General features: G+C 34.8%; 1 protein-coding gene and 1 non-coding gene across 2 annotated transcripts; one reads left to right on the top strand and one right to left on the bottom strand.

Moving 5' to 3' along the window:
- Positions 1–20,199: 20,199 nt before the first annotated feature.
- On the bottom strand, positions 20,200–64,574 carry LOC138710037 (uncharacterized). Its single transcript, XM_069840691.1, has 8 exons — positions 64,480–64,574; positions 60,230–60,327; positions 50,329–50,419; positions 38,324–38,495; positions 33,431–33,504; positions 29,151–29,229; positions 25,091–25,137; positions 20,200–21,136 (listed from the first exon to the last, which is right to left on the bottom strand). Exons 3-8 carry the CDS (start codon positions 50,396–50,398, stop codon positions 20,490–20,492), a joined length of 1,089 nt encoding a protein of 362 aa, XP_069696792.1. The 5' UTR covers positions 50,399–50,419; positions 60,230–60,327; positions 64,480–64,574; the 3' UTR covers positions 20,200–20,489.
- TRNAS-AGA (transfer RNA serine (anticodon AGA)) lies at positions 27,373–27,443 on the top strand. The gene has a single exon. It is a non-coding gene; the product is annotated as a tRNA-Ser (tRNA).
- Positions 64,575–72,089: the final 7,515 nt, after the last annotated feature.

The following is a 72,089-nucleotide window of genomic DNA, read 5'->3' as shown; positions in this document are numbered from 1 at the left end:
TGGAAATTTACCATAAAGTTCTATTAATGAGATTGAAAGTTTGTATTTGCTGTTCGTTTTATGTAAACTACAGTCCGCCCCTGGATTAGAACAGAGGATCTGTTTTGTACCGGTATGTCTGTACCCGCTTGAGCTGTACCGTGTACTGATAAACTTCCTCCTCTCATCCAGCAACGTTGACAAACGCCTAATATTATAAACTTTAATAAAATTAGTTAAATATTGGAATTAGAAAAAAATTGTGAGGAGATTTTTTCTTCCTTATGACATGAATAATCATCAGTTAAAATAATGGCACTTATACCCCTTACACCCTGTATAGTGCACGCTGTAGGAAATAACAAGAACATAGGCAATAATCATCCTATGAAGCTAGGAAAACAGCTTTACCAGATGAGTGAGTTCCACATCAACAAAATGCAGAAAATTAATAGAAATAAATTGGAAAGCGAAGTAGTAATTCACATTTCAATTCAGAGTTCTTTTGGAATTTTATTAGTGATAGGATGATGGGATTAGACATTCATAATGGACTCAATTCCTATCTGGACTTTTATAGTTCCATTAATTTAGATCTAGATATTTTGCATCCATTTAGAGTTACAAATAGATCACCAAGTACTGGCAATAAACCCCCTTGGTGGACAGCTAGTTCTGAAGCAGTTGCAAAATGTCGACTGGCTCTAAAGAAATATAAGAAAATGAATTGTTTAGTTAATTTTTTGGCATCAAAAAGGCAAATTGCAGCTACGAAGAAAAATTTTGCGTAAGTTAAAAAAAACGCGTGGGATGAAATGTGCAGATCTTTAAACTATTCTACTTCCAGCAAAAACATTTGGAACAAAACCAGGCGATTTAATAACAAACCAGCTAGAAACGTCTCAATTCCCCAAAAATTGAAATATAATGTTTTAAAAATTTTGACTCCTGATTTAGCAGAAAATAATATGGATATTGACTTTCAAGATGATATTCAGGTTGCACAACTTTTCCAGCCAATTTCAATTTCGGAAGTTCAGTTTGTGTTATTAAGTAAACAACATTCTAGGTCAGTGGCGGGTTTGGATGGCATTTCGTTCAATATGCTAGCCTCACTTCCTGAAATAGTTATTACAGCTTTAACTACTTGTTTTAATTATTTTATAGATCATAATGTTATCCCAAAACAGTGGGAACAGATACAAATTATTCTCATCCCTACTGTAAACCTAATAAACCACATACTAGTATTCACCATTTTCGGACGATTTCATTGTTGTTCACAAGTCGAGAAATATTAGAATAGAATTCGTATTTTTTTTTGGAGTATACGAGACGTTGGCCTCGGGGTCAATATGGCTTTCGCAAGGGTTATGGCACTTATTATAATTTGGCTACACTCATTACGGACATCCAGATAGTATTTCAGCAAAAGGAATATATCCAAGCGGTTTTTTTTAGATATTCGCCAGGCTTATGATAATGTTTATCTTCTTTGACGCAAACATTACACGATTTTAACATTCCTATGAAACTTATTAAATTTATTAATACCTTAGGGTGCTATTCATAGACATTTCGCAGCACGCGCTATGAGCGTACTAAGCTAGCCCCGGCTATCCACTGGTTACTAGTACAGAATTCAAATCATATCCTATTGCTAGCACTGGTTTATGAATACGAAAAACGCTGATAATCCACCGAAAGCCCGCGCTAAAAATGTCTATGAATACGGCCCTTAATGTCTAATGTTTCTTGGTTAATCAAGAAAAAACTATCAACATAACTTTTAGCCTAAATTATTTAATAAATAAGGACAACAGATTCAACTATACAAAATTGCTAGGACTTTTTATGGACTCCAGTTTAACATAGGATAAGCACATCGAATACATATGTACAAAGCTATCGAGAGTTTTATATTTGCTGAAGAAATTAACGACTTGCGTTCCTCAAAATTATTTAATATGTACCTACTTTTCTTTCTTTCAGTCGATAATCCGATATGCCCTAAATTTCTGGGGAAACGGAACAAAAATTGGAAATGTCTTGATTTTACAAAAGAAAGCCATTAGAATATTATGTAAATCAAACTATCTGGAACATTGTCGGCCACTTTTCAGATAATCACGGATTTTAACAATCATAAATTTTTGTGTGTATATATATATATATATATATATATATATATATATATATATATATATATGATCTAGTGCTTTATACTCGACAAAATATCGATAATTACTCATTAGTGGCCAATATACATGATCATGTAATTAGAAACAGTGAACAAATTAATATTCCATATTGTAGATTACACAAGAGCAATACAAACTTTTTAATTATGGGGATGAAATTATATAATACGCTCCCCAGTCAATATTATAAATTACCCGTCAATAGCTTCAAAACTAGATTTTACAATTGGTTATTATATAATCCTTTTTATTCTGTTGCTCAGTTTTTGAACAGAAACTTGTATGAAATTGTTTTTAATAAATACGTTTAATTGCAATTAGTTACAATTAATACATTAAGAGTGAACTGTTTTCTTTAATTTAAAAGTTTCAAATTATTTCATGTTTTCATTGTATTATTTAAATTTTACTGTTTCTTTTATTAGTGCTTTTTTAAATATATTATATGTTTTTCAATGTATTCTGACGAAGCCTAAAACTGTATGTCTAATGACCAAAATAAATTGAATTGAATTAATAGAATGCTAGTGACTGAGATAGACGACGAGCTAGGGTCACCTCACTCTCCACTTGTATTTATAATTTACATAGCAAAACTGAATTAGTGTAATCTCTAATCTCTATCAATGCAGAGTGTTTCAGTATGAGGATGATTTGGTGGTGTATGCTAAAATAAAAAATAAACTTTCGACAGACGAAGCTGGCAAAGCTCTATTAACAGTCTCCCCGATTGCCTGCATTCAATAGGTCTTGATTTACATCCTTCTAAATGTAGTTATATAATATTTTCTCCAAGCTGGAATCATAGACAGAATATTTCCATATTCAGTCAGACAGTTTTTTCGGGGCAGAATGTTAAATTTCTAGGTTTAATTTTTGATCAAAATTTGAAACGGTCAGCTCACTTCTCCTAACTTAAAACAAAAATTCAGAAAGATAAAAATATGTTATTATACATGGCGGGGAGATGGTGGGGTACGAACACACAATCATTAATGATGATATTCAAAACCTCATTCTCTCAAAAGTAGAATATGGTGTCTTTTTCTGTAATCCCACAAATAAAGTCTCTAGCAGTCTTTCTTCTCAACTCCGTAACATTTTAAAATTAATTTTAGGCTTAAATGGGAATCCTTCCTTTACCTCCTTTCGGTGTCGATGTATGGCATTAGCAGCGAAATTTTTTGGCACGTTTAATTCCCAGCATCAATAACGGCTTCACCTCTGATTGAGGTTCTGGCTGATATGTACAGTACATCTATTATCAGGCAGTACGTCTCACTTGACGATATGTGTCAGAGGAAGAACAATTGTTTGTATGCATCTGAAGTCTGATTAGTGGAATATGTAGCTAATCGGCGATGTATGCATTGGAGGGGGAAAGGAACTGGCCACCCTACCCCATTATCTCCTGGCCTAGTTGCCTCTTGAGTGATGCCTCTTTAGTGTTACTTATGAGTAAGGCTAGGATTTTGATGAAATTGCATCTTTTTTCTACTTAGCCAGAAACATAGCTGCTTTAGTATTAATATGTTATGTGATAAACTGGGTGTTTTAAGACATATTTGTTAGGACTTTTTTTTACATTGTTTGCCTGTTTCAACTCATAAGAGCATCTTTTGTTTTCTTCGCACATTTTTGAGGCATTTTCATTTAATTTTGGCCACAAATCCCCATTATTAATATAAAATAATGTTTATTTTCTTTGATATTTTGTGTACATATTTTGTCCATTAACACCCATTATTTTTTACTTGGTTATTTAACGACGCTGTATCAACTACGAGGTTATTTAGTGTCGATGAAATTGGTGATAGCGATATGATATTTGAGGATTCGCTATAGATTACCTGACATTTGTCTTACGATTAGGAAAAACCTCGGAAAAAACCCAACCAGATAATCAGCCCAAGTGAGGATCGAACCCGCGACCGAGCGCAACTCCGGATCAGCAGGCAAGCGCCTTAACCGACCAAGCTACGCCGGTGGCTAATACCCATTATTTTTTATAATATTTTAATCGTTTTTCTACACAAATATTGTCATTTTAACATAGTACACTCCAACCACCCCTTCAATATGGACTCGTGTATACTTGCTAATTCCGTATAAGAGTGGCCTTGTGGTGGACTGTATGGAAACTACATCAGGTAAAATAATTAATTAAAGTGTACCACTTATAAAAAGTATGTCAAATTAAATAAACTTAAATGTTGGTACTAGAATTCAATTTAATTACTAGTCTAAATATTAAGTAGTACAAAACTTCATTTCCTACTAAGTCAATTATGTAAGATCAATTTTTAGGGCATTTTAAAGAGCATTTTTGAAAGGCTTTTAGGTCATAAATGCGTTTTTAGGACATTTTTCCATGATTTATAGGTCAACAAAATCCTAGCCCTACTTATGAGGTTCAGACTTATCTTCGGACAGTTGACTAAACAAATAATAACGGTTTAACTCCTAACTTAAACTTCTTGCGCAACTTCAACAGCAAAATTCTAGAAGACATCAGTATGTAGCCTATCAGGTTTAATTCAAGCGTTTGGTCTCTTTATCCCTCTGCAGTAGTGAGTGAGTGAGAAGGAACGATCTTGTTAATATACTTTTCAGTTATAGTGTTGTAAATATAAGAAGACTGCTTCAGTCTGCAAAAGTATATGGTACAAAAATTCCACACTATCAGAGTACCGGTTTGGTTTGTTGCTAGTTGAAGTGGCTGCTGTTGAATTTGGTGTCAATATTAATTCTGTGGTTAATTATTATGGCTTCTGTAGGGAAGTTTATTACGTAGTTGCAGTTAACAATTCTGTTTCAATATGAGGTCTTGTTAAAGTTATAGAATTGGATGAGTCTCATCTTGTGACTTGTAAATACTAGAAAGAAAGGTTACTAAAAAATGAGAAGAAACAAATTTGGGTTTTTAGAAGCATTGAAAGAGAGACTAGCAATAGTTCTATAGTGAGAATAGGTTCACGAGACAGTCATTTTTTTTTCTGTAGTAAAATACTCTATTTTGTCTGGAACAAAAAAAAAAGGTGACAGACAGTCGGAAGTCGTATAAAGCTTGGAATCCTAAAATCTGAAACCATGTCATCTGTTTTGTCGCCTTAACTCTGCCATATTAAATAAAGCCAAATATTATAATTATAACAATTCCTTTACTTAACCTTGTGTTTAAATTACACCGAGTAGTCATTTGCAGCTTTTAACAGTGAGTATCGTTTTTATTTCCATGTCGTACTTATTAGGGGTCTAAAACATATTACCACAGTCTAGTATATACAGTCACGAAGCTTGAGTTGTGAGGGTACTAGGAACAATAGACTGTGCAGGCACTATTTCGCATTGTCTGTGCTGAGGCGATAGAAGCGATCCTAGTGGTTAGCAACTATTTATGGATACATATACATGGCGTTCTCCAGGGGGACCCTCTTAGCCCGATGATGTTTAACCTGCTAACACACGATGTCATACAAGAGGTAGCAGTAAACCTACCTATGTTCCTGTATGCAGACGACATGGTTATGATGTCGAGGAACAGAGAGGCATTACAGGAAGGGCTTAACAGACTCCATGTATGGTCAAGGAGGAATGGCCTAGATATAAATACAGGGAAAACAAAGGTCATGAAGTTCAGAAAAGGCGGAAACGTCTCCAGATTGGACATCTTCACATATGGTAATGAGAAACTGGAAATTGTTAACTCGTACAAATATCTGGGCTTAACACTGCAAGTCATTTACTAAGCACATAGAAGAAAGATGCTCGGCGGCGATCAAGGCTACGTACGACATAAAGAAGCTCGAGAAACTCTCCACGACCAGAGCCCTGCGCCTCTTCTACATCAAGATCGCTCCAATTGTTAGCTACGCGCTGAAAAAGATATGGGTTCACTTAACCTCAGCGAACCTGAAGAAGCTAGAAGCTGTGAAAGCGTCATACCTAAAAAGAGCTCTTCAAGTGTCAAGAACAACGCAAACGAGGCTCGTATACCTATTAATGGACACGGATTTCTTCGTAAGAGAGCTGATGACGAGCAACGGCCTTCAACCTACACCAGCATATCAGGCCCACGTTAGGGACAGAGAAGAAAAAGCAGCAGACGTGGACCAGGAATTCCTTCAGATGCCAGCCATGAACACGGAAGAATGGAAGAAGCCTAACTTCGAGCTACGTCACGTCTTCACGAGGACGGCGGCCCACGGGTTCCACCACAGGATCTGTGCCAAACGAGGATACCACTCGGCCTCGGAGCAGTGCATCTGCACCCTCTGTGGGCACAGCTGCAGTCAGTACCATATACTCACCTGCCAAGCAAGGACTGAGACACTAACGTTCTACGCAAAAGAAGACAACTTTTGACTAAAATGTAACAATGTACACATTGTGTTTAATAAATCTTATTATTATGGGTACATATTTACTACGTATTGAGCTTCGTAACTGTATATAATAGACTGTGATATTATTGCAATTATTTTATTTTTATTACTTTGTCTTCCCTTCTATCATGCATTGGGCTATAGGACAGCACATGCCGTTAAAGCGTTTTGATTCAGAGTAGGCTATACAAGAACTGAGCTTATAATACCTGAGTTTAATTTCCTCTTCAAATTTTGAACTCTTAAAAATGGATGTTAGTTAAGGATGGGTGACGTTTAGAAAAGTTATTGATTCATAGAAATTTTATTGAACACAGCACGAGTAGTTTGTGCACCAGAATCTTCTTCATTCCTGCATTCAAATGATACCTGAAAAGCACAATTTTTCGTTACTTGAAGAAAATCATTGTATTGAGTGACGGCCAAGGAGAAACAATCATAGCGTACAATTCATTGTGAAATTTCCGATAAGTCGATTACTAATTTTAATATTCTTGTTTATTAATAATACTGTCAACAGTTTTACCAGCAGAAAATAAACATGAAGATTTGGGTATATTATTTAGGACTAATTTTACATTTCATACTCATATTAATAATATTATAAATTTGTTCTATAAAAGTTTAGGTTTTATTATGAGAAATTCTTGTAAATTTAAAGTAAAACTATAATAATTTTGTATAATTCAATTGTTCGATCTAAATTAGAGTATGCTGCTGTTATCTGGAACCCAGTTACTAACAAATATATTCTGTTACTAGAAAAAATTCAAAATAAATTTCTAAAATGGTTATATTACAGACTTTATAATGATTATCCTACCTATGAGAGTTATGCTACAATGCTTCAACATTTCCATTTTACTAGTTTGCAAATTGGACGAAATTGTCAATATTTAAACTTTCTTTATAAAATTATTAACAATAAGTTGGACTGTGTTGGTTTATTTTGTTATATAACATTATATGCACCTAAGCTTAATACAGAATTTTGAAACTTATTTTACATACCAAGGGCAAATACTGAATCCTACAAAAATTCCCCAGTTTTCCAAATGTTACAATTGTACAATAAATTACATTCTCATCCGAATGTTGATATTTTGAATATGAATTTCTCTAGATACAGAATTATTTGTTATCATATTTTACAGAATATTGTTGTTGGTTAACTTGAAGCTACTTTCACACCTTATTTTAATTTCTCTTTTTTTTTTCTTCCTCTTGTTTCTATTTTGTTTCAGTTTTTAATAAGTGTATGTTTCCTTTTCCTTGTTTATGTTTTATAAATTAGTTTGTCAGTCTTGAACATTGTAATTGAGCTTTACTTGTTATGTTCAATAACAAATAAATAAATAAATAAATAAATAAATAAATAAATAAATAAATAAATAAATAAATAAATAAATAAATAAGTGAATGAATGAATAAATAAATAAATAAATAAATAAATAAATAAATAAGTAAATAAATACATAAATACATAAATAAATGAATAAATAAATAAATAAATGAATACCGACTTGTCCTAAAATATTGTAATTATCATTTTACATCATGCTATTTACATTACATTAATATAGTAGTTAATGTTTTCGCCAGTTCGGCATCTTCAGACTACAAAAAACAAATCAACATCTAAATGTGGCTATGTATTAATGTCACACGAGTGTAATGTACATGTCTGATTAACATCTTGAACCCGGGTTCTACTTTAGATTACATATTCCAATCATTTGTTAAAATGTAATACTATACCTTAATGTTAGAAATAATGATAATGACGTAGCTTGCAGTGATTTTTCTAACATAATATTAAGATGCAATAGAAAGGGAAAGCGAGTACTCATCGACATGGCGGGTATATTCTATCCACCTAGTCAAACAATATCAAATGAAACTTCTCTTAGATCAGTGGTTCCCAAAGTGGGGATCGTGTAGGGAGCTGGGGGGGGGTCACGAAATGATTTACAAAATAAGTAAAAAAGAAAAGTGTTATTAACATACATTTATCTCGTACTCAGAAACATAATCATAAACGTGGAACATAAGAAAAAAACAGATTCAGTAGTTATAAAGTAAAAAGTAAGTAATGCGATAAGATAAATGTTCCTGTTTTTCAGAAAGCAGCTTCTAAAATCTGGACTCTATATTCCATATACACAATGATATAATTTTCAAGTTCAAGGAAATTTCTCGCTTTTGTTTTGATGGTTATCATAAACGAGAAACTTATTTTGCATAAATATAAGGTTGCAAATATTATTATCAAAAACTTAATAGTTACGTACATTTTGCAAGCTCGAGGTATTCTCGCATTCTTATAATCCAAAATTGGTGTAAGTTCTCCGAAAAGTATAATTTAAACATTCCATCAGTAGGCACATATATCAACGAGATATTCCTTCATATTTTCTTAACTGTCTAAAAACGGATTCCCTATCAATCTGTGACTGTCGTATTGTTTTGAGTTTGTTCCGGAAAATACTAAAAAAAATTGTTGATTAAAATTGTGGAAACTTAATTGCATGTCTGCAAAAAACTCAGTAAGTATTTGTCTGTTATACGTAGCTACATTTTTTTTTATTTATTTTTATTTTTATTTATTTATTTCAAATATACAGAATAAAGAAATATAATTACAAAACAAACAAAGAGAAATACAAATAAAATAATACAAGCAATATAAAAAGAAAATACAGTAGTATTAACAAAATTTGAGACCGAATGAGCAGCGCTCGTGCTCGGTCGCAGTTCAGATATAATATTAAAATAAAAAATAATAATATAAATAAATAAGTAAAATAAAATAGGAACTAAAATATAATTACAGCGGCAATGGAATTATATAATATAATATTAACACTAGAGAAGAATAATATCGCGCGTGAAAAGTAGGACTAATATATATTTCAAAATTATAGAATACAAATATAATATAGGTTGATTAATTCATACACACAGGCTATAAATTTATTTAATCAAATTGAAGATATTAACACATTTCTAATTTTCTTGTTATATGTTAGTGGGTTACATGTTAGAAGTTCTGGGTGTAATTTAGTTAAAGCATTGTACAACCGAGGGCCAAAATTTATGCTATGCTTTAGACCATATGCATTTAGGTTCTACTAATGTTGAATTAATATTTCGTCTTGTGTCATAATTGTGTGTCTGTAATACAAACTTATTACGATTTTTATGATACAATTTTAACAGCGTATGCTTATAAATTTGTTCAATATTAAATACATTAAATTCAGAATAAATTAATTTAGTTGGATAATCGAAACGTTGCTTCAAACAAATTTTAATTATTCGTTTTTGTAGTAAATTTAACGGACTAAGATTAATTTTTGTACTTCCACCCCAAACAATTATACCATATTGAGTGATAGACTGAATAATGGCCAAATAAACATTTCGTAGAACTCTAATAGGTAAGTAGCATCGAAGATTAACGAATTTATAAATTGTTTTACGAAGCCTCTTTTCCATGGGCTTTTCAATACACTGCAATGAATCATATTAAATTTTTACTGAGTCACGGCGTAGCTTACTCTGCTAAGACGCTTGCCTTCCGATCCAGAGTTGCACTCGGGCGTGGGTTCGATTCCCGCTTGGGCTGATTACCTTGTTGGGTTTTTCTGAGGTTTTCCTCAACCGTAAGGCAAATTTTAGGTAGTCTATGGCGAATCCTCGGCCTCATCTCGTCAAATATCATCTCTGTATCAACAATTCCGTCGACGCTAAATCTTATAGTTGATAAAGCATCGTTAAATAACCAAGTAAATTTTTTTTCTGTTAAGTGATATTGACCAGGAATTTATAAATTCGTTGATTTATTCCTGGCTGTTACAACGTTAACACCAGTGTTGTAGTTGGGCCGGTACGGACCGGTACGCCGTATCGTCTAAAATAAAAACTCGCTGTTTCCGTACCGGAAAAAAATATAAACTCAAAAATATAACTATTAATGATGTTTCAATAAACTTTAATAGACTTTTAAATACAGAATGTTAGCTATTTGGAAAACATTTTGATTTTGATATACGACATGAAAGTAGCGGCTGGCGTCTCATGGCATGGCGCCTCAAGAAATCTGCTACACTGATTCGCTTAATTTCAAAACTTCCTTAGATGCCTTCGCGTAACACTAATTTTATGATGTGGCGCCTCAAGAACTGCTGCACTGATTTATTAATTTTAAAACTCGCTCAAACATAATGCTAGCAGTTTGCTAGAGGAGGGAAATATTATTGCTTTTCGTGTGTTCATGAATCTTGAGTCCAGTTACATACTACTACTACTACTACTACTACTACTACTACTACTACTACTACTACTACTACTACTAATAATAATAATAATAATAATGATTTATTTTAGCTGGCAGAGTTAAGACCGTAAGGCCTTCTCTTCCATTCAACCAGCAAAAAGTATACATACATATGTATGAAACTTACAAAGAATTCAACAATTTGATTTAGATAAGAGCTACATGAATACAAGAGTTATTTACGAATTAAACAACAAAATACTATGAACTATTAATTAAACACTGAAATACAAACTATGTAGCAGAATTAAGCTAAAATACATAGAAGGTTAATATATTTCAAACAATGTTAGATAATAGTAAGAGATTATTATGAGACAATTTTAAAAATACAGCACTATCGGGATGATGTCTAAAGGAAAGAGTAACAGTGTAGACAGTGATAATTTAAGTCAGTATGATTGGAGTGAAATGCTAAGAATGTTATCTTTTAAGCTGTTTTCAAAAGTGTTTATTGTCTTGCAGCCCCTAATACTTTGTGACAGGGAATTCCATTGTCGCGAGGTGGATACTGTAAAAGATGATGAATAACGAGATGTTCTATGAAGAGGTGTGGTACTTAACGCGCCACAGATAAGTGATCTGGTATTTACGTCGTGGTTAGAGTATATATAAGAGAAACGAGACGAAAGGTAATTTGGTGTTACGGTGTGCAGAATTCGAAAGAGTAAAGACAAAGAGTGTTAATTTCTGCGTTCTTTAAGTCGGAGCCACTAAAGACTTGCGAAGGACGGTGATATGTGATCATATCGTATCTGACGCACATATTCTGAACTAATAGATTCTATTCCAATTTCAACTAAAGAATGTAAAAGAGCATGACTGTAATGAACGATATCTGCATTAAGAAAAGGAATACTTTTCCAGTAAAAGAGTTCTTAGACTTTTGTTCCTAAAACGTGCTGGCCCACCAGTGTCAGAGTTCAATTGTTTGCCTTATATGCAATTGTGGCTGCCATCTGTAAGGAGGTCTGCAGAGACGGCTGCATGATGAAGAAGTAATTTTGGAAAAGAAGTGCAGTACGAATCCATGCAGAGTCTATTCTGACCAAGGAAATTTCAACAGTACCCCCTAAAATTTGTTTCCAACTACAGCACTTGTTAACACTTTCAAAGTGTTTAAGTGTTCAGTAATATCAGAAAGGAAGTCAATCTGAGAAGCGAAAGAGACTTGGAAAATAGTTTTGCATATTCTGATTTCTAGTCTTGCATGTACCGGCATATTCAAAATTCTGCTCTTAACTGTAAAACTCTTTTCAACATATTACCAATCGCAAGCCATCTTATATCCGCATGATAATGAATATTTTCATATAACGAATTCATATCTTCACAAATTTCTCTGACAGACGTACGTGTTTGCAAAGCTCTGCTTGAGTGAATGTAGGTACTAGTTTGTATTGAACTGGGATGTCTTCTCTCCTTCCAGACTGAACTTAGAGTGTCTCTTTAAAAAAAAATCCCTTCGACGCTAAATAACAGAATAGTTAATACAGCGTCGTTAAATAACCAACTCAAAAACATTGGCATTACTTAAAACCTCAACTTTTAAATATCACAGCTTCTATCAGTTTCAGAATTCAATTACCTACAGTCTTACTAATAAACCGTGTATAATTTTTATACGAGACTTATGCAGAGTTGAGACAGAAAACTTTACTAATAAACCATGCATAAGCAATGGATGTATAAACAGCCTGTAACTATACAATGGGAATTGCTTTGCAGTAGTTATATACACGAAACCCCTTGTTTAAGAGCTGTATATAGAGAAAAAATGGCTGCCTCTCTAAAAGCTGTTCGTATCGGCTGTCGTTTTATGATGATGGTTGCCTTGTAACCACAGAAGAACAAACCAAAGAGCACAGAATAATTAGAATAATATTGCTGTAGCTTGTACTCTTTGACCAAAATATAGTGTGGTAATCGATTAGAGCCAGTTGTACTATCGATACTTAACACCCCACACTAGAGCGCTCTACAGGATACAATAGAGAACCTCAGATATTCTATTACCTTTCGTAATGAAGTAGGTAATGACGAAACTATGACGCAGCTGTGTAACAGTTACACTGTTATACACGACGTATCTAGTGATTATTAGTAAGGAATTTACACACGACGTATAAACGAGCTACTCATTGTATAAGACAGTTAAACGTCTGTATATAGAGTTTTTATTAGTAAGACCGTTAGTGTTTTGATTTCCTTCAGTCTAGTATTAATTAGGAATACGTTTTTTCCCCTTACCGAGTATGGACACCCATTCAGATCCATGGTAAAACATAAAATGATAGAAAATCAAGTGCTTATATAACAACACAATCAGCCATGGCCGAATGCTAATGCTATTAGTCGTTAGGCCATGATCCTATGCACTCTAACTGAATTATTACCGCAGGGCCACGGTGGGAATAGTGTGAAGTACGGCACTAGAAATAATGTTTACTTAATATTTCCTGTCATTGTTCAATCGCATATTTCAATTTGGTCATTTTTTGGGTGGTATCAATTGCTTTTGAGTAAAATCATCGTTATTTTAGATTTTACAAGGATTTGGTTTTTTCGGATGGGGTTTAGTACCGGTATGAAACTGGGGGTGGGGGGTGGAGGTCGCAAAAGAAAGTCTCTCCCAAAAGTGGGTCGCGCCTTCAAAAAGTTTGAGAACCACTGTCCTAGATGATGGATTGATCATCGTAGTTTCCAAATCGTATTCATTTGCTTTCTCATATAGGGTGGTATAAAAAATGGTGCTTCTAAACAAAATGTGATTATAGGAGAAAATCTTTTGCTTGTATTTTCAATAATACTGTTAGCAGAAATGAATATTAAAATTATCTTCGAGAAACAACACGTGAACTTGTGCTATTATCTGTGCATTTCGAACTGCCGGCTCAAGGTCAAATAATGGACTGCATTAAATTTGTCACCTGTGCTTACCCCAATCTTGGACCATTCTCAACTAAAGTCAGCTAGGACAGGCAGAATTACCAGTGCTTCAGTTTACAGTTTTCAGTTCAGTGCCTCGTGCGTGGTTTATACTTTTGTACGTGACCTTCATCTGCCAGTTCGAAATGCACAGATAATAGTTGATGAGATTTTCGATCATTTATTGTGAACTGAAACTAATATGTACGTACATTGTGTCTTGTAGTAATAAAAACTACTGTCGAAATGTTAAATTATAAAGGGAAATTTCATCTACATCGATGTTTTTAGACTTTAGTGATGTATGGAAATTCATTTTGATTTTTGTGATGATGGTGAAGAAAATAAAAGTGATTGAAATGCGTGAAAATATGTTGGATATTTCGCTTAATGCCTTATTATTAATCTATTTTGTTTCGCTTGAATTGAAACTAAAATTAAGTCATTATTTACAAGCAAGATATAACGTACTTACCCATTTTTTTTATAACAAGAAGCGTGGATTTACTTAAAATCTAGATTTTGGCCCAGCAGACTCTTTTTGCAACTTTATCTTATATATATATATATATATATATATATATATATATATATTAAATTTATTGACATCTAGTAGTTGTTCAGTAGAATTCTAAGCTATTTCAATAAGTATATTATTACGATGTGCCGAAGTACTCGTACATATGATATTTCAGTGCAGAAATTCTGCGTCATCATATGAAGTTTGGATGAGTGGAACAGAGAAAAATTCTCTCCGGCACCGGGATTTGAACCCGGATTTTCAGCTCTACGTGCTGACACTCTATCCACTAAGTCATACCGGATTCCCATCCCAATGTCGGATTGAATCCTCTCGGTTTAAGTTCCACCTCTTGGGTTCCCTCTAGTGGCCTACCCTCATGCACTGCGTCTTAGACGTATGACAGTGGCACAATGTCCACACATGTGCATGGGAACCCGGTGTGGCTTAGTGGATAGAGCTTCAGATTCACCCATACATGGTACATGCCCCGCCCATATCAAATGTCTGGATTTATTGTTCATAATTATGTTAGGTGAAGAATACAATGTGTGTAGTTCTGCGTTGTGTAACTTTCTCCATTCTCCTGTAACTTCATCCTCTTAGCCCCATTGTAAGCAATGTTCGTAAATATGATCATATTACCCCATCCCTGGAAGCAATAGGTTGGCTTAAACTAGATAAGAAAAAAAATTTACATTCACTTCTCTTTCTCTTCGAAATCTTGAACTCTTCTATTCCTTCGTACCTGTCGTCTCGCTTCACTTACCTTTCTTCCCACCACAATCTGAACACACGCTCTCGCCATGAAACAATACTAACAATACCATCCCATCGCACCTCCTCATACTCATCCTCTTTCACAATAGCCCTGCCAAGACTCTGGAATTCGTTACCTGCTAGCATCAGGGACTGTCGAAATAAAATTCAATTCAAACGCAAACTTACTAGGCACTTGGTCAGTAATTGAGACTCGTTCAGACATGGTTTCTTGTAAATAGTTCTTTTAATCTACCACAAAATATCTCAATATCCGGTAATTTCATCACTATAGAATTTTGTTATTGTAGGTTTAATTTGTAATTTAGTAAATACAAAAATATTCTTTGTTCTTAACTTCTATGATAAAATGTCTAGCTTTCATTAATCAGGTATTCTTGTCGTACTTTAATTTTTATTGTAATTGTAATTGTAAATGTAATATTAATTGTAATCTTATTGTTCATGTTATAGTTGTAATCCCCTGGTAGAGGGGCAGAGAAGGCCTGACGGCCTTATCTCTACCAGGTTAAATAAATAAATCTAATCTAATCTAATTTTCCTGAGCACCTTATTCTCGAACACCCTTAACCTCTCTGTTTCTCACTCAAAGTGAGAGTTCAAGTTTCACAGCCATACAGAACAACCGGTAATATAAGGGTCATTCTCATGAAACTAGTCACTTTCGTAACCCAAAATTGGCAACAACTGAAATTGTGAGGAGATTAATTTTTTGGTAGGTATTGGTTATAGGTGTGAAAGATAAGTCAGGTGTGTTAGTGATCAGTTCTAAATCTTCGTGTGCTACGAGAAACAAAACAAATTCAATTTTCAGATTCCACTGTGTGCACTGTCTTAATCCGTGGATTATTCCTATGGCTTGCTAAAGGCAATTTGAAGTACAGGCCGATTTGAAATCAATACTGAAAATTAAATAAGTCACAAATTATTATTCATAATAATATAAACTGATTAAATTTACACAAGTAAGGTCAAATTCAACAGTGTTCATAAATGAGATATTAAACATACAAAGAAATAATTTATTACAGTTGTATGAACACTTTTTGATAATAAAATTAAAATTACTATAATCAGTTAAAAACCAGACATGTTTCGGAGGAATGCCCCTCCATCTTCAGTGGCAATACCACGACGCAGGTTCAGATGTTCGACCGCGTTCGTGGCTTAAAGCCACTGAAGATGGAGGGGCATTCCTCCGAAACATGTCTGGTTTTAACTGATTATAGTAATTTTAATTTATCATCAAAAAGTGTTCATACAACTGTAATAAAATATTTCTTTATATGTTTAATAATATAAACTGATTTTTATTAGCTAGTACAATGCGTTTGAGCCATACTTATTACAAAATGAAATAAGTATTTATGTTCGCTCGCAAACATATTTAATTAATATTGTGAAGTATCAGTAACAGTGATAAGCTCATTAATTTATATGTTTATAAACAATAATAGAATATTGGATTTCATTAATTTTTAGTTGGTTATTTAACGACGCTGTATCAATTACTCGGTTATTTAGTGTCGATGGAATTTGTGATAGCGAGATGGTATTTGGCGGGATGAGGCCGGGGATTCGTCATAGATTACCTGACAGTCGCCTTACGGTTGGGGAAATCACGAAAAAATCCCAACCAGGTAATCAGGCCAAGAGGAATCGAACCCACCCCCGAGCGAAACTCCGGATCGGCAAGCAAACTTTCACTTATTCCATGAAGATATTATTTAAATAGAAATAAGAAATGATTTATGGTTATAGTAATAACAATAACAATAATGATAAATATTTTACTCTTTACTTATTCTTTGATATCTACATACACACTTACTCTTTAAAAAAAGCACTTCTGTAGAAGACACAAACCAACCACTTTACACAATAGGAAATTTTCAATGACCCATATCACAATGAGCACATTGAAATTTACAGATACAACAACTCAATGCATTGAAAATTAACAAATTTGAATTTTCTTAACGCCACTGATACTGAAGCGCCTTTATTGTATCACGGCATGCTTGTATTGTAAAGTGTGGCTACTCTTTTGTCTGCAGGAATTATTCTGACGAACAGCTGTGTGAGAAACTATTCTCCTACAGTGCTATAGCATTTTATGCTTCTTAATTTTATTATTTTGCCACATATGATGCTTCTTACTGTTTGTTTACTTTTATATCCTACAGAAGAAAATGAAGATTTTAATTGTTGTTCTAGCACCTCTCCAAGGATCAGTTTCTTTTTTATGTCAAAAGGAACTGGACGCCATCTTAGCAAAGTACGAACTGCATTGATCGAGGAAAATTGATTTGCTTTTTTATTCTCTGTGATACAAGATGGAGTAGATAGAGCATAGGGCTATTTCAATTTTTTTTACACGTGAATAATGCTTTTTACATTTTTCTGTTAAATATTTAAACTTAATGTTTTCGGCTTTTAGTTTTCGAATAACTTCACTACATTTTATTAGCAGGAGAGCTTTTTGCATCCTTTCCCAAATTACTATGATTACATTGCTGAATAAATTTGTTCTTAATTTTCGTGCAATATTCTCTCATCCACTCTCTTCGTTTTTCCTTCCTTCTCTTAATTTTCTATTAGTCATGGCCGAAACTGTCTTAATCTTTCCTTGCTTCTTCCTCTCTGCCCATCTCTTACTCTCCGACATTATGAAAGCAGCGTGTTTTTCAGGATCTGCTTTCACCGTAAACGCTCTGGTTCCATTTTCCTTGCAAGTTGAACGTTTCGAGTTTTGACATTTTTTGAAACGTCAGATTTCTTACTTTTAGAAATTTTTGTTTTTAAGCTTTCTTTTCTTGTCCTTCCTTTTTTCTCAGATTTATTCCTTCCTCTAGTCAGTTTACCACCACTCATCGTGTAATACAAATACATGATACAGTCGCAATATTGTATCCATATAGAACTGATCAATTATTTATTTGTATTTTTATTTTGATACTTAGTAAAACACTTATGACACCAGTGGAAGATATTTTGGATGAAATTTATGAAGTAATAGTACTCGAACAGTAGAACAAGGACTGAATGCTTAACGGGTTTGCTCTAAATCTTGTGGAAGTTTTGGGACCATTTCTTTGAAAGAAGGTAGTTATTATTTTACAATTTGGGAAAAACACCTTCTACCGGTAACTGTTCCTATTCCTGGCAGTATACTTGTAATATGTAAGGATAAAGGCTTATAATAATGGACTAGAAAAGAAAAGGTACTACTACAGGCCTGCACAAGGTTTGAGCTCTCCGAGCCGGCTCACAGCTCATGAGCGGAATGCAGATATTAGCTGCGCTCTGTATAAGGGTAGACTGGAGGAAGGGGTGATGTACAAAATATACACAAAAGGAAGTACTATTACGAGTGTTTATGAAATGAATTCCCGTTCAGTGTTTGCAAAACTATCTTGGACTATTATTAATTAATAAAGAAATATTTATTTTACAGAAATATAGAAATTCTATAGCTACTTAAATGTACAATATCATTTTGTTATATTTTTATTTATCAGTACATGAAAACGAGGTTTTATGATGTTGGCAGCTGAAAGGAACAGTAGCCTACTGATCATAATGAAACATCAGTTACAGATGTTCGATGCCTGCCTTTATTAAAGTTGATTATATAAATATACTGTAAATGTTGAACCAAACATAGCAATCATTTTCACAGCCAACCTGTGTAGTCTTGGATATTATTGCTAATGTTTAGTCTTGTAAAACTCAACCAGGCTAGTAGTATTATTCAAACGATCTTTAGCCCTTATGTCACATTGAAGATCAATAAGTTCGAGCTGTAAATCGTTAAATGTTACGTTCCGTCCTTTAGATTCTTCCATACTGTACTGCAGCAGTAGGTAAGCAACGTGAAACAGTTACTGAGAATAGGCCTACACACTGCACTCCACTAGATAACTGAGTGGTCATTTCGCTCTCCTCTACCTATAGCAAGTCTATGTCATTCTGACCTATCTTCCTCTCCATTTCGGCGACCGGTAAACATAGCTCTCCCGCTCCGAAGTAGCGCGCGCGATCGTTGAGCGCTGTTTGTGCAGGTATGTACCAGTAGCGGCCCGCGGTTACAAAGGTTGGCAGTTCTGCATGAAAAATAATGTATTTAGCAAACGCATGCTGTTTATTGCATCTAAATCGGATAACGCGTGTAATTACAGCCCCTTCTCGAAGTTGACTGTGCACCCGAAATTGTACTCTCCGTGCGTTACACCTTTCCCACCTGGTACAACTAGTCACGTAGTGGAAATGTACCCCACAAGCTTTTCTAGTTTTTAAGTAAAATTAACTAAATTCTTCACTCCGGTGTTTGTCCATGTATTTTCTCCTCTAAACAGAATACACGGGTGGGGGAGAAAGCGTTTTCACGAGCGCAGCAAAAAACCAATCGTTTCCATTACACATTTCGGTATTAAAATGACTAGTAGGCTACATGATTTCCTCGAATTTTTCTAGAAATTTCAATATTTAAATTTTGTGTAGGACGTCCTAATTTCTTGAGTTAACATGCAATTCCTCTTTTAATTTCGAAAAGGGTTGGTCGATTAGGTTTTCATTTCATTCATTTTTAATATGAAAAATTTCCTTAGACACACTGACTAATCACATCACACCACCCACAGTACTATAGCACACTGGAACTGTAATGACATACAGTAGCCCAGAAGCCTATATTGAGTTCTAACGCAGGTCATAAAGAGATGAGGGCGTTGGCGGTTCTTTTGTAATATTCGGAGAGAGCTGCTTCGGCTGCAGCTCTAATACAATCTTATGGGACGGTGAAGAAAACCAGTTTTCTGCTGCCAACTACCCTACTTTGAACTCCAGGACTGCCGATCACAGATCCGAAAAGTACACTACCCATACAGCTAAAATCCTCGAGCAGTTCAAGGCTCCTACAGATAGCAAAATCTCGAATCGAAGGAGAATGAATTGGAAAAATAAATGAAACAATGAACTAGATTACATAAAAGCACGTTTTACATTTTTAATTTTTTCAGGTTCATTTAAATGGCGGTTCTGCAGCTCTGCAGTTCTTATTGTAGAGCCGCCCCTGGTATGTACTAATATAAGGTATAGCACTACATACTTTTTTCCGCAGCAAAGAAAGAAAGAATAGAGTGAGAGAAAGACAGTCGTGTAATTCGCTGATCGGTTAATAGGGTGACGGATAATTGAGGTTCTACTGTACTTTTGCTTGTTGTCGCTGCCGCTATTCCTGTTACGATAGCTGCAGATCGATTAACAAATTCTCCTCGTCCGTTTAATACAACAGTTAACTTTGAAAATAGTGCATTACAAGAACACTTCATAGTTTTGCCAGGGCGATTTTTATTCTAGAACCTCAAGTATTTGCATGGTTTACATTGCTGTGAGGATCGCTGCGTCTGGGGCGCGTCGCGGCGAGCCCTTCTCGCTGCCTCAGCGACCTGCTGAGGGGCGGCGGTCGTCCTCCACCGCGTCGCGGTGCTCTCCGGTCGGGCAGCCCGTGCCGTCACGAGGTTGCCGACGTTCTCCACGGTTCGCACGGACCTGGTGCGATGCACGCTGCCGTCTGCACGTTGCTCGCTCTGCTCCACGCTGTCCACGTTAGACGTCCTCGTTGAGCTGCGACGCGCTGCTCTGGGGGGCGTCGTGGCCTCGTACTCAGCTTGCTGGCCTTCCTGCTCATCCGGGCTGTCAAATGCTAGGGCTCTGCGAGCTCCCATTCCCTCGCGACGCGTGCGCCTCTGTCGGCCATAGCCGCGAGCTGATACGTGAGGATGTATTGGGCTTACTTCGTCGTACGTCCATGCGGGTTCCTCTGGGGTGTCGGAGTACTCTAACCTTCGTTTCACTTTCTTCACCGTGCCGTGTGGCGTCGTCTCCACCGACACTTTCCTGTAAGTTTCGACTAAAATGGGCGTTAGCTGCTGCCGTCTGTGAGAGGATGGCGATCTCGAAGTTCTCTGTCTTCTAGCAGTTTCGGGAGTCATTTGCATATCTGTTAATACATAAAATACAATTCATTATATTAATATTAATAGAATCACCAAAAGCTTTAGCTTTTTCAAGCTTTTCAATTCCCAATTTACTGCAATTTTATATTTGAAAATACAACTATATTATTAGACTCAAATTTCAGAACACATTTTGAACAATAATTACATTTTCATATAACAAAATAACAATATCGTTTATTTAAGTCTATGTGAGTCCTTAAATGTTATAGATCTCCATTTTGCTTTAATAACATCCTTAACTCTGAGTGGCACACTCTCAATCACTTCGGTTATAATAACCTGTTTAGGAATTTCCTTTTTCATTTTCGGATTCCACAAATACTCGATTGGATTCAAATACGGAGAATTTCCCGGCCAAGGAAAAAAAGAGGGATATTTTTTCTGACAAAGATTTTCGTTCTTTTAACAATGTGACAATACGGCCTATAATATGAGGGGCTCACAACCAGAGTGAACCAAGTCCACCAATGGTCAGCTTGTGGATGAAGAAAACTTAGATTTATTCATTGTCATAACAAACCAAGTCCATAACTCATTTGTTACTCCACAGAGGGCAGCATTTCCTATGGAAGGTGAAGGTTACTAAGCATGAGTCAGGAACTTTAAGACTCAACATCTCAAAATTATTCAAGAAGGACTTGGTCCACTCTGGTTATGAACCCCTCATATATATATATATATATATATATATATATATATATATATATATATATATATATATAATTTTAAAACGTAAATATTGTTCAAAATTTGTTCTGAAAATGTAGTGGAGATAATATAGTTGTTGACAATCGTAGATAATTCTATTAATATGGCTAGCCTCTATACAAACCAAGACATTATCATCATTTTCTTGATCCATCCACTCATTAATCTCTTTATTCTATTTCCCGTATGCTTGGTAGAAGTCTACATAGATGTTTTATTGTTTTTCATGCCTGCAAAGTAAATTGAGGAATAATTTGACAGAGTAGTTCCATTTTAGGGGTGGAAGTACTTGTAGTGAGTGGTAACGAACTGAATTCTATTCTGGGCTGAGTAACGTCCGGTAAATTTGACATAGACCTTGTTATTCATGAAGAAGGCTTAGTAGTAAATTGAAACAATACAATTCTAACCGACCAGTAAAAATAAATAGTTCATGGATACAACGGAAAAAAAGATAAGGATCCACCAAAAGTGAAAAAGGAATTATTGCTACCAATAGGTAACTAATATGTGAGTGTATCATGATGTTAAAAATTACTGAGCAAGAGCATCGTGAATTCGCAGTGAAAGCAATGATGCTTGTGAAGATGCACGACGAAAACTTCTGTTGATCGATGCAGTTTTGTCACGAATCCTAGCCTTTAGTTCATTTGGGGTGTGAGGACGACTAGCATACACACGATCCTTTAAAAACCCTCCCAAAAATCGCACACTGAAAAATCAGGCGATCGCGCGGGCTAGTCCATGTTGCCGTTCTTCGACATGAAACGCTCTCCAAAGAGCTGTTGTAATGCAGCGATGAATATTGATCTTCCTCACATTTTGCTAAAAACGGTCCAGCAAAAGTTACTCAACTGTTGGCATCGCCAGCTTACAATTGTTGGACGGCCTGAAGCTTATACGGATGTAATTTGAGGTCTGAAGGCCACAGTGCGGCGAGGCAAACCTAATGAAAGCATGTCGCAGTGCAGAAAGTTGCTGGATAGCGGCATTGACTGCTTGGTCCTGGATGTTTCTTGCACAAGGTAGAATCTGTTGATTCAAATCTTTCAACCCATGTCTTCACAGTGTGGGTTCACGGAACCGGATAATGACGTCAAAGTTGAAAATGATGCCGAAATTCTCGTCGTACAGCTTCACAACAATCATGATTTTTTTATTGCGAATTCACAATGCTCTTCCGTCCACAGCCTCATGGCAACTAAAATGGCAATGCCTAAGGAGCAGTATGACGGCATCAGAGTCTTACCAACTTCAAGTATGATTTTGAGGTAATCGATTCAAAATCTTCCGTTCCAGCGCTCCACCCAGTACGAAAGAATGATCAAGGTCTAACTTTCAATTTCCTCTCCAGAAAAACTTGCATTATGGACCCTGATCTTTTTCCACCTGTACCCTTGAAATAAAGCTGTATGTATGCAATGTAATGTAGTGTGTGTGCGTGTGTATGTGTGTGTGTGTGTGGGTGTGTATCTCTTCTGTAAGTCACAATATTATGGAAAATAAATCATTTATGGATAATGATGGAATAAATTTTCAATGTATGTTTGTTATATTTTTCGAAAGTTGGTAGTATACAGAGTGATTCACGCGTATTTACCGTCCTTTACGGAGCTTATTTCCGAAGACATTCTCAGAAAAAAATAGTCATATAAACATGGGTCTTATTCTCAATATTTACAGAGTTGCGTTTCGTTATTGGAACGCATTGCTGTGAACGCGTGATCTTGGTCAGCGTGCAGTCAGCAGCCAGCGCGAGCTCTACGGAAATCAAAGATAGCCGTATGCAGTTACGTAGCGCGACGAGTGCCGTTCACAAGCGTGCGACCAAGTGTACTCAAGCGGACGGCGTCATTTTTGAAAATGTGTTGTAAACTATCCAAGACTGTAAATTAGGATGCAAAATTGAACTGCAAATAATTAAGTCGGTGGAAGTGGTGTGATTTGTAATAATTGTTGTGATAAGTGCTAAAGATTAATGTAATTTTCTAGTTAAAATAGAAAAAGATGTCTGTACGAAGCAACTAAGGAGTTCAGAGCACATTTTTAGCTTCATAATACTTGCCAATTAAAGAAATGATACTTCTGAATGGTTCATTCTCTATTTGTATTATTCTTTTACCTTCAAACTAAAGAAAAAAACGTATTTTACAAACAACTTTAAATTAGTGTAACTCTGAAAATATTGAGAATGGGAACTAGGTTTATATGACATGTTTTGCTCAGAATGTCTTCAGAAATAAGCTCCGTAAAGGACGGTAAATCCTCGTGAATCACTCTGTATAAATGTTTACAGGTAGATAAATTCAATGTCACATTTTAAAATATCGCTATGTTATAAACCGCACTGCATTCTCATTTAAAAACATTATGTAATTCATATTTTGAAGTCCCTGGGAGCTTAATATCGTTTGGGAGGGTGCTTCTGTTTATCATCATTGGTAACGTATACAGCATATGTCTTTAAGCAGATAGCTAACACTCTTGCTGAGTGGCAGAAGGCTCAAAGCTCTGTTTTCTTCAACGCCACTAATTTTATTAAGTGGCACATGGAACTTTCATATTACAGTATTACAGAAAGAGATCAATTCCGTCTCGTTTTCAAATTTTAATTATAGAGACAGTAGAGAAATTATCTAACGAAGTACATTAGTGTATTATCTATATTTGAGTGTCCAACGAAATATTTCTAGTCTTAGGCTAATGTTAAATTCTTCTGTTGTGAGTAGACATGTTCATTATTTTCAAGTAACGACGGCACCATTGCCACCATCTTTCTTTGATTAATATGGCTAACTCACAAGGCAAGCACAAATTATAGATATGATACATTCTCTATACAGAATGATCAATCTTGTCTTGCCTGAATTAGAATTTAAATTTCTCCCATTAGCTAGGTAAACACTAAGTTATGACCAGACACAAGCATGACATTGCACTACAAGTTGTAAAGTCACGGATTCCATTTCCGATGGGGTCATGAATTTTCCCTTTGATCTAGCACTATGGTCCTGACGTTCATTCAGCCTCTCGCATAAATGAGTACCAGAATGTTTCCTTGGGGCAAAGGGAGCCAGCACGTTGGACTGTCATCCCTACTGCTACACAGTGCCGATTGTCTTGTGATGAGCCAAAACATTTCGCCATCGTAAGCGGCTTTCGGGATCTCTAATGGGATAATAAAAACATCCTATTACAGTCAAGATGAGCATCTGATAGAAACTTACCTTGTTGAGCCAGTTGGTAGTCCAGGCCCGCCGACCCACGCTGTGAACTGCAACGAGAAGAGTTTATTAAAATCAACTGTCGGATATGTCACGTGACAGAGGAACTGACTACGGACTAGCTCTCGTTACATCATTTTCAATTGACAGAACACTAATACAGTCCAGTTTCTCCTGTGAGATGCTACTTAGAAGTCGATGTCTTATTCTTTTTAGACTGAAAATTATCTTTCACTTCAACAGTTGGAGCGTGATAAAGTAAAATACAATTGAAACAGTGTCAACATTTGGAAATATACTAGTATGTACCAGTCACGTTCTTCTCAAATACTGAAGTTAAGTGATGGATCTTCTGACAGTTCTGAATTTGAAATAACACTGACACAGCTTCTAAATTGAACAAGTTCATTCCCAAAATTGCCTTCCAGGTCTTTTTCTTTTTTTTTTGTATGTCACCCATAACAGCTCTGAATTTTGGTACAGTTTTTCTGTTGCATCATCTTTCTTGTAAAGAAAGATAAATTTATTTTCTAGAGTAGCATATGCTTTTCTTTCGTGTTCTTAATTCAGTTACAAGAGAATATAGCATATAGCATTGCGGAATTTGACAATAAAAGAACAATTTGGAATTAAACTACAGGGACATCATTTTATTTTTACTAACATTTTTAATATTAATCTATCTATACCTTTGGATTAATGATTCAGACCCGAAAACACCGTTTGCTACCCCCTTCCACGACTGGAGTTCGATGATACTGGTGTAAAATACAAACAAATCACTTTACTAGGTACAGGAGGGAAGAAAAGTAGTTCATCCATTTACGTAAAGTAGGAAATATCGCGATTTTGAGTGTGATAATTTTGATTAGATTTTGTTTAATCAAAATACAGTACAGTATTAACAATAAGTGTTTTTACTCACGAACTGAGTTATCCATGCGAACGTAATCATTATGCAGTGTATATTATACTGTCTACAGCACATTAGCGTACACTATAGAGAATGCAGTTAAATTGAAAAATAATCATAATATGGGTATTTAAACACAATTTTGAAAATGTGTGGCCGTTTATTTCGATAAAGGCTTCAGTTCTTTTGTGCATATTATCGCAATATAGACTATAGCATCTATTTCCAATTACCAGTTTAGTCCTTCTTACTTAGTAACTCACGTTGAAATAATTCTGTACCTACACTATGAAAGAGTATCTTACGTACAGTACTGTAAATTCAATCTTCACTTCTGCCCGACCCGCACAGATAAAATTACTCAGACATGCTATCTACTGTCCGTCCAAGTGGTTATGTCGCAGGACCGTAGAAAAGGGGGGAATCACGTGATAGTTAATTACTTAACGAGGCCCTTTTATTTAAGTTATTTTAAACAGTTGCATAATATTACGTAGACGTCCATTTAATTCCTAACAGAAATTAATGTTTTCAGAAAAGAGCTAGAAAGCCCAGTCACTAGTCTTTACAGTGGAGCGAGCAGAAGCAGGTGGGGGAAATCGGGATACGACGTAGGCAAACGGACTACAGTACCTGTGCGAAAATATGATTCAATATTGGAAGTTTTCGTCACTGGAAAACGCGAACATATTTCTGAAACGTACTATAATCACTAAGTACTGCGACCTTGGTTCTGTGTGGAGGACAGTTGGAACTTCGTTCGTAGAAGGGGTGGGAGTGAAGTACATTCAAATACTCAGGTACAATAAAAGTTGAAGTAAAAATAAAATGATATCCCTGTATAAGCAACATCATCTGATTCCACTTCAGACAGCAACTCTTAGGTAACTCTTTTCTTCCTTGGGTCTTTATACTGAGTGTTTGGTAGTAATGAGGAAGCGTGACTCTCGTAAATATCAGAATGTTCTCTTGCATACTGAATAAAAATTAAGAGGCTATCCAATATATATTGGACAAATTCGTTGAACTTGCCTGTAATGTTTGGTTAAACTTGTTAATTCGTTGAAGAATGGAATCCCACACAATTGTCATAACAGCTGTTTCCTTTTTTCCAGCCTTATAAGAAGTGATTTTTGCTTTTCCCTTAGTGGATGAATTTTCATAAGTATCTTCAGAAATACTACGAAGAAAATTTCAAACGTAGGACTAGCAACAGCAGAGACAACAGCCAGTCTAGTGCACCTCCGCACATGTGTGGACTTTAGTCCTACGTTCATAGACATCTATGACGTAGTGCAAAGGGCTGCCACTAGAGGGAACCCAAGAGGTGGAACTTAAACTGAGAGGATTCGATCCGACACCGGGATGGGAATCCGGTGTGGCTTAGTGGATAAAGCATTAGCACTAGAGCTGAAAACCCGGGTTCAAATCCCGGTGCCGGAGAGAATTTTTCTCCGTTTCACTACTCTTTCATCGTTATTTGTATAAGCCTATCACTAACAAAAGTGTAAAGCTTGGTAAGTCCTGACAACCTAAATTTTTAGGAATGCAGTAAAACTGTTCCTGTGTTAAATAGTGTGGTTTATAAAATTATGTGAAATGATTTGAAGATAATTTTGTGAAACACACTTTTCTTCATATGTTAAGCAAATTTAACACAGAAGAGTTATATTACATTCTTAAACATTTAAGTTCTCAGGACTTAAGAGGTTTTGAACTTATCCAGCGATATACATTTCAGATGATAGTTATAATAAAAAAAATATAGGTACCGGTAATAATAATTCAAAATTAATTTTGTCGCAGAGCTTGTAAAACTTGTAAATCGAAGCATTTATTTTTTGTCGTATTCAATACGACTACTTTGTTTAAATTTACGTGTTTTCTTTTTTTCAAAAGTCTGGAGTGTGGTCATCAAAAGTCAGGGTTACCAGATGTACCGATTTGGAGGGACATGTCCCGATTTTCGTTTAAAAATCTCGAGTCCCGCTTCGATTCGAGGCGGGACGCAAAAAGTCCCTCCTTTAGAAAATTAACATCACTTGTATAATTTGATCGTTACCTAGTAACTATTTTCTTCCAGGGCTAAATAATTATATTAAATTTAAAATAAGTTTCTTAACAATGTAGGTTTGCACATTGGAAAAAAACGTATATTTTGGCAAGTGTAAGGGTTGTGAGAGCGAATTCTGTGGTGAAGATTACATTTATAAATATTTAAAAACAGACGTTAATCAGACGTTACACAGAGAATGGAAAAAGCTTGTTGAAAATTCTTAAGTTCAGTGATAAATAAGTATATAAGCTCTGAAAATGTATACTGCATATTAAATGATGGGTTTGGAGCAATAATAATATGCTGAGTCACTAATATGAATATAGGTATCAATAAATTGTACGTGATTGTAATCAATTAATAAACACTGAAATTTAGTCTAAACATTTTGTCACATGTGATGCCATATTTTGGAATTTGTGCTTCACAATTAATAACACACAGCTGGGGAAATCTATGTGACAGAACTAGTATTAAGTCACTGAGTTAATAATTTGACATAAGATATTTTTGCCACAAGCCCTCCAGAAAGACGTCTGAGAAACGTGATGTAGGCCTAAATTACACCCAGATAAATATTGTTTTATACTTGGAAATCTGTAACTACAATATGTTCTTTTATTAAAATTGCAATTTTGAAAGTCATAGTCTATTAGTTTCTTCAACTGCATATAAAGGGATATATATTTTTTTGTATAATCATGAAAATGTCAACTCTGCCCATAATCATATCACTCTTCCTGCAAGACAAAACATAAGTACTGTAGGCCTATGTGATGGAAAATTGATGTCCCTCCTTGGTAGATCTGAAATCTGGCAACCCTGTCAGAAGGTCAAGAGGAACGAGGCAGTTGTGTACAGTAGGTTTCCGTCGAGCAGTTATTATTATTATTATTATTATTATTATTATTATTATTATTATTATTGCTGCGTCAACATTCGCTAAACTTCGTGTTGCTCCGAACAAATTACAATTCCGAGACTAGTTCGGATTACAGTTCAAGAAGTTACGAGTGGGAAAACTTGGTTCAGTAAAGCAAAATAATCCCTCTTGGCAGTGGCATGAGATCAACATTAAGTCAGTATATTTTTACCTTCGGATTGGCGTCGAAACAAAACTCGGTTGGAACATTTCTGCAAAATCATCACCTTCTTCCTCGGAATAAACACAGGCTGTAAAGTGAAATTACAGTTTGTATATCAAATTTTGAACAGTCATATTCTTATGTTAAAGAATCTTCTTTGCAATATGTTTATATTCGCTATGGTATTGAGCGTTATACTATAAATTTCTAATATTCTTTCATTTTGGTGGAGTTGCATGTAAAATCCAAAGCGTGGCTTCGAATAGCGCATGCAACATAACATAATTGGCCCAGTATTCGAGAGAGTAAGATGGAGGAGGTGATATAATAATGAGTTATATTCCATCTATAAAGATCCGTCTATTAGAAGAATAGTAAAAGTAGCAAGATTAAGGTGGGCTGGGCACGTGGCACGGATGAATGACGTAGAGATTCCTAAAGGATATTAAATGGAAATCCTGGGGGCCAAAGAAGCCGTGGACGACCAAGAGTAAGATGGTTGGATGGAGTTGAGGAAGACATATGTAAGATGGGATATAGGAATTGGAAAGCAATTTCGCAGGATCGAGACAACTGGCGGAAAATCGTGGAAGAGGCCAAGGTTCACAATGAGGTGTAGCGCCAAGAAAGAAGAAGAAGAACATAACTGCCTCTGTGTTGCTTACGAGTAGGTGACTGATTATAGTGCTTTCAAAATAAGAAGACATTTATGGTCTAAACCAGTGGTCGTCAGCACTCACTGAAATGTGTGGAGTGCATAGACAGCATACCCGCCAGCAGCGATGATTGCACGCTAGGGCTGTGTCTTGTCCGCGGGTAAGAGACGCTAGCCGGAGCGTGCAGTGTTTTGATGACCGCTGGTCTAAACGATTAGTGTGCTAGCAGCAGTTTGGTGGTGACACATGAATCGTGCGTAAGTGGAAGACAAACGGATACGTGTGCAATAAAGACAGAAAATGTCAATCTCTGCAAGAGTCGGCGCGAGCTATCCGTTTCAACATTGTGTGTTATGTTTAAGGGGAGTCATCAAGACCCAAAATGAAAAAAAATTGAGAACTATATACACTACCGGTCAAAAGTTTTCGATCACCTATCACAACTATAGATTTGTGGTTAAAACAGGGATTTCGTTTTGAATATTCTACCATATCCTAATGCTAGAGAGAGAAAATATTTATTTTGTTGGTCTATTTAGTTCTTCCGATGTGTTTGTACATTGAAATAAAGTATATAGTTCTTTTCATAGCTGATCGAAAACTTTTGACCGATAGTGTATATTTTTTTGTTTTTTACTTTATGAAAATATTATTAATTCTGCTTAATTTGATGTTTGGTTTATTAAAATATTCGAATATTTACTATTTTTTAAATACTGGTATATTAATGTTTTATACAAAAAAGGCTGTGGTTTGGTTTGTTTTTTTTTTAGTAAAATTAATGCCTCATAAAGCCTGTGTCTCAAAATCTTGCCCATCCTAATTTACTAAAAAAAAGATTTGAGAGGAAAAACTTAGAATACTAATGAATTGTTCAAAAACGTTGTTTGGTACTAATTGTGAGTCCTAAAAAAATTGCTAGTTGGTTTGTCAACGTTAAAACTTGGTGTTCTAGACGCTGTACTCACATTTAATTAACGATACACTGCAAGAATACAGAAGTTGAAGGATCTAGATATTCAAATAGGAAATAATACCTCGAAAAACATGGCGAACTTGGACAAATTGCGAATACGGAAGGCAGATATCGCACTAACAAACACAACCAAAGATGTAAGGTCCAAGAAAAGAAGGCAGCATTAGGTTAGCAGGATGCAGAAGAAGATGACTACCAACCAGGAGGGTTTAAAACTTTTGTCTGTAATAGATGAAGCTTCATGAAAATTTTTACTTTAAAAGTGATTTAATTAAAATTACATTTTTCAACATAAATGACCCGTTTTCTCAGAAACTACAAAATCTATCTGCATGAAATTTTTACCATACACTTCAGATAACACTGTGATGATGTTGAGTTCCTTTCATTGAGTTTGCCATAATAGTTTATTTAAAAAAAATTAAATGTCTGATTTTTTTTAATTTTAGAGGTTTATATAAAAATCATATCTTTCTCTATTAGATATTTTATCATTAAAACGAATCAGTTAATTCAGAAGGAATGCATAAACATCCTGCAAAAATATCACATTTCTGTAGCTTGTAAGTTCTGAGATAACGGGTCATTAACATAGGCCTAGCTGCAAATCTAGTCTTTCAGATAGGCCTAGCTGTTTTAACATTAGTAAGATAGGGCTTGACGACTCCCTTAAATATTCTCACTGAAGTCATTTTTATTATTTCTTTGCTTCAAGAATCAGTAGATCTTGGAGTCACTAAAATGCCAAATAAAGTGAGAAACAATGTCTTAATATTCCAAAAGAAAATGTTAAATATTATATTGCACTATCTGACATGTGAAATTCTCGCGTGAAAAACTATAAGCGAGAAAGTTTACTCAAATGTCCAGCCTCCTTGTACAGCAATCCTGAATAGACACTGTAGTACTGTTTATTTCTACAGATGAAATAGCAGAATAGATGCAGTATGTTTACAGGGCTGGACAACGAATCTGGAGATAGTAAAACGTATTTACATTTGGATCTTGCATTTGTATCTGCTTTATCTCTTTTTTTCATGTCTGCAATTCTATGTTTTAAACAAATATCTGTGCTGTCTATTGTAATTGAGGCTTTGAACTGTTTTATAAATAAATAGATAGATAGATAGATAGATAGATAGATAGATAGATAGATAGATAGATAGATAGATAGATAGATAGATAGACAGACAGACAGACAGACAGACAGACAGACAGACAGACAGACAGATAGACAGACAGATACATAGATAGATAGACAGATAGATAGATAGACAGATACATAGATAGATAGACAGATACATAGATAGATAGACAGATACATAGATAGACAGATAGATAGATAGACAGACAGACAGACAGACTGACTGACTGACTGACTGACTGACTGACTGACTGACTGACTGACTGACTGACTGACTGACTGACTGACTGACTGACAGACAGATAGATAGATAAGTAAATCTGTACATATGTAATTTAGTACTCGTATTGAAATTGAAGTTTATTTTCTTCTCTCTTTTAAAATTAAACGTCTTTAATTTATTTTAATGCTGTATCTTATGTTTATGTAGAGGTACAGGGTTCCATATTCTATCACTGTGATCTGGGGCAATATAAGCTACGAGAGAAACAGTCAGTCTTCATACGGATAATTATCAGTCTGTTGCAAGGTGAGCAATGGGTTTGTTTGTACAGGAGTTCCAAACTGGTTTCAACAGTCACGAGCACGCGCACATGGATTTTACTGTTCGTACAGCGCAAACTTCAAACTCTGTTTCTGACTAATAGTCACGCGTTCATACAGCATGACAAACTGTCACAAATCGATTCCTGACAGTCAGAATTCATTTGCGAATGAAGTGCAAACCAGTCTCTAATCATAGATGACACATGCGCATTAAGATAATTATGCCATTGTTTTCTGCATGTTATATACAACACAACCTGTACGAGTATGTCCTACATATATAATCAATAGTACACTTTCTTCGTATAATTACCATTCTTCAGGAAGGTAATATTATGCGTATATATAATCTGTACAAACCAATTAACAACACATTTTTAGCTTCAGAACACTAGCCATTTAAAGAAATGACACTTCTGAATAGTTAATTCTCTATCTGTAATATTTTTTTAAAACCCTTAAAACTAAAGAAAAGGGGTATTTTACTAACAACTTCAAATTAGTGTAACTCTGAAAATATTGAGATTAGGACAAATGTTTATATGATATTTTGCACAGAATGTCTTCAGAAATAAGCTCCGTAAGGAACGGTAAATCCTCGTGAATCACTCTGTATAAGAATACATTGATCCAAATTCAGTTTAATAGTGAGTATTGTGGGACTATTTTTGTGTTAGTACTTTAGCCTATTACAGACTACTATAATTTTTGGTTCCTTGTGATTTTATCTGCGGCGCCTGGCGCCTGTAAGCTGAGGGTTGGATAAGGAGTTAAACTTAACATGACTTGAGATATTCAATGTTGATTTAAGAAGACAATTTCGAAGGACATGATTTTGGCTTGTATATAAATAAAATGTTGCATTTGTAGGCAAGATCTATCAAACATTATAGTCAGTATTGCACGTCTTGTAAATATTCGGAAAGGGAATGAATAATAAATGTGTTACGTGTTACACAATACTCACGGCCAGCGCCAGCGACATCTTCTTCGTCGAGCTCGGTTTGGGCTCCTTCGTCGTAGTCATCACACTCTTCCGTCCTGCAATGAAGCCAAATGCAAATCTCTTGAATAATAGTGCAAGAGTATAAGCCATTAAGTACGCATTTCACAGCTTTGCGTAAAGTTTATAGCGAGACATGCGACGTTGCCACAACGATCATTACACAACAGCTGACGAATCCTTCGCACCAATTCTGACAATGTAGGCATATATATTACGCAAAGGATTCTCACATTGTGAGCTATCATTATCCGAACGACATTTCGCAGCAGCGCTACAAATGGTTTACAATGCTAATACGCAAATTACGCATGTGGTATAACTCGTTGCACGAATAAAATGATTGTCAATTTCGAGAGAGGCTTGGCGCTGCGTTGTACGATACGATCCATTATTTTTTCTTTAGGCCCATTACACACTTGAAGAGGTCTCGCTAGCGAGAAATGTGTTGCGAGAAAGAGGCGTCTTGAAAACCCAAATTTCTTGGCCACGTGAAAAGTGACTTTCAAATGCTGATGTGATTTTGTAACAGGATTTATTTAAGTTAATTGTTTATATGACATCATATCGAATTTTCAAGGTTGCTTGTTTAATTATTAAATATTTCTGATACTTTAAAACAAAACTGAAAGTCGCTTACTCAGTATTTCTTGACTGTGCAATGTTTTTATGTCAAATTCCTCCAGTCTCGATATTGTTTTCAGCACTTTATCTCTATCAGAACATGTTAATTCACCTGGAATATGACGACATCTAAAATTTTTTCAGCCGTCCTACTTCATTCATACTATATTCTTCTTCTTCCTCCCAGCGGCGGATTTTCAGGGGAGGCAAGGGAGGCCCAGCCTCCCCTAATATTTTACCAGAACACAATATGACAGTAATAATTCCAGCTGAATTAAGATCACAGACAACTTACAGCAAATGACGAACTTTTTTCTTTTATATTAATTTTATTATGATTAAGATGTAAGTTACGTAAAGTCGATTACATTCAGTTGGTGATGCCCGCTCACCATACTGTACATAGTACAAATAATTCGTACTGGAAAATAACAGACAACGCTGTAACCTGTATAGTCGATATCTAGCAGCCTGAAGTGTCTATGCGAGAGCGGGAGAGAGGAGACGGCTACATGACGCTACTCCCCGGTTACCATGACAACAGCAGTTCAACCAATAAGATATCTGGTTAGAGGAGTGTTTAAACTTGACTAGAACGCGCGAGGGGAGCCGATTTGGTGACGTCCTACCCACCGCTGACAACTGTACTGCTTATAGTCGCGGCTGGTTTCGGCTGTATTGGGAAGCTCTCTCTCTTTCTCTCTTCTTGGTTTTAGAAAATTGAGTCACGTGTTGTTAGTTTTCTTTCCCTGCGTAAAAGTTTTCATTTATGTTGTTAGATCTTCTCTTGTTTGCGGGTGTTCTTCTTATTTTATTCTTTTGTGTTACGAGATGTATTTACTTATACATTATTTTAAATATATCGAGATTTGTCTCCAGCTTCTTCTAGTAGCAGTTATTCAGTATTTGGTATGTTGTGACCTATTTGATCGGTTTGCGAAGAAAGAGGATCGTCGAGTTAATTTGTTGTAAAATTAGACTATGTAATAGTAATGAGCAAGCCCCGGATCTTTAGGTTCGAAATCAATTTTGTTGCTATCTCATTACTCCCGAAATATTGCTTTTCTTATTCGTTTTATGTAGCAAAGAGTAACATTCTTAAATTCAATATGACCTAAAACACCTAATTCATAGGTTAGGACTTAGAGTGTCTTAAAGAGAGGCTATCTTTACCAAGCCGTTGTAATATATTAACAGTATGTTGTTTATTTTTATTCTTTTCCCGTAAGATCATATAAATTACTAAACATAAGATTTAAACCCCTAAAACATAAATTGGAAAACCTAATTTTAATTTATTAAAATCTATAAATTTTGCGCTTGGTAATGAGGTACGTCACAGGTCTTATATTTTTATATTCTCATCATTCATGTCTTGGCCTCCTCAACTTTCAAACCCACCGTCCGCTACTGCTTTCTCAATTTTCTTTTCCTCCTTTTTCACTCAGACCCGTAGCCAGAAGACGGGTCAGGCACTTTTTTGCCAACTTTGATGAGTACCAATTCAAGTTCACAGTATCATCACAGTCTAGTACCGTATATATAGTCACGAAGCTTGAGTTGTGAGGTGCTAGGAACAATAGACTGTGCCGGTACTATTTCGCATTGTATGTAATGAGGCGATATTAGCGATCCTAGTAGTTAGCAACTATCTATGGATGCATATTTACTACATATTGAGCTTCGTGACTGTATATACTAGACTGTGGTACCATAATATAAACATATTATATAGCTAGTGGGTCTACTGCCGACATGAATGCCACTTATAACTTAATGAAAAATTCGCTAATTTTTTTTTTCAGTTTTACATTTCATCTATTCATAAATTAGTGTCGTTTTATATTTAATTTTTAGGCTAAAGTTGACAATGCCAGAAGAAATGGCAGTGAAGGAGGAAAGCCAGCAAAATTCACTGCAGTTGATGAATTGGTATTAGATTATTAGGAGAATATTCTGCATGTGTTGCTGGTCTAGGACAGAAAGACCTGATGGCATTGGAAAATAATCAACATCCCAATTTGTAGAGGAAGTTGTATTTGAAGCTTTGCTAATAATACATGACTTCTATTATATGTCTTGTTATGGCAGGTTCCACTATATTTAACAACTCTCCAAGCTTTTCATTATTCAAATTATGGTTTCTTTAACGATGCTCGCAACTGCAGAGGTTATATCAGCGTCGCCTGTGTGCCGGAATTTTGTCCCGCAGGAGTTCTTTTACATGCCAGTAAATCTACTGACATTAGCCTGTCGCATTTAAACACACTTAAATGCCATCGACCTCGGTCGGGATCGAACCCGCAACCTCGAACATAGAAGACCAGCGCTATACGAAGTACGCTACCGAGGCTGACTCAAAGCTTTTCAGCACTTTACCTAAACTGTTCATTATATTTAAATAAATGCTCCCGTAAAGGAATAATAATTGTTTTTTCTCGATATAGTTTTAGCTCTTTTCACAAAACTTCATCACTTCAATCGGAATCACTAAATTACATATATTAAAAAATAAATACAATATTTTGTTTTGATTATCTGAGAAAGGTTGTCACTGGTAACTGATAATATAGAAATCACCAGTCTTTAGAGTCTTGTAGGAATATTCCTGTTGAATACTAGTATAATCAACTAGATTAGCATTTTGAGAAACAGAATCGCTTATGAACTGGTGAAATCGACCAATATTACTAGTTTGTGAACTGATAACTACTACTTTACCCTTGTAGTTTCTAGAAACACAGACTTGTAAAATAAACTAATATTACTACTGTACAGACTAGTATTACTAGTCCATGAGTTTTGAGAAACAGGCCCCAGGCCGTAACGTTTGTTCGGGTTTTCTATTTCAGTGTATGGAGCTCAGTGAAATATTATATTATAACTTTATTGCGTATCATTGCAAAGCTTTATTTAGTATAATGTATCCATAAGTTCCGTTTACTTGTTGTTGCATAATATGTTGCGGAAATAATTACAAAACTGTGTTATTTCAATGTGAAGAGAATTTTACATGTTAACATAATCTGTTCGTGTTAACATTTTAAGTTTAGAATGGAAGCTATTTTGAGGTTTAATAAAAAAGAATTTATATTGTGATTTCAATTTAACACATCTACCTTCTTTAATTTTAGACAAAACATTTACCATACCACTCCTATGAAATTAGTGTACTTCGTCTCTTAAGTAGTAGATAAATACAATAATTAAGTATTAAAATACAGACAAATTGAATGTCCCGGGTATCATATATGACATTATGCTTATTATAATGTATGATTGCGAATTTAGGAATATAAGTTAAATATAGTAAACATAACCTATAACTTTCATATGAATGGCAAGGCATTTGACATCACTAAAATTAGACAGAAAGGAGCAACTGGTACAGTAAACATAACCTATAATTTCAACATATCTAAATATTCGTGCGGTGCAACTGAAAATTATCGAATCGTGCATAAATGAATGTACAAGAACTTCGCAATATTTAATCGAAATAAAGGCAGGTATTACACATACGAACAACGTAATTTTCACACCAAAAATAATATTACGCCTTAACTCGAAAGGAATTATGTCTGAAGTATCTCATAATCATTGCTTTAAATTTTATTAATGCAATTACACTACATTTTAGAGAAATATATGCTACTCTTTATGCATTCCAATTAATTTATATGGTTGAAACACCTTCCTTCGTGATCGGGTTAAGCGAGTCACATGGTCTGCCTTACGGCCTGTATTAGATCACGATGGCAGTGACACAGTCTATTGTTCCTAGTACTCACAGCGCTACAAGCGGCTAGCAACTATCGCGAGAAATGCAACTCGTTGGCAAAAAAAAAAAAAATCCTCCCAAGCTTCGTGACTGTATATAGTAGACTGTGACACAGCAGTGACCTTGGTTTTGTCCTATCATATTGATCTCTATTTTGTGATGATGTGAGAATATTTGAGAGTGAATGTTCAGTACCTTTAGAACAAAAATAATGTTTCCATTATTATAAGATGAATGCTTTAGCTAGTATAGTTCGAATTTCGATGCTAGATCGGGCAAAAAAGTGCCTGGCCCGTCTTCTGGCTACGGGCCTGAGTGAAAAAGGAGGAAAAGAAAATGGAGGAAGAAGAAGAATATAGTATGAATAAAGTAGCACAGCTGAGAAAGGAATGAAAACAGAGAGAAGAAAACAAGGAAAAAACAGAGGAGTCGGAAGAGGTAAGAGTGCTTACTCCTCTCTGAAGAAATGTGACTGGCGGTGCACAGTTCGGCTCGGATGGGAGTCTTGGGCGGAAGCAACTCTGTCACGTGCTGCCGATGGCCCTGCGCGGAAGTACTCTTCCTCGTCACCCGCCATTCTCTGAGTAGCAGGCATGTTGTAAGCGTCCAGCCACGTACCTAAAGCTGCCAACGAAATTTTCAACAGGTTATTTTCCGGCCATGAAATACAGTATTATCGTCTTTCTTCCACCAATATACAAAATTAAGAGGGTTTTCGGTGAGTCCATGGACTATTTCCACAGTCTAGTATGTAGACCTACAGTCACGAAGCTCAATACATAGTAAAAATGCATCCATAAATAGTTGCTAACCACTTGGATCGCCACTATCGCCTCATTACAGACAATAAGAAATAGTACTTGCACAGTCTATTGTTTCTAGTATCTTCATAAACTGAAGCTTCGTGACTGTATATAGCCTACTAGACTGTGCTATTTGCTTTAACTTAAAGATCTGGTCTCTAGGAATTAGGTATACAGAGATTTGAAGGACGTTAGAGAAGGCTAATATATTCATTGTCGTGCTCGGTGGTCTTGTGATTACCGTGTTGATCGTTTGGTAATATGAGAACTGCGGACTCATACCCAGCATAGGAGGACATTTACATGGCTTCCTCTGTGTCGTTGACTTCCAGCACGTATAGGAATCCTGTTCGTGATAAAGGGCTTCAGGTACCATCTGTTAACTATTTCTCTCTCGCACTGAATTTCGACTCTGAATAATCACTGGAGCTCTAAGCGTCCTTATGTAACCACTAACAGAAATACTACTACGACTACTAATACCACCATCACTACTACCAATTACAACAATTATTACTACCATCACAGCAATCATTAGTATCATCACATCAATTATTACTGCCATCACAGCAATTATTACTACGATCACAGCAAATATTACTACCATCACAGCAATTATTAGTACCATCATAGCACTTATTGCTACTATCACAGCAATTATTACTACCATCACAGCAATTATTAGTACCATCATAGCACTTATTGCTACTATCACAGCAATTATTACTACCATCACAGCAATTATTAGTACCATTATAGCACTTATTGCTACCATCAAAGCAATTACTACTATCATCACAGCAATTATTACTGTCATCACAGCAATTATTACTACAGTCACAGCAAATATTACTACCATCACAGCAATTAATAGTACTATCACAGCAATTATTACTACCTTCACAGCAATTATTAGTACCATCATAGCACTTATTGCTACCATCAAAGCAATTACTACTATCATCACAGCAATTATTACTGCCATCACAGCAATTATTACTACAGTCACAGCAAATATTACTACCATCACAGCAATTACTACTACCATCATAGCACTTATTGCTACCATCACAGCAATTATTACTACCATCACAGCCATTACTACTATCATCACAGCAATTATTACTACCATCACAGCAATTATTACTAAAGTCACAGCAAATATTACTACCATCACAGCAATTATTAGTACCATCACAGCAATTATTACTATCATCACAGCAATTATTACTACCATCACAGCAATTATTAGCACCATCAGAGCACTTATTGCTACCATCAAAGCAATTACTATTTACATCACAACAATTATTACTACAGTCACAGCAAATAGGGGTTTTCCCTCAACCCAATACGAGCAAATGCTGGGTAACTTTCGGTGCTGGACCCCGGACTCATTTTACCGGCATTATCACCTTAATTTCATTCAGACGCTAAATAACCTAGATGTTGATACAGCGTCGTAAAATAACCCAATAAAAAAGTCACAGCAAATATTACTACCATCACAGCAATTATTAGTACCATCATAGCAATTATTACTACCATCACAGCAATTATTAGTACCATCATAGCACTTATTGCTACCATCAAAGCAATTACTACTATCATCACAGCAATTATTACTGCCATCACAGCAATTATTACTACAGTCACAGCAAATATTACTACCATCACAGCAATTAATAGTACCATCACAGCAATTAATAGTACCATCACAGCAATTATTACTACCATCACAGCAATTATTACTACCTTCACAGCAATTATTAGTACCACCATAGCACTTATTTCTACCATCAAAGCAATTACTACTATCATCACAGCAATTATTACTGCCATCACAGCAATTATTACTACAGTCACAGCAAATATTACTACCATCACAGCAATTACTACTACCATCATAGCACTTATTGCTACCATCACAGCAATTATTACTACCATCACAGCAATTACTACTACCATTACAGCAATTATTACTACCATCACAGCAATTACTACTATCATCACAGAAATTATTACTACAATCACAGGAAATATTACTACCATCACAGCAACTATTAGTACCATCATAGCAATTAATAGTACCATCACAGCAATTATTACTACCATTACAGCAATTATTACTACCATCACAGCAATTATTACTACCATCACAGCAATTATTACTACCATCACAGCAATTACTACTACAATCACAGCAATTATTACTACCATTACAGCAATTACTACTACTATCACAGCAATTATTACTACCATCACAGCAATTATTACTACAGTCACAGCAATTATTACTACCATCACAGCAATTATTACTACAGTCACAGCAATTATTACTACAGTCACAGCAAATATTACTACCATCACAGCAATTATTACTACCATCACAGCAATTATTACTACAGTCACAGCAATTATTACTACAGTCACAGCAATTATTACTACAGTCACAGCAATTATTACTACAGTCACAGCAATTATTACTATAGTCACAGCAATTATTACTACAGTCACAGCAATTATTACTACCATCACAGCAATTATTACTACCATCACAGCAATTATTACTACAGTCACAGCAATTATTACTACAGTCACAGCAATTATTACTACAGTCACAGCAATTATTACTACAGTCACAGCAATTATTACTACAGTCACAGCAATTATTACTACCATCACAGCAATATTACTACCATCACAGCAATTATTACTACAGTCACAGCAATTATTACTACAGTCACAGCAATTATTACTACAGTCACAGCAATTATTACTACCATCACAGCAATTATTACTACAGTCACAGCAATTATTACTACAGTCACAGCAATTATTACTACCATCACAGCAATTATTACTACAGTCACAGCAATTATTACTACAGTCACAGCAATTATTACTACAATCACAGCAATTATTACTACAGTCACAGCAATTATTACTACAGTCACAGCAATTATTACTACAGTCACAGCAATTATTACTACAGTCACAGCAATTATTACTACAGTCACAGCAATTATTACTACAGTCACAGCAATTATTACTACAGTCACAGCAATTATTACTACAGTCACAGCAATTATTACTACCATCACAGCAATTATTACTACAGTCACAGCAATTATTACTACAGTCACAGCAATTATTACTACCATCACAGCAATTATTACTACAGTCACAGCAATTATTACTACAGTCACAGCAATTATTACTACCATCACAGCAATTATTACTACAGTCACAGCAATTATTACTACAGTCACAGCAATTATTACTACAGTCACAGCAATTATTACTACCATCATAGCAATTATTACTACAGTCACAGCAATTATTACTACCATCACAGCAATTATTACTACAGTCACAGCAATTATTACTACAGTCACAGCAATTATTACTACCATCACAGCAATTATTACTACAGTCACAGCAATTATTACTACAGTCACAGCAATTATTACTACAGTCACAGCAATTATTACTACTATCACAGCAATTATTACTACAGTCACAGCAATTATTACTACAGTCACAGCAATTATTACTACCATCACAGCAATTATTACTACAGTCACAGCAATTACTACTACAGTCACAGCAATTATTACTACAGTCACAGCAATTATTACTACCATCATAGCAATTATTACTACAGTCACAGCAATTATTACTACCATCACAGCAATTATTACTACAGTCACAGCAATTATTACTACAGTCACAGCAATTATTACTAGCATCACAGCAATTATTACTACAGTCACAGCAATTATTACTACAGTCACAGCAATTATTACTACCATCACAGCAATTATTACTACCATCACAGCAATTATTACTACAGTCACAGCAATTATTACTACCATCACAGCAATTATTACTATAGTCACAGCAATTATTACTACAGTCACAGCAATTATTACTACCATCACAGCAATTATTACTACCATCACAGCAATTATTACTACAGTCACAGCAATTATTACTACAGTCACAGCAATTATTACTACAGTCACAGCAATTATTACTACCATCACAGCAATTATTACCACCATCACAGCAATTATTACTACAGTCACAGCAATTATTACTACAGTCACAGCAATTATTACCACAGTCAGAGCAATTATTACTACCATCACAGCAAATATTACTACAGTCACAGCAATTATTACTACAGTCACAGCAATTATTAATACAGTCACAGCAATTATTACTACAGTCACAGCAATTATTACTACAGTCACAGCAATTATTACTACAGTCACAGCAATTATTACTACCATCACAGCAATTATTACTACCATCACAGCAATTATTACTACAGTCACAGCAATTATTACTACAGTCACAGCAATTATTACTACAGTCACAGCAATTATTACTACCATCACAGCAATTATTACTACAGTCACAGCAATTATTACTACCATCACAGCAATTATTACTACAGTCACAGCAATTATTACTACAGTCACAGCAATTATTACTACCATCATAGCAATTATTACTACAGTCACAGCAATTATTACTACCATCACAGCAATTATTACTACAGTCACAGCAATTATTACTACCATCACAGCAATTATTACTACCATCACAGCAATTATTACTACAGTCACAGCAATTATTACTACAGTCAGCAATTATTACTACAGTCACAGCAATTATTACTACAGTCACAGCAATTATTACTACAGTCACAGCAATTATTACTACAGTCACAGCAATTATTACTACCATCACAGCAATTATTACTACAGTCACAGTAATTATTACTACAGTCACAGCAATTATTACTACCATCACAGAAATTATTACTACCATCACAGCAATTATTACTACACTCACAGCAATTATTACTACCATCACAGCAATTATTACTACCATCACAGCAATTATTACTACCTTCAGAGCAATTATTAGTACCATCATAGCACTTATTGCTACTATCAAAGCAATTACTACTATCATCACAGCAATTATTACTGCCATCACAGCAATTATTACTACAGTCACAGCAAATATTACTACCATCACAGCAATTACTACTACCATCATAGCACTTATTGCTACCATCACAGCAATTATTACTACCATCACAGCAATTACTACTACCATCACAGCAATTATTACTACCATCACAGCAATTACTATCATCAGAGCAATTACTACTATCATCACAGAAATTATTACTACAATCACAGGAAATATTACTATCATCACAGCAACTATTAGTACCATCATAGCAATTAATAGTACCATCACAGCAATTATTACTACCATTACAGCAATTATTACTACCATCACAGCAATTATTACTACCATCACAGCAATTATTACTACCATCGCAGCAATTACTACTACAATCACAGCAATTATTACTACCATCACAACAATTACTACTACTATCACAGCAATTATTACTACCATCACAGCAATTATTACTACAGTCACAGCAATTATTACTACCATCACAGCAATTATTACTACAGTCACAGCAATTATTACTACAGTCACAGCAATTATTACTACCATCACAGCAATTATTACTACAGTCACAGCAATTATTACTACAGTCACAGCAATTATTACTACCATCACAGCAATTATTACTACAGTCACAGCAATTATTACTATAGTCACAGCAATTATTACTACAGTCACAGCAATTATTACTACCATCACAGCAATTATTACTACCATCACAGCAATTATTACTACAGTCACAGCAATTATTACTACAGTCACAGCAATTATTACTACAGTCACAGCAATTATTACTACAGTCACAGCAATTATTACTACCATCACAGCAATTATTACTACAGTCACAGCAATTATTACTACAGTCACAGCAATTATTACTACCATCACAGCAATTATTACTACAGTCACAGCAATTATTACTACAGTCACAGCAATTATTACTACCATCACAGCAATTATTACTACAGTCACAGCAATTATTACTACAGTCACAGCAATTATTACTACAGTCACAGCAATTATTACTACAGTCACAGCAATTATTACTACAGTCACAGCAATTATTACTACCATCACAGCAATTATTACTACAGTCACAGCAATTATTACTACAGTCACAGCAATTATTACTACAGTCACAGCAATTATTACTACCATCACAGCAATTATTACTACAGTCACAGCAATTATTACTACAGTCACAGCAATTATTACTACCATCACAGCAATTATTACTACAGTCACAGCAATTATTACTACAGTCACAGCAATTATTACTACCATCACAGCAATTATTACTACAGTCACAGCAATTATTACTACAGTCACAGCAATTATTACTACAGTCACAGCAATTATTACTACCATCATAGCAATTATTACTACAGTCACAGCAATTATTACTACCATCACAGCAATTATTACTACAGTCACAGCAATTATTACTACAGTCACAGCAATTATTACTACCATCACAGCAATTATTACTACAGTCACAGCAATTATTACTACAGTCACAGCAATTATTACTACCATCACAGCAATTATTACTACAGTCACAGCAATTATTACTACAGTCACAGCAATTATTACTACCATCACAGCAATTATTACTACAGTCACAGCAATTATTACTACAGTCACAGCAATTATTACTACAGTCACAGCAATTATTACTACAGTCACAGCAATTATTACTACCATCATAGCAATTATTACTACAGTCACAGCAATTATTACTACCATCACAGCAATTATTACTACAGTCACAGCAATTATTACTACAGTCACAGCAATTATTACTACCATCACAGCAATTATTACTACAGTCACAGCAATTATTACTACAGTCACAGCAATTATTACTACCATCACAGCAATTATTACTACCATCACAGCAATTATTACTACAGTCACAGCAATTATTACTACCATCACAGCAATTATTACTACAGTCACAGCAATTATTACTACCATCACAGCAATTATTACTACCATCACAGCAATTATTACTACAGTCACAGCAATTATTACTACAGTCACAGCAATTATTACTACAGTCACAGCAATTATTACTACAGTCACAGCAATTATTACTACCATCACAGCAATTATTACCACCATCACAGCAATTATTACTACAGTCACAGCAATTATTACTACAGTCACAGCAATTATTACTACAGTCACAGCAATTATTACTACCATCACAGCAAATATTACTACAGTCACAGCAATTATTACTACAGTCACAGCAATTATTACTACAGTCACAGCAATTATTACTACAGTCACAGCAATTATTACTACAGTCACAGCAATTATTACTACAGTCACAGCAATTATTACTACCATCACAGCAATTATTACTACCATCACAGCAATTATTACTACAGTCACAGCAATTATTACTACAGTCACAGCAATTATTACTACAGTCACAGCAATTATTACTACCATCACAGCAATTATTACTACAGTCACAGCAATTATTACTACCATCACAGCAATTATTACTACAGTCACAGCAATTATTACTACAGTCACAGCAATTATTACTACCATCATAGCAATTATTACTACAGTCACAGCAATTATTACTACCATCACAGCAATTATTACTACAGTCACAGCAATTATTACTACCATCACAGCAATTATTACTACCATCACAGCAATTATTACTACAGTCACAGCAATTATTACTACAGTCAGCAATTATTACTACAGTCACAGCAATTATTACTACAGTCACAGCAATTATTACTACAGTCACAGCAATTATTACTACAGTCACAGCAATTATTACTACAGTCACAGCAATTATTACTACAGTCACAGTAATTATTACTACAGTCACAGCAATTATTACTACCATCACAGAAATTATTACTACCATCACAGCAATTATTACTACACTCACAGCAATTATTACTACCATCACAGCAATTATTACTACCATCACAGCAATTATTACTACCTTCAGAGCAATTATTAGTACCATCATAGCACTTATTGCTACTATCAAAGCAATTACTACTATCATCACAGCAATTATTACTGCCATCACAGCAATTATTACTACAGTCACAGCAAATATTACTACCATCACAGCAATTACTACTACCATCATAGCACTTATTGCTACCATCACAGCAATTATTACTACCATCACAGCAATTACTACTACCATCACAGCAATTATTACTACCATCACAGCAATTACTATCATCAGAGCAATTACTACTATCATCACAGAAATTATTACTACAATCACAGGAAATATTACTATCATCACAGCAACTATTAGTACCATCATAGCAATTAATAGTACCATCACAGCAATTATTACTACCATTACAGCAATTATTACTACCATCACAGCAATTATTACTACCATCACAGCAATTATTACTACCATCGCAGCAATTACTACTACAATCACAGCAATTATTACTACCATCACAACAATTACTACTACTATCACAGCAATTATTACTACCATCACAGCAATTATTACTACAGTCACAGCAATTATTACTACCATCACAGCAATTATTACTACAGTCACAGCAATTATTACTACAGTCACAGCAATTATTACTACCATCACAGCAATTATTACTACAGTCACAGCAATTATTACTACAGTCACAGCAATTATTACTACCATCACAGCAATTATTACTACAGTCACAGCAATTATTACTATAGTCACAGCAATTATTACTACAGTCACAGCAATTATTACTACCATCACAGCAATTATTACTACCATCACAGCAATTATTACTACAGTCACAGCAATTATTACTACAGTCACAGCAATTATTACTACAGTCACAGCAATTATTACTACCATCACAGCAATTATTACCACCATCACAGCAATTATTACTACAGTCACAGCAATTATTACTACAGTCACAGCAATTATTACTACCATCACAGCAATTATTACTACCATCACAGCAATTATTACTACAGTCACAGCAATTATTACTACAGTCACAGCAATTATTACTACAGTCACAGCAATTATTACTACAGTCACAGCAATTATTACTACAGTCACAGCAATTATTACTACCATCACAGAAATTATTACTACAGTCACAGCAATTATTACTACAGTCACAGCAATTATTACTACAGTCACAGCAATTATTACTACCATCACAGCAATTATTACTACAGTCACAGAAATTATTACTACCATCACAACAATTATTACTACAGTCACAGCAATTATTACTACAGTCACAGCAATTATTACTACAGTCACAGCAATTATTACTACCATCACAGCAATTATTACTACAGTCACAGCAATTATTACTACAGTCACAGCAATTATTACTACCATCACAGCAATTATTACTACAGTCACAGCAATTATTACTACAGTCACAGCAATTATTACTACAGTCACAGCAATTATTACTACCATCATAGCAATTATTACTACAGTCACAGCAATTATTACTACCATCACAGCAATTATTACTACAGTCACAGCAATTATTACTACAGTCACAGCAATTATTACTACAGCCACAGCAATTATTACTACAGTCACAGCAATTATTACTACAGTCACAGCAATTATTACTACCATCACAGCAATTATTACTACAGTCACAGTAATTATTACTACAGTCACAGCAATTATTACTACCATCACAGCAATTATTACTACCATCACAGCAATTATTACTACACTCACAGCAATTATTACTACCATCACAGCAATTATTACTACCATCACAGCAATTATTACTACCTTCAGAGCAATTATTAGTACCATCATAGCACTTATTGCTACTATCAAAGCAATTACTACTATCATCACAGCAATTATTACTGCCATCACAGCAATTATTACTACAGTCACAGCAAATATTACTACCATCACAGCAATTACTACTACCATCATAGCACTTATTGCTACCATCACAGCAATTATTACTACCATCACAGCAATTACTACTACCATCACAGCAATTATTACTACCATCACAGCAATTACTATCATCACAGCAATTACTACTATCATCACAGAAATTATTACTACAATCACAGGAAATATTACTACCATCACAGCAACTATTAGTACCATCATAGCAATTAATAGTACCATCACAGCAATTATTACTACCATTACAGCAATTATTACTACCATCACAGCAATTATTACTACCATCACAGCAATTATTACTACCATCACAGCAATTACTACTACAATCACAGCAATTATTACTACCATCACAACAATTACTACTACTATCACAGCAATTATTACTACCATCACAGCAATTATTACTACAGTCACAGCAATTATTACTACCATCACAGCAATTATTACTACAGTCACAGCAATTATTACTACAGTCACAGCAATTATTACTACCATCACAGCAATTATTACTACAGTCACAGCAATTATTACTACAGTCACAGCAATTATTACTACCATCACAGCAATTATTACTACAGTCACAGCAATTATTACTACAGTCACAGCAATTATTACTACAGTCACAGCAATTATTACTACCATCACAGCAATTATTACTACAATCACGGCAATTATTACTACAGTCACAGCAATTATTACTACAGTCACAGCAATTATTACTACAGTCACAGCAATTATTACTACCATCACAGCAATTATTACTACCATCACAGCAATAATTACTACAGTCACAGCAATTATTACTACAGTCACAGCAATTATTACTACAGTCACAGCAATTATTACTACCATCACAACAATTATTAGTACCATCACAGCAATTATTACTACCATCACAGCAATTACTACTACTATCACAGCAATTATTACTACCATCACAGCAATTATTACTACAGTCACAGCAATTATTACTACCATCACAGCAATTATTACTACCATCACAGCAATTATTACTACAGGCACAGCAATTATTACTACCATCACAGCAATTATTACTATCATCACAGCACCTATTGCTACTATCACAGCAGTTACTACTATCATCACAGTAATTATTACTATCATCACAGGACCTATTGCTACTATCACAGCAATTACTACCATCACAGCAATTACTAGTATCATCACAGCAATTATTACTATCATCACAGTACCTATTGCTACTATCACAGCAATTATTACTACCATCACAGCAATTACTAGTATCACCACAGCAATTATTACTATCATCACAGCAGTTGCTACTACCACCAACACCATAAGTACTTTCCACATTATTAATTTACGCAGTCTGCATTTCTCATGTAAAATAGCACTCTTTATGGTCCATAATAGTTATGATGGCTCATGTCAAAAAAAGTAAAACCCTTTCATATGTGTCTTGAATAGACTACCTATATCCATTCTCGAAGTTACTGAGCTGGTATGTAACAGAAAGTGTGTGTCATTTACACCGACACTGCTTATTTATTTTAATTTTAAAAAGTGAGTCCATGAGAGCAAGATATGAATTGCTAAACTAAGAAGTGAACGAGGGATTAGGAAAACTAAGGAATTACGAAATGAGCCATAATTAATCGTAATTGTAAATAAACGACTGAAGATGCAAGTAAAAGCACACACTAGCACGAGTAGATTCTTCCCAACAGCGTACTCGAGATAGGCTACTTACATTCCTTTGGCGTACTGTCCTGCCCCGCAGCCCTGGGACAAGAGTGGTCGCAGACATTTCCTTCGGACATCGTGGCTTAAAGTGGGAATGTCTGGAAGAGACGAGGATGCACGTTAATATGTGGAGTAATTGAAGTGAAATTATGAAGAAGGCGATAAAAATAATTGTTGAGAAAATTAAATTTATTTTACCTGACGAGGAAAAGAGTTGTTGCAAAGAAAGGGCCAGGAGTATTATATGAACTCACAGTCTATATCAGTGGTGGGCAAAATGAACGCAACTCACAAGACAGGATTTAAATGGCAACTGCATACTGTGGCAGGGGTTGCACTCTACAGTGCAGTGACGGATTTACAGACAGTTGCGCCACTACACTCCTACCTATCATATGTAATTAGAATAGTCCATTCACGTGATATTTAATTAATCATTTTTCAAAGCAATTTCTTCGAAATTGGGCTTTATATCTGTGCATGCTATTTTCAGTTGCGCAAGAAGATGAGCATCGCTTAAGCGGGATCTGAGACTGGACTTTATAAATTTCATTTTAGACAACAGCTGTTCGCACTGATAGGTTGATGAATACATACCGTCACTTCCCATAACTATGGTCCTGGAACACAACTATGGTCCAAGATACAATCATTTAAAGATCATTGTAGAAGTAACTTAGACCGTTCGTAGATAGCTGCAGTGACTTGAATTCAAACTACAGTACAGCAAGAATATAGATAAACGAGGTACTACGTTATGGAGTACAAAATTTGAATAGTTGTATCGTGGACAATAGTTATGTTCCAGGACCATAGTTGTGGAAAATGACGGTACTCATTATTTTTGAAGCAAACTGTCTAAGCAGGGGATATGTAGTACTGGACATCTTTTAAACAATTTTAGCCCCCAGTAGACCTTCACATTCTGCTTTCAAGAAGCCATCATTCTGCAAATCCAGTACCTCTAACTGCAATTCTGGGATAACATTTTCAATTTAAACATGAAAAGGAGTGGCAAAAATATTGAAATCTTTCTCCATCCTTTGAATATCACTGAATCTGTGTTCTTTGAACTCGTATAATAGGTGACTTATTTTAAGAATGTACATATTTAAGTTCGCGTCCTGAATATTTGTAACATCCTAAACATGAGAAATGAAAGAACCGTGTTTCTTGTAAGTGTGATATCCTCTCGATTCATATGATTTTGCGAAAGACATTGTATCACTAATGAAGCTCCGAAGTACAGCAATCCAGTATAATCCGCCACGTACACGCGCAGTATTTTCTTGGAGTGGAGGATGGGAAAGGTAGGGGGCTAAGTTTGATGTTTCGCTGAGGTCTGACGTCACCATTGGTCTATTGGTTCAAGGCTTGAGCTTGCTCGAAAGCAACGGGGATCATGAAGTTGGAAGATTGAAAGTGAAAGACAACTTCTGTTATCAGTAAAATGTTATAAAATGGAGTGGAGTAAGCTTTGACATATAAGTGTAGACAGATGCAAGTTGTCCTCAATAGAAAAATAAATTTATACAGATAGATCATAGGCCTAAATATGGAGATTACGTAGTAAGAATAATTACTTATTATTTCGTCGAACATATACTCGTACTCTAATATAATCTATGGAAGAAAATAAGAAATAAGTTTAAGGTTTAATTTTATTCATCAGCGTAAACGGAAGCGATGATGGTTTCGGTAGAAGATTGTAGAGTTTTGTACCAAAATGACAAGTTTGGTAAATTTTCGTGCATGGTTTGTACGTTGAACAAAAATACAATTTTGTAGGTGCAAAGTAAATAAAATTCGGCAAATAGAGGACTTCAAATTAATTATGAGAATGAGTTCTTGCTAGAGATGAACAAAACTAACTGCCGCACTCGCTCGCTGTGTTCGCTGTATTTGTCTTTCGAGTCTCGGCTCGTCATTCTCGCTGCGCTTCGATTCTCGCTCGTCATTCTCGAAATAGCATTTGGTTGGCGTGGAAAGATTTCGTAACTTTGAATAACATACATCATTGAAATAAATAATATTATAGACGTTTAAATGAGACAAAAAGACAAAACAGAACAGTATCTTAGTTATCAAAATGTTCTGGTTCTATTATATGATATGATCTATGGTTATATAAATAAAAAACAAGAATTCTCAAATAAATTTGCATTTATAAGAAACATAAAACATGACATTAATATCTTTTAACTTGAGATTGCACACTTGATCTTAAGCACATGAAAAGAAAATTCCTAGCCTTTTAATAAGGTCCTAGTAATTAAATAAAGACTGGGGTACGGATTACTATACACTGAAAGCTAGAGATGATGTTTCAAATAGGCTACTTGATTGTTTAATAGTACATTATGCAACGAGCCTATAATGATAGTAATTAAGACGCGAGTATGTTTGTTTATGAAGCTCGTTTCATAATTTTCATACGAGCGTCTTAATTACCATTATAGGCAAGTTTCATACGACTTTTTATGCTCGACCATATTTTTAACTTGAAATTATTGAGAAGTATTCATTTTATTCGTATCTGACTGAAGATCGGAAGTGACCTTGTGCATAGCTCGTAAATTGTGAGATGTGCGCAGACGCGAAAGTATTGATTTTTTCCGAGGAACAATAATGTCATTGACCTTGATGTAATCTAGAGAATAACATGAACTAATTTTGATATAACCTGGAAATTGATTTAGAATTGAAAAACGAGATGACAAATTGAATTTATTTGAATATTATTTACAATTAACGCTAATTATTATAGTAACAGAACATAATCTTCTGCGACAGTATTGGATTTCCAGCCTCCGTGACGTTTCCCTCGTTGTCTTTCGATTGCATACCCGAGAATAATCGAAAACCTGAACTTTAATGAATAGGTGTATGTACTTTAATGACATGCATTAAAGGACTGCTACCAGGTGTATACAGTAATTACTACATTTCGGCATGGTCGAGCATAAACATATATAACAGTTGCCAAAGTAGATAAAAGTTCAGTAAGGTATAAACAAATGCTGACTTCGGGACTTGATCTCAATATCGAGTCTCTGAAAACTCACAGCCAGTCTTTATGTCAAGGACGCGACGTAATACAACATTGCAATACGGGTTTTCGGCTTTACGGGCGCTGTTTCGTTTTCTCGATCGTTGTTCATCTCTAGTTCTTACCTATAGGCATGCATTGAAAATATATACGATAAACTCTTATAAGACATCGAGGTTCTAATAATTGAATACCTCTCTGGAAGAAGGATGTAACATTCCTGAAACTTGTGATGTAGGTGGAAAAAGTAATTTAAATCATTTACTTACAAGTTACAACAATAAATTATTGCTTTCAATGACTGAATAAACTTGTATTCTTGTTTAATCAAATGGTTGTGATAGTGAATATAGACCTAATGAAATATGCCCCTAAAATTATTTCTCTTTCTCTTGAGACATGAATTACAGTTTTGTTGGTCATATTCTTATTCTGGAGAGGTCTTCAATTGTAGAGTTGTGACATTACATGAATTTTTATCGCCTCGAACGACGTTAAAACAGAAGACGATCCCTCAGGAAGGTTTCTCTCAGTCGGGATCAGTGAAAATGTGGACAAAACTTGAGTGTTTAGCAACTATAATCTATTTATCACTCTGGTGATTGTGCGGTAATTAGATATCGAAGGCTAAAGAATATAGGAACGAGGAAGAACTTTTGCGCTCTGTACCACATTTTTGGGCTATCGAATAAAATACATGTTTCACTGTGTTCGAATGCCCTCTACGTTTGCGGATTTTTTTTCGAAATATGAGAACAAAATCCATTTTTTTAGTACAAGTAGGAGATTTGAGATGCCTATCATTGCAGTATCTATAATTAAATAAATTACGTAACTGTTGTTTTTCAGATATGTAAACTATTAATTATGATTATGATTATATGATTATGTCTCGTGACGAGAATATTGTACGAAATGGAAATATAAAAATTGGAAATTTATCTTTTGAAGAGGTGGAGAAGTTCAAATATCTTGGAGCTACACTATCAAATATAAATGATACTCGGGAGGAAATTAAACACAATAAATATGGGAAATGCCTGTTATTATTCGGTTGAAAACCTTTCATCATCCAGTCTGCTGTCAAAAAATCTGAAAGTTAGAATTTATAAAACAGTTATATTACCGGTTGTTCTTTATGGTTGTGAAACTTGGACTCAACTACACGCATTGTATTCTTCACCTGACATAATTAGGAACATTAAATCCAGACGTTTGAGATGGGCAGGGCTTGTAGCACGTATGGGCGAATCCAGAAATGCATATAGAGTGTTAGTTGGGAGGCCGGAGGGAAAAAGACCTTTGGGGAGGCCGGGACGTAGATGGGAAGAGAATATTAAAATGGATTTGAGGGAGGTGGGATATGATGACAGAGACTGGATTAATTTTGCTTAGGATAGGGACCTATGGCGGGCTTACGTGAGGGAGGCAATGAACCTTCGATTTCCTTAAAAGCCAGTAAGTAAGTATTATTATTATTATTATTGTTATTATTATTATTATTATTATTCATCGTCTTCAGAATTATATTACTTCCATAAAAGTTTTGTTTCGAAAGTGTACGTAACGGGTACACACTGCATAGAAGTCTATTTTGAAGCTGGTAGAAACATAACCTATACGTAGACTAAGCAAAAATATTTCTCAGGTTTTACAATCTGGTGGACAAACAATCCAAAGTACACCTCTCTTTGCGTTGTCTTTGTGTTTTGTTTAAAATAAATATACTTGGATTTAAACTGTCTATCCTATTTGGCCACTGTTGGAATTCTTCCTTCATTAATTTATATTTTGAGTTGTTTGTGTTTGATTTGCAGTAAATTATGAAAGAGAATTAATTATCGTACTATAGTGCCATCATAAAATAATATAATAAATAACTTCATTTAACCGCATTTTTTAATTTATTGTAAATATTATAGAAATTGTTCGATAAAATAAATTTTGGTTACTAAGCACCTACTTTAAATTACCTGTCAATATAATTAGATAATTAATGAATGTACGAGTCACATGATTTAATTTAATGACAAATAATATATTAGACTAGAGCTGGGGACGGAGCGAGTAGAACTGTTGAGTTACTCGGTTCTATCGGTTTATGTGCTTGGCAGCGGAGCACAGAAGTTACTCGGTTAACCGTAGCCGTTACCGGCCAGTTCAAACGTTCTAACAGAGTTCACGTGTTTCCCTTAATTCTAGCAGACAACAACGTAGGTACTGTTATATTTAAATATTTTCTGCTGCAGGACAAATTATTTCCTTATCCCCAAGGCGGGCTGAAAGGCCTCTAGTATTGAAGAGGAGATCATCCTATTATATGACCTGTCAAGTGGGCCTAATGAACACTGACAGTCTGAACCTATTACTGTACATAATTTATTTATTTATTTATTTATTTATTTATTTATTTATTTATTTATTTATTTATTTATTTATTTTTATTTATTTAGGATATTAACGTGCAAAACAACAGCACAAGGCCAATTACTGTTTAGCACAAGAAACAAAACAAATCAACAAATGATGATGAGAATGAATGATAGAAAATGGCAGTGAGATGAAATACAATCAATATAACTGTCTATAAGTAATATTGTAAAGATATGCAATTGACAAGAATAGTATGATACATATATTTTAACAAATGGCATAAATTAATAAAACTGACATAAAAACTCAAAAGATATACTACACATTAAATGGATCCAAGTTCATTCCATGCAAATTAGCATATTTAATACATCTGCAGACCGGAGAGAGAGATTTAGAATTTATATTATAAAACAATTTATGAAACCTTAAACCTTTAGCAGGAATACGAAGACTGATATTGCTTATGAAAGATTCACAATCAATATCACCCTTAATGACTTTACAAAAAAATAAATAATCAAGATCCTGACGTCTGGTAAACAAACTACCGCAATTGAAATATTTGCAATTAATCTCATAGTTATAATCGGAATTTGGTAAAAATCTATAAGAACACAAGGAAATAAATTTTCTTTGAATATTCTCTAATTTATCCGAGTCAGTGGAAGTAATGGAGTTCCATACAACAGATGCATATTCAAGCTTGGATCTAACCAATGTATAGTATAAAATTAATAAACACATAGGAGTAGAAAAAGAATAAGTTATAGATCTAATTAGACCAAGCATTCATAATGAATGGGTATAAATATATTGCACATGATCATGAAAATATAATTTTGAATCAAGTAAGACACCAAGATCTCTAATACAATCTTTCTTAGTAATTACGACATTACTAAGAGAATAATTAAATTTTTGGGAAGTAGTTTTCCGTGAGAAGGAAATAACAAAAGTTTTGGATTGATTAATTTTCATTCCATTTTCAACAGACCATTGTAAAATTGAATTAATGTCATTTTGAAGAATTTGACAATCAGCCGAACTATTAATTTTACGAAAGATTTGAGATCATCCGCAAATAAAAGGCAGCTAGAACTTATTCTTTTACTTATATCATTTATAAATAATAAAAATAGGAGAGGTCCCAATGTAGACCCTTGAGGAACTCCGCATACACTATTAAATGGAACCGAGAGAGAATTACCTAGTCGAACACAAGACTGTCTATCTGTTAAATAATTTTCAAACCAATTAACGTAGTTAGTGGAGAGACCAAAATTACTTAATTTATTTAATAAAATTTTGTGAGGAACAACATCAAATGCTTTGCTAAAATCAAAATAAATTGAGTCAATTTGACCTTGAGTTTCGACAACAGGCATAATGAGATTGAGATAGGAAACTAAATTTGTAGTAGTAGATTTCCCTCTAATAAATCCATGTTGGGCCGAATTGATCTTATTTTTGACATAAAATGAAATGTGTTTGTGAATAATTTTTTCAAAAATTTTAGAAAAATTGTTTAGGATAGAAATGGGTCTATAATTAGTAACACTGTTTTATTACCATTTTTAAAAACTGGAATAATGGATGCTTCCTTCCAAAGTGATGGGTAAATTCCTGTTTTTAAACTTAGATTGAATAAAAAAGTTAAAATGGGTATGAAAATATTAGAGCAACCCTTGATTATAAAATTAGGAATGCTATCTGTACCTTTAGATTTATTAGGCTTTAGCTTTTTAATGGCTTTAATTACATCATCAGATGTAATTTTAGGCAGGGGCAAACAGTCAGCAATATTAAAATCATAAGTAATGAAATTAGAGTTACAATTTTGTTGAACAGATTTAAATTGACTAGCAAATGCATTTGCAATTTCTTTTTCATCTGTGATGTGAACACCATTTATTATTAATTCTGTGGGATTGCTATTAGTTTTTCGAAACGTTTCTACATATTTCCAAAATTTATTTGGTTCATGCTTTAGGTTATCATCAATTGATTGTAACCATTTGAATTTATCGGATTTAATCATGGCTTTGACTTGTTTTCTAAATTTAGAAAAAATTTGATAATGATGATCAGTTTTATATTTTTTGTAATTTTTATGAGCTTTATTTTTTTTCTTAATAAGCTGACGTAATTCGTTACCATTTAGGATAGTGCGATTTTTTAACAAATGTGACAGGGACACAAAAAGATATAGCATTGCTTATAATTTGAGACAAGGAATTTGCAGCAGTGTTTACATTAGTAGTCTGATATATGCTAGTCCAATCATAATTGTATAGAATAGAATAAAGATTCAGATAATCACCTTGAGAATAATTTAAATATGAACTGATATGACAGTGTTCCGGTAACGATAAATTTACTTCAATATAAATAGAGATAGATGGATGATAAATATCCTCTAAAACTAGAGAGTGATCGGCAAGTTTAACTGTACTGTTATTGACATTAGTAAAAACCAAATCAAGAAGATTTTTACTCGTAACAGTAGAGTTAATTTGATTTAATCCAAGAAGGCAGGAGGAGGAATATAAATCCTTAGCCTTAATTTTAGAGTAATAATGCGTATCATTAAGATTAAAACCAGTTGACCAGTTCATACCCGGAGTATTGAAATCACCAAGGATTACTATTCTAAAATTTTGAGTGTCAAGATTTATTTCAAGAAAATTAAGATAAGATTTTAAGTGACTGTGATCTGTATCAGGAGAGAAATAATGGTTACCAATTAACAGATTAAAACCATCAGCCATTCTAATTTCAACCCATACGCATTCACTAATAATTTCTAAGTCAAAACGCCTTCTAGTAAAAGGTAACTGGTTGCTAATCGCTGTTAGGACACCACCACCTCTTTTTTTGTTAGTGTCTTCAAACAGCCTGTCTGCACGAAACACAGTATAATTATTAGGAAATAAATTAGAATTAATTACTGACTCAGATAACCATGTTTCAGTGAGACAGATAATGAGATCATTATTACTCACTATATTTTGAAAAATTTCATCAACTTTAGTGTTAAGCCCACGAACATTTTGGTAGAAAATCTCAAGATGATTAATAGAACTGAACATTGAAAGTGAGAGCGAGCAAGACTAAGACTAAGAGGCATTTCCCTGAGAATCAACGGAATTCGAATAGGCAGAATGCGCAAAATGCTGCTCAGGCTTTAATTTACCATAAAAAGGTGCAATTAGGCAACCTGCAGGCCAAACTTCAGGATTGTTAATGGAATCGAAATCCCTCACATCAACAGTGATGTGAAAGGAAGAATATGATTGATATTTAGTTTTTAGTTTAGTTACAGCGAGAGATTTTAGTTGAAGTTGATTCTTCAGAGAGTCCTCTATATTGCTTGTGCTGACTTTTGAACTAAATCTCGAAACAAATAGAGATTTAGTTTTTATTCTCACAGGGGCCATTTCAATGTTGCTCGTAGCCAATGTTCCAACTTTGGGTTCTCTTTTTTATATTTCTTACGAGATAGCCTACCAATTGAAAACCTTCAGAGTCGTTGGCAGATGTTGAAGCAGTGGCCTGATTAAGTTCAAGATTGTTAATAATAATATTATTTTTTATTATTATTATTATTATCATCATCATCAACATATTAGAGTGTTTGATCAATATTAAAATATGTTAAAAAAAGAAGTGCATTATATTTTTCTTCTATTTGTGTTTATTGGATTTGTGTTACCTCATCAGTCATCATTTTATTTGTATTTATTTCTACGAATTATGTTACCTAATTATCTACTTTAATTTATCAATAACATTACTCTTCACCAAAGAGAACATGGTTGTATTGAAGGGTAGTAATGTTATAAAATAAATAAACGTTATGTTCTTCAGTTTAAGATTCCACGTTTTATTGATTATTTTATCCACTTTCCGTAATAGTAAATAATTCTGTGTATTATTTTTAAGTGTTTTAGGCAGCGCTTCATGGAGCCCGTTTCTTTCTCTCTTCTTTTTTACTTAGCTGCAGCGTTTAACGTTTACCTCACATGTTAATTTATTAGCTGTTAGTATTATAAATTATTTTATCAATTTTATTTCATCTGTAAAGTATAACAACACTGAAAGTTAAATAGGCCTTTCATACAAAATAACTCTGCAAATAGTTGTAATCACGCTAATGAAATTTGCAACCGCCATTTTGCAATGAAGAGAAGCACTTTTTTTCTCGTCAATTGGCAAAGCGAAAGCTCTTTACTACAAAGCTTTTAAAACACGCTTGGTTTCACTTTCAAAGTACGTTCTAAAATCGACTCAATCTATCTAAATTTTAAATCTGCCGCCACAAATTTGTACTCTGTACTGTACTCGGTTCAACCGAGTAATGACATCACAGTAACTGCTCCGAACCGAACCGCTCCGTCCCCAGCCCTATATTAGACCGTTGCTATACGCTCCGAATGCAATGTGTATTTGACAGACACAATTATATATTTCAGGATACTGGTACCTTGTGTCGAAGCGGATAAAGTTGCTTCTGGATGTTGTTGGCGAGACGCCCTGCTTCACAGATCTACATTCGCATCCTGGCGCGCTCTTCAAGCAGCACTGCAATGTCATAATGTTAGTGTCACATTTGAAGTATTCAAACTGTGCGCTAGACTCGCTAGAGTTTTAGGGAAATGTTAGAAAAACTAATAAGCATTTCTAATTATATGTTAAGTTTTCCATGTTCTTCATTTAACAACTTTTTTTTTTTTTTTTTTTGGAGAATTCAAAGTAATAAAAATGTAATTTTGGCTTGTGGCTGGATAGTTTTTAATAGATTAGTATCTCACAGGTCCCCATAATGTTCTTGTAATGGAATGGCTTTAGCAACAAATCTGAATAGAAACCCTAAGTATAGAATTTAGATTTAATTCGTCTTTATTTATGAACTAAGGGATCTCCATATTGTTGTAAATATTTTGCATATGCCTAAAGGTTATTCTGTATTTCCTCATTCCGATGAAGGCTGCACTCACAAGCAAACATTGTCATGGGAGCAGATAAAAAGTTTTTTTTTTTTTTCACCATGTTAACAATGTCAAATCAAGTGCTTATATAAATTTTGACCTCTCGAGCGGAATTACGAGAGCCATGAAGAAAGTACATTTCCCTGGTATCGTTTACAGAAAGAAAACACAATTTCATGGAAAGATTTATTGTAACAGATGCATCAATTGTTGAGCTATTTTTCAAAATATTCCCTACCAGAATTGAGACATTTGTCATACCATAGGATCAACTTTTGTATCCTTATGTCGTAGATGTCTGCTGCCTGGGATCGAAACCAGTGTGTGACAGCCGTCTGCACCTCTCAGTTGATCCCACGGTATTGAAAAGGTCTCAATTTTGGTGGTGAATATGTTGAAAAATAGCTGAACAATTTGCTGTATCTGTTCCAATAAACCTTTCCATGGAATTGTGTTTTCTTTCTGTAAACGGCCACGGGAAAACTTACTTTTTGGACTGTCCTTGTAATTGCGCTTGAGTAGTCAAAATTTGTACAAGCACTTGTTTTGACATTATTAACATGATGGAAGAAAAAAAATAACTTTTTTTATCTGCTCCCATGAGAATATTTGATTGTCAGATTTCTCACTGCCTAACAATACATTGTCCGTGGCCGAATTTGAATGCGATGTATTTCGATCATGAGACAAGAACGGTAACAATAATACTGGTCAACAAAATTAAAACATATCTTTTTGTTAAAAGATAAAGAAGGAGTGATTCTTATATTATTTTTCGTGCTGATTTCAAATATGTTTTCAAAATTCTTCTGTCACGCAGGGTTTTTGAGTAATCATATGAAATGTAATTCAAATTTTTCTAGTATTGATACCTTGTAATATTTTACCATCATATTTATTTACCTAAAATGTGTATGAAATAGATTTTAGGCTATACTTGGCTTGGGAAACATCTCTTTTGAGTGTCCAGCAGTAGTCTGCCAGAATATTTGGGCTCCATTTTTCCTGGTAGTGCCTTTTCATTTCAGAAAAATCCTGATGAAAACGTTCCCCATGATCGTCGCTCACTACCCGAAGATTTTGAGAAGAAAAAAATAGATGAGAATCCAAGAAATTATTTTGAGAGACATACTACACCCCATCACGTTATAGTTCTGAAGCAGTTCGCTGACAAATTCCCTGTAATCTTCTGATCTGTGGTCCTAGAAAGTAACAATCTGTTGAACGAGCCTTAGGATCCCGGCTTATCATTGGAACTGGAAAAGGCATACGACGGTATCCTTTTATCCAACCAGTTAATATAATTACACGGAGCACAACAGATTTTGAGGGGTCCAGTTCCTGTCCTCATCTATTTTGAAATCAAAGCAACACTCGTAAGCTCTTTTAACTAGTGCAGTAAAAATTCACCTGTATGCTTTCAGAGTTAACTAACCACAAACGTAACAAAAATTGTTTATGTGATTTATATAATATTCCGAGGTATGTTTCACTTTATAAGATACTTTTACCACACTTAAAATCAGGACAAAGAAAACATGGGTTATGAAACTTGTTTCATGATTGTAAGTTCCAACTCAATTGAGAACTAAAACTAACTCTCACAGTCTTATGAAGATTAAAATTTATTTTTATGAATTCTGACTTCACAGGCAACAGTGATCTAAAGTTACAGGTCAATTGTTAAAGCAATAAATTGAAATATTTGAAATATTTCCTTTCCATTAGCATGTTAAGGGCTGTAGGCCTATATATCAATAAAAATAAATTGAGTGGTAGAAAAATTCTGACTTCATTTTTGGAATCAGCAGATGAAATTACATAAGAAATAGCAGAAATGTTACATTTAACAAAGTCACTGTTGACCAGTGTAATTAAATCCCAGGTCGGAAGCCTGATGAAAATGTGAACAAAAAGAGAATGTTCAAGGTAATGTATACATAGGCTATAATTATTTGTTCATTCATTTTCTTTGTATGATAATGTATCCATTTTATATTAAAAGTTTATACCAGCTTACATTAATTAGTTTTGAAGTTCATTTTACTTACTGTACTGTTCGCGGCCTTGCAGGCACGTTAACTTGTAAGAAACATTTCAATTAAACATTTCAAAAGTGAGAGTTTAGAATGTAATATCTAAATGTAAGTGTACAATTAGGGGGGCTCGACGGTAGCGCAGTGGTTGAGGCGCTACACTATAAAGTCGAACGTCGCGGGTTCAACTCCTGATGGGATCGTAGCATCTTCCAATTGACCTAATCCTTCCGGTTGAACTATGGCCCTGATGTTGATTCAGCCTCTAATAAAATGAATATCAGGGAGCTTTCCTTGGCAAGCACTTGGGAATGACATACTGCCATTAATGCCGATTGCCTGCAAAGATGGGAATCTTTAACCTCCCGCTACCGTGTGGTCCTTCATAACTAGAGACAGGGTTTCCATCACTATCAAATGGCCAAATATGCACAAGGAAGAAAAAAACACTGAAAATGTGCACTATCAAAATTGAAACTTACATTTTATTTTCGAATGGCACAATGTACTACTAATAGTCTTTCCAAATTTCTAAGATATTCTTTCCCCTTGATCCACTGTGCCACGAGATCTCTACTCGAACATTTAATCGGGGCATTACAACACTTCACAGATCACCACAGAACACAAATACAGCAGCTAATTTACAAAACACCTGTACATGTAGCCTACTACAGACCTTCTACCTATTTACCTTTCCAAATTAAAGGCATGTTAGGAGAAGTATATTAGTGCTATTGCCGCCAAGCTACAAAGTATGGGAGGGAGCAGAAGAGGCATCCTTCTAATAATAATTTTAGCCTGAGGGTAAGAGTTGTATAGAACAGGAGTGTGGAATTCCAGTGTGACAATACAGTGAGAGTATTAGCTATTAAGGTTCAAAGTCCTCGGTTAGAAACCCTGCAAACCGTTAGCATTTCACTTATATTTTTCAGTACATATTATACTCAAATATTGTAAGCTCAGCAATACCAAACTCTACGAGGCAACATTTATAAAATGCAGTATCATGCGATTTAATATAAAATATGCAATGAAATTATAAAAATGGACGTAATATGCAACATAAACCTCAAAATATGCGTTATTAAACTTAAAGTCTAAAAAACATGCATAATGCATGAATTTACCACTAAAAATACTAAATATGCAAATATGCATGGAAAAAGTATACATATTTCGAATCACTAAGTCATGAAACGGATATTTAGGCCTACAAAGCTTGAGAACTGTAGCAAGCTTATATAAAGACATGCATTTGCATGGAAATCCTACCTACAATAGTGACAACCTACTTGATGCGTTCATTTAATTTGTAGAAGAAACTGTAACAATTTTATGTAACAACTTCCAAGTCGTAAGTATTGTGTGTACAGAAACATATTATGGTGGAATGCCTCAAATTGGAGTCAGTAAATAATGTCGTTTGATACCGGTACATTGTTACAATTATAAAAATAAGAAAGAAAAGTTCACATGCGAAGCTATCAATATTTGGACTTGAACTTCACCAATATCAGAAATAATTCTGCGCTTTTGCAAAACTAGTTATTTGAAACATTATAACAACGTCTACATATGGGATTCTAATAATACTTGCATACTATGCGGAATTTATATGAAGAAGTAGAATAAAGGCCTACTGTAATTATTTACTATGTGCTTTGCTCAGAATATTATTAATTAATATTTTAATTGTGGATACTTACCCTCAAACTGAAATTTAGAGTCCGAATAAAATATGTAAAATCACTAATTTACTTTTTCCCTTGCATAGCAACGGAAACTATTGTTTGTAAGATGCAATTCTTACTAAGCCCTGGTCATTTGAGCAAATATCTTACTATAATAATACCGGAAAGCTAGCAGTTTTTCGCGCGAACGACGTTGGTGCTGCTACCTAGGCGGCCGGTATGGAGATACTCGCGAAACAAGCTGTAATCAACTGCAATGTATATTGTTCCTGGGCTAGTTAATAGTTTTCTTAATTAGTGCTGTGTTAAAATGTCAGGGTGTATATGTGCTCTTTATAATTGCTACAATTACAGCATTACAAATTGCTCCAAATCGTACTTTCGATTTCCGAGAGTTCATAAAACGCGAATCAACAAAAGTCCTAATGCCTTTGTCTCTGTGTTGATAGAACAATAAAAATTAGCTTTTTTATTTAGGCCTAATAAATGAATAGAAGTTAAAATATATTGGAAATTTTAAGGTTTAGCAAATTAAGTTTTATTTATGTCCACATTCCTTTGCTAATTATTACAAGCATCAGATTACTACCATTTTTATCTTTGCAGTTGTCAGCAATGGGTATATAAAGCGTTATTGTAAATTCATTCCTAATGTCAGAATTAATTTTGTCCCACTAAAGCGAAGAAAACCTACGCAACAATTAATTATGGAAAATAATATGAAGCATGCAAAATTTTTCATAATGTTTATTTTATTTTATTGGGTTATTTTACGACGCTGTATCAATATCTAGGTTATTTAGCGTCTGAATGGAATGAAGGTGATAATGCCGGTGAAATGAGTCCGGGGTCCAGCACCGAAAGTTACCCAGCATTTGCTAGTATTGGGTTGAGGGAAAACCCCGGAAAAAACCTCAACCAGGTAACTTGCCCCGACCGGATTTCGACCCCCACCTGGTTTCGCGGCCAGACGCGCTGACCGTTACTCCACAGGTGTGGACTTCTCATAATATGCAGATTTGATATAAAATAATGTTACATTAAATACGGTACTATTCAACATTTCTTAAGTGTCTCGTATATTATTCCACATTAGTAGCTCACGTTTTAAACAATAGTCCGATTTCCGCTATGTTAATATTTGTATTTGTGGACGTAATTCCACGCCGCTCCGCTAGATGTCAAGTCCGCGATATTTCGCACTCATGACAATGCTGCTAGTACAGTATACAGCTGTCCGATATTATTATAGTAAGGTATTTGATTTGAGCTTTGTTTAAGAATGGAGAAGGACTCCCTGAGATGCCTGGAATGATCTTAGCCGGATGGCTGGCAATAACTTTGCTTTGGCTTCAATACTTAATTAATCCTGATAAATTAGGGTTACCAGACGTCCCGGCTTCCTGGGGACAGTCCCCGAATTCATAATTTTGTCTTCGGTTTATAATAAACTTCACAGAGTATCCTTCTTTTCAAACGCGACCTTATTTTATTACTGTTAAGTCGTTAACATTAAAGATATTAACAGTTATTTTATATAGTTAAGACAATGTAATAAAAGATTTATGACAGACAAAACTGTTAATAGTTGATAATATATTTGTCTCTACTAGATAGAGTGAAAATTGGAAACAGAATCATTCCTGTTTTCTTACTGATAGATAAGTAAAGTAGGTATCTGTGAATTTGATTTTAAGTGTGATGGCATACATTTAAGGAAAAATTTTGATCTTAATGTTCCTTTCTTGTGGATATTTTAAAGTACAGCATTGTACAACTTACGATTTTGAGTTTTAAAACATTTTTGTCTGAGCATTGCATTTTGGTTGCATTTCGATTGCATAAAAATTGTGTCCTTACCATAAAAAATTGATGTAATAGGCTTAACATTTCGTATCTTCTCTGCAGTTTATATCATATCTACCTTCAATAATTACTGTCACTGGAGGAAATCTTTTGTTTTATCGTTCTTCTCTTTTATTTTTTCATGTCGGAAATGCATGACATTCTGTGCACATGAATCTAAGAAACATGGAAAACTAATTCAAAAATACTACGACTGCTTATCATGTTCATACGTATATTGTGGTATTCCCATTTTTCCAAGCCTTATGTAGTATATTGAATAATATTAAAGTGAAAAATTGTTTCGGGACTGGGTATTGAACTCGGGACCTTTGTCTAAGAGCGGTAACGCTCTACCACTGAGCTGTCCAGGAACGATACGCGGTCACGGTCCAATTCTTCCCTTTTTAATATATTCAGATCAGTTTTACAGGAAGCTAAACCTGGAAGCCAGATTCGCATAATATACGCGCCTGTACTTTATAACATAAAACCACATTTTAAAGTCATACAATATAGTATGCACTCTATGCTGGGTCTTTGACGTATGTCAACCCACTTGAGGTATGTGGACATAAAAGGAAAGAATTGAACGCTGGCCGTGTATCGTTCCTGGGTAGCTCAGTGGTAGAGCGTTGGTGAGCTTAGGGAGAGGTCCCAGGTTCGATACCCAGTCCCGGAACAATTTTTCCCTTTAGTATTATTCAAATCAACTTTACAGAAAGCTAAACCTGGAGGCCAGATTAGCACACACGCACACACATATTGTTGCATTACTGTAGGCCTACATAGTTATTTACGGCGAGATTAAATTTCTGCCACGGAGTAGCTACTCAAAAGAGACCAAATGTTTAAAGACTGAAAAACCATCATTTTTCACATAACATTGTTTACCTTCTTTCATTATATTGTGTTTATAATGGTTCTATTAATGCAGTGTAATAGTTCAGCCCAGGCCTGCAGAACTGTAGATCCTAAGAGCGACTGCTATACTCCCCTTTCTTACCCCACCCACCTTTTCTACCAGCGCGGTCATAACGTTCTAGTTACGCTCGGCTGCATTAACATTCATTCGCGGCGGCAGGTATACAATACGCTATCAAGAATTACAAATGAACAGATAATAAAATCCTTAGGAACATACCTTTAGAAAGTAAGATATTTGGTCCAACAGAATAAATAACATCTTTAGTAGATTCGTCTAGCTAGCAGTGCATGATTCTGTACAGATTGCTGTGCATTTTACTGCGGAATCCCGGCCATTAGTCACTCAACTGAGTGCTCTCCTATATAATGGCAGTTGACTTGAAATATAAACGTCAACGTATATGCCCAACTTGGAGTTAGGGCCACAAAAGGGAAACACTGTAGGAGGAGAGTTCGGTCCGGTGCTTTGGATTGAATTCGGCGTAGCTCAGTGGTCAGAGCGCTTGGTACGTAGAACCAAAGACCCGGGTTCGATCCCCGGCGCTGGAGCGAATTTTTCTCCTCAAATATTAATTGCCACTATAACAGATATTGTTCTGTTGGACCAATAAATAACATCTTTAGTAGATTCGGAATTAGACTTTATAGTCCTAACCTTGTTTCGAAAAATTGAAACTCGAATACAAGATGCAACAGAAAAATGAGAAAGTGCAAAAATATGTGTTTTAGGGATTGAATTTAAAGGTTATTTGAAAAGACAAATGATTTCTTTTTTCTTTTATTGAATCTCTACATCAATTACTAGTTACGCTGCACTACTTTTCCTCTGGTAGTAGGCATACTGAAAACGATGAAAGATTTCGGAGGTGTCCATAAATCTACTATAAACCTATTGAGCATTGTACTGTGTGTGGCAGACAGTCTCCTGGTAAGATTTACTGTGGGGCCTGGTTTATAAACACACTATTACCAAATTTTACTAGAATCATAAAAATAATTGTATTGTTTGACTGAATTCTATTTCATAAACTTTTAAGACAACACATAAAATACGCACATTAATATTATTACTTTATTAGGTACTCAGTTGATTCTGTGTGGAGTTACGTCGCGGATGGTCATGCAAGGTGTAGTTTGGTTGCATTGTGTTTGGGAGTATAACGTTGGTAGCCAGCGTTAAGAAACTATTTGAGGTTAAGTCTGACAAGCATACTCTATATTGTCCTCTATAGGTTTTTTTACGATACTCTCTCTGATATCGAAGAACAAAGATGTTTCTTAATGAAGATTCTCCACGAGCGTCGGCTATTTTAAATCAATAGTATAATTAAACAGCTGCGATCGTCTTCTTTTCTTTCTTAGCAGTAATACCAATCGTATTCCACTACGGTTTAACTTAACCGAGACTCTGTAATTAGGCACGTTGAGTTAAACTCACGGAAATACCGATACCGCAAAAACATGATTTACAATTCTGCACAATTCATCTGTTAACGTAATACCAAATTTATTCTAACCCATTCTGTACTGGTGAAAATAGCGCTGATGAATATTTGTTCGATTTTCGGTGTAGATGGCGCTGAACAGGGGTGGGGGTTCGATGTTTACTTTATCTGATCGGTGCGATGTCTCCATAACCATAGTTGAAAGGAAGTGTTGCTAGTGGGTGGAAGTGCTGGCTGTGATAGGAAGTGAATTTAAAGTGAAATGTCATTTATAAGAATGGCCACAAATCGTGTTGTGAAATGCATTGTTAGGGACAATTTCAAATATAGAAAACAGTGTAAAATGAGTACGGGAAATATTTCGTGGAGATGCACGGAAAAGAAATGTACCGCAATTTTTCAGACTAATGCAGAAGTTAGTGAAATAATATATATAAGAGACTTGCATGATCATGAAAATAAAAGCGCTAGGACTATTGAATTACATATTTTGCGGGCAATTAGTAAAAGAAAAGCGTGCGAAGAAAACACTTTACAACCTAGTGAAATAATACGAACAGAATTATCGAGGTCAAATACTTTTAATATTCAAAGAATGGAGACAGTCCAACTTCGATTAGCATTGTACAGAGCCCGGAGGAAACAGATGCCCACTCACCCTCGCAATGTAAATGAGGCATTAGAACAGTTAAACAGTTTAAATATTTCAACGAATCGAGGCGAAAAGTTCTGTTTTGTAGACATCGAAAATAAGGCAGTAATTTTTACTTGTGAACGAAATTTGTAGTTTCTGTGTAATAATGCGCGTAATATATTAACGGATGAAACATTCTGCGTTTCACCAAAACACTTTCATCAGGTTTATACTATACATTCATATACTACATTGGGGTAGGTCCAAGTTGCTTTTTGTTTACTGTTATCGAAAACTGTATCAGCTTACGAATGCATGTGGAAACGTATTCGTGATTTGTGTAGTGATGATTTTAGTTCTGAAACCATAATTTTAGATTTTGGAAGATGTATGTATGTATGTATGTATGTATGTATGTATGTATGTATGTATGTATGTATTAACACTACAATTGGGTATACACCCGGTGGCAGTGATATATAATAAACAATAATTACCATTACAATAATACGATAATTACAGCAATAAAAAATGAAATAAAATAAAATAAACGTAAATTTATTTCTAACTATAAATAGATGCAATAAACCTAGGAGATGCAATAAACCTTGGACTATAAATAAAAACTATTCTATAATAACACCTACAATAAGCAAAAGTAAATCTAACTTATAAGGACTTCTATTACGCCCAACTATTACCATTTTAAGTAATTACATATCACCTTAATTAATTACATACCAACTTAATTACATATCATCTTAATTAATTACATATCACCTTAATTTATTTACATATCAACTGAATTACATATCGTCTTAATTACATATCAACTTAATTAATTACATGACACAACTTAAATAATTACACTGCACCTCCAATTACATTTTCAGTCTAATCTTCTCTAATCTTGCTGCTCATAATGCAGTCAGAAAAGTGTTTCATAACATAACCGTTAAATTCTGCAGTTTTCATTTAGACCAGACTTGGTATAGGAAGATACTCGACTTGGGACTTCGCTCTGAATATACCAATCCTAATTCCGAAGTAGGAAAGTTCCTGAAATATATGTTAGGTTTAAAATATGTACCTCCATGCACAGTAGAGGATGCGTTTGTTGAATTGCATAGCATTGCTCCTAATCACAATCAGTTAACGAGATTCCTAGATTATGTACTTGAAAACTATGTAAGTGAAGATGCTAAATTTTCTCCTAAATTGTGGGCCAGTGTACCAACAGATTAAATCAGAACAAAAATTGGGGCGGAATCGTTCCATCGTCATTTGAAACGACAATTTTACAAACCTCATCCCTCTATCCATGAATTTACGGAAGTGTTAAAGCAACTGCAGAGTGAAATGTATCTTTCTTTCAACACAGCGCGTTATAACAGACAAACAAACAGACGTGACCAAGATAATCGTTGTGTTTCAACTGAACTATGGAGAAAATATCAATAACATGAATTATCATTATTGGAATACGTTAAAAAAATTGCACTTCGGTTTCAGCCCATCGTACTGTAGACAAACGGCATACCGGGAAGATCACTGGATAGTGTGCTTTGAAGGTAAGTTGTTGTACATGTATTAATTTTATTTAAGGATCTATTAATTTAGGGGCTTGAAATATTTTGCGCATTTGCAATCCGTCGTTTTGCGGAAAAGAAAATATGGAATTTTGCGGATTAGCAGTAATTACCTATTTGCGTAAAAGTAAGCCGTCGTTCAAAATTAGGGTTCATTTATTAAAATCCCTTCAGCCGTTTTCCCGTAATTTCCATTACCAGTTCAAATTATATATATACACACACACACACACATGGTGTTAAAAATAACGTTTGCAACGTTTCAGGGATTAATAGAGGACGTAAAAACAAATATCTTTTATAAGCGACAAAACTTTGGCAGATGAGTCGTTTATTGCGTACGTAAGTGTTGTAAGTGTTAGTATAATCCATAAACAATAAGATTAATTCTTGTTTTAGAGGTGGTGTTCAAACTGCCGTCCATTGAAGGCATTGCACAACTGGTATCTTTGTACTATGAAGTGTCTGCAACGCTCAAAAAGGCCAACATTGTCTCTAATAACATGTGCAGCTTCAGCAATGCGAGCAACTAAGTTTTCTGCCGTATCGATCGGTGTCTCATACACAAAAACTTTCATGTCTCCCCACAAAAAGAAATCCAGCGGGGTTAGGTCCGGTGATCGAGGTAGCCACGGTACCGGCCCACCCCTGCTAATCCAACGATAGGAGAATGTAACATTTAGGTGGCTCCTGACACGACGATCAAAGTGTGCAGGGGCACCGTCATGCTGAAACCATATTCGTTCTCTGATGTTTAATGGGATATTTTCTAAAAGTTCTGGTACGACGTCGCGTAGAAAAACAAAATAATTACCACCACGGAGACTGTTAGGCAACAGATAAGGCCCTACAAGATGGTCGTGTACAAACAGAACTAACCAGTGTGTGTTGTGACGGAAGTCAAGTCATCTATCCTTCAGGCCATCTAGCGGCAAAACGGCGCATCTGCTGAAGTTTTGTCACTTAAAACAGAGGTTTGTTTTTACCTCTATCATCCCTGAAACGTTTTAAACGTTATTTTTTTAACATTCTGTATATACATATACAGGGTGTGTGTGTGTGTGTGTGTGTGTGTGTGTGTGTGTGTATATGCAAGTTATTGTAAACCATATAGCCCTATATCATTTTTTATTCTAATACTAGCCGTACCCGTGCGCTCCGCTGCACCCGTTAGAAATAAATATA

The sequence above is a fragment of the Periplaneta americana genome, chromosome 12 (assembly GCF_040183065.1).
Source record: "Periplaneta americana isolate PAMFEO1 chromosome 12, P.americana_PAMFEO1_priV1, whole genome shotgun sequence".
In the NCBI taxonomy this organism is placed as follows: domain Eukaryota; kingdom Metazoa; phylum Arthropoda; class Insecta; order Blattodea; family Blattidae; genus Periplaneta; species Periplaneta americana.
The sequence above is the reverse complement of the archived record's forward strand: the minus strand, read 5'-3'. Positions and strand labels throughout refer to the sequence as shown.

Excerpts from the sequence above, each read along its gene's own strand:
- LOC138710037 (XM_069840691.1), bottom strand. The coding sequence starts at position 50,398 with ATGTCCGAAGGAAATGTCTGCGACCACTCTTGTCCCAGGGCTGCGGGG. Across the intron at positions 38,496-50,328 it reads GGACAGTACGCCAAAGGAAT|CTTTAGGTACGTGGCTGGAC; the intron begins GTAAGTAGCCTA and ends TTTCGTTGGCAG. Across the intron at positions 21,137-25,090 it reads CTACCAACTGGCTCAACAAG|ATATGCAAATGACTCCCGAA; the intron begins GTAAGTTTCTAT and ends ATGTATTAACAG.